Source organism: Prunus mume, linkage group LG2 (genome assembly GCF_029339155.1).
Source record: "Prunus mume cultivar Tortuosa linkage group LG2, ASM2933915v1, whole genome shotgun sequence".
Lineage (NCBI taxonomy): Eukaryota > Viridiplantae > Streptophyta > Magnoliopsida > Rosales > Rosaceae > Prunus > Prunus mume.
The window spans coordinates 31,668,106-31,719,450 of record NC_142699.1 but is presented as its reverse complement, the minus strand read 5'-3'; the positions used below and the strand labels follow the sequence as shown (position 1 = coordinate 31,719,450).

At 37.3% G+C, this 51,345-nt stretch overlaps 3 protein-coding genes and 1 pseudogene across 12 annotated transcripts; 2 read left to right on the top strand and 2 right to left on the bottom strand.

Moving 5' to 3' along the window:
• The first annotated feature begins 2,623 nt into the window (after positions 1 to 2,623).
• On the top strand, positions 2,624 to 18,213 carry MOR1 (ARM repeat superfamily protein). Of its 2 annotated transcripts, none has more exons than XM_008225544.2 (54): positions 2,624 to 3,130; positions 3,221 to 3,326; positions 3,417 to 3,540; positions 4,260 to 4,339; positions 4,441 to 4,618; positions 4,708 to 4,772; positions 4,868 to 4,950; positions 5,147 to 5,232; positions 5,407 to 5,520; positions 5,685 to 5,804; positions 6,430 to 6,532; positions 6,724 to 6,860; positions 7,332 to 7,397; positions 7,487 to 7,604; positions 7,700 to 7,740; positions 7,952 to 8,023; positions 8,131 to 8,238; positions 8,341 to 8,446; positions 9,473 to 9,585; positions 9,704 to 9,791; positions 9,917 to 10,017; positions 10,180 to 10,287; positions 10,393 to 10,498; positions 10,577 to 10,656; positions 10,737 to 10,886; positions 10,974 to 11,049; positions 11,137 to 11,261; positions 11,356 to 11,466; positions 11,543 to 11,692; positions 11,817 to 11,891; positions 11,984 to 12,059; positions 12,135 to 12,244; positions 12,338 to 12,436; positions 12,515 to 12,589; positions 12,687 to 12,782; positions 12,867 to 12,968; positions 13,070 to 13,171; positions 13,293 to 13,475; positions 13,573 to 13,684; positions 13,814 to 13,890; positions 13,978 to 14,057; positions 14,371 to 14,433; positions 14,573 to 14,699; positions 14,920 to 15,042; positions 15,166 to 15,243; positions 15,363 to 15,521; positions 15,609 to 15,767; positions 15,989 to 16,086; positions 16,188 to 16,344; positions 16,437 to 16,553; positions 16,649 to 16,744; positions 16,881 to 16,952; positions 17,071 to 17,347; positions 17,472 to 18,213. In XM_008225544.2, exons 1-54 carry the CDS (start codon positions 2,971 to 2,973, stop codon positions 17,726 to 17,728), a joined length of 6,045 nt encoding a protein of 2,014 aa, XP_008223766.2. In that variant the 5' UTR covers positions 2,624 to 2,970; the 3' UTR covers positions 17,729 to 18,213. The 2 variants fall into 2 exon arrangements, with proteins under 2 accessions (XP_008223766.2, XP_088900896.1); XM_089044770.1 differs by having other exon boundaries at positions 14,920 to 15,046; positions 15,170 to 15,243.
• A 1,387-nt stretch (positions 18,214 to 19,600) lies between these two features.
• On the top strand, positions 19,601 to 25,076 carry LOC148920051 (uncharacterized; annotated as a pseudogene).
• A 2,143-nt stretch (positions 25,077 to 27,219) lies between these two features.
• Positions 27,220 to 37,833, bottom strand: LOC103323542 (rust resistance kinase Lr10-like). 4 transcript variants are annotated; one of them, XM_089046823.1, is made up of 2 exons: positions 37,553 to 37,833; positions 27,220 to 28,644 (listed from the first exon to the last, which is right to left on the bottom strand). In XM_089046823.1, exon 2 carries the CDS (start codon positions 28,535 to 28,537, stop codon positions 27,458 to 27,460), a length of 1,080 nt encoding a protein of 359 aa, XP_088902949.1. In that variant the 5' UTR covers positions 28,538 to 28,644; positions 37,553 to 37,833; the 3' UTR covers positions 27,220 to 27,457. The 4 variants fall into 4 exon arrangements, 3 of the variants coding, with proteins under 3 accessions (XP_088902949.1, XP_008223765.2, XP_016648009.2); XM_008225543.3 differs by having other exon boundaries at positions 27,220 to 28,591; XM_016792523.2 differs by lacking the exon at positions 37,553 to 37,833 and adding an exon at positions 28,793 to 29,755.
• Positions 37,834 to 39,662: 1,829 nt separating this feature from the next.
• LOC103323541 (rust resistance kinase Lr10-like) lies at positions 39,663 to 50,813 on the bottom strand. 6 transcript variants are annotated; one of them, XM_089047115.1, is made up of 4 exons: positions 50,685 to 50,770; positions 50,421 to 50,587; positions 41,260 to 41,337; positions 39,663 to 41,118 (listed from the first exon to the last, which is right to left on the bottom strand). In XM_089047115.1, exons 3-4 carry the CDS (start codon positions 41,309 to 41,311, stop codon positions 39,932 to 39,934), a joined length of 1,239 nt encoding a protein of 412 aa, XP_088903241.1. In that variant the 5' UTR covers positions 41,312 to 41,337; positions 50,421 to 50,587; positions 50,685 to 50,770; the 3' UTR covers positions 39,663 to 39,931. The 6 variants fall into 6 exon arrangements, with proteins under 6 accessions (XP_088903241.1, XP_088903240.1, XP_008223760.2 ...); XM_089047114.1 differs by lacking the exons at positions 50,421 to 50,587; positions 50,685 to 50,770 and adding exons at positions 50,092 to 50,148; positions 50,257 to 50,339; XM_008225538.2 differs by lacking the exon at positions 50,421 to 50,587 and having other exon boundaries at positions 50,685 to 50,813.
• Positions 50,814 to 51,345: the final 532 nt, after the last annotated feature.

The window sequence follows — 51,345 nt, the reverse complement described above, 5'->3', positions numbered from 1 at the left end:
TGAATAGATATATCAATACAATGAGTTTAAAGAAAACAAGAAATATAAGTATGATTGGTGAGGGCTTCTATAGCATAAACTACAGGGGAGCTATAATCTCCTCAGCCAAAACAAACTTTGATGAACCCATATCATAAATATAGAGTAAAATTATGTAGCCATAAAGTGCAGAAAACAATAATGTTACAACATATAATCTTATTCTTTTCTTTCTTCCTCAATTATGAAATAACAAAAACATGAATATCTACAACGAAAGAAAAAACACTGAATTTTCCCTTACACACTTCTCTTGTGATGTTTAACTTTATTTACAATTGAATCAACCCAACCATTCTCCTAAGCACACATTCATATTCCAAAATAACAACATAGAGGGTGATGAACAAATAAACATAATCAACCCTTAACCTGAAGTCATAAATTGTTATTGAAAAAAAAAATTGAAAAGAAAGGATAGGTTGAGACTATACCTTTATTGGAACAACACCGAGTCTTAGATTGAAAGGCAGAGATGGCAATAATCTGAAAACCAAAGATTCTCTCTATTAGATTAAAAAGGATAATTAACTTGAATAGAAAACACTGGAAACCCATTAGATAAAGAACCAGATAACAAAAACAAACTAGAGATAGATCGATCGATAAAAAAATTAAAAATTGCAAATAGATTGAAAGCTCACAAGCGAAACTTGGATGGATGGCCTTCTTTTCCCACTTTCGTTAGAAAACTGATATGGGTGTATTTGTCGAGGAGATTTGGCGAGTAGCAAATGCAATTTCTCGCACTTATTGCACAATTTAGCCAATTATGATAGGATTTGAATTCGGGATTTTGGATTAGGAAATCCCTCCATATTTCTCGCATGTGATTTGTCAAATCTCGAGCATAATTTGCCAAACGCACGAATTTTCCTTTTCATCCCCGACTTGTTTTCCTTTTGCCAAACAGACGGTAAGTGATTTTGTAAGTGATTTTAGGAGGGCCAAAATCACTCCCAAACATGCCCATATTAGCTTACTAATAAAGGGAGGGCGCATACGTGGGCATAGCCAAGTTGGATATAGCGAATATGCTCCCTACTATGCACCTGAGTTCGAATCCCTCTCTCCATAATTTAGATGATATTAAAGTAGAATATCGCTTTGTATAAAATAAAATAAAATAAAATAAAATAAATGGAGGGCGACAAATAATGTGATTATTTCCTTGTTCAACAAGAAAAAAAAAAGCATGTAAAGATATCTATTTAACTAACACGAGACAACGAATTCCATGATGAATAAAACAAAGTACTTTGACAATCAAATTTGCGACATAAATTTAAAGGAAGATATATGTGTAAGTAGTTTTGTTGATGTGTTTGTTAATTGGATATCGATTACAAAAAAGGAAAATGCATTTAAAGAAACTAGTGGCACGTAGAGACAGGACCGACTCTGAGAATTTGAAGACCTTGTGCGAAACTTAAATTGAGAACCCACACATTATCTATATATATATAATATTACTTAAAACTAATTATATTACATATTGGGCCATGCTCAAGGATATGGATAACAATATCATCCTCGACCCATCATGACTGGGGATTTTTAGAATTTGGGGATCTCCGTACTCTCTCTCAATTTTCTCTCGAGATCGCTCCCCATCAGGGCCAGGGACTCGACTCGACAGGGATTCTTGTGATCCCTAATTTTGAATGTTTTATCATTTTATTTCTTTTCCTTAATTATATGCACTAGCATCCCCCAACGAGGTCTAGCCCAATGAAAAGAGGGCCTTGACTTAGTGGTCTTAGAGTCGAATCCACATGATACCTTGATAGTGCATGTGTGAAAAATCTCATCCTTTGTAGTTTAGACTATCGCTTGTATCTAGCACTACATGTGCGCCAATTGATTTTTTTTTTTTAACTTAGAATTATAATTTTAGAATTAAGAAAGATAAAATGGGTTTAGTTGTGGTTTATAGAGATATGACCCATGTTCTGATTTTGCCTTTTGTTTTGAATTCTTTTAATATGAAAAAATATAAATTTACTATATTATCCTCATTAATATTTTCAATTCTTAACATTTTCATTAACTAAGGGTATTTTGTAGTATTTTGAATATTTTACAATTTTTTTTATACAAACAATATTCTACTTTAATCTAATCTGAAAAAAATAATATTTAGATAGATAAATATTGAATTTTTTAAATTTAAATGTTCAAAAAAATAAATGAAGGTAATATAAACATAACTCGGAAATTTTTTTAAAAGCAAAGTTGAGGTCAAAACAATTGCTAACCAAATAACAAACTTTGGCTATTGCTATTCTAAAATTGAGGGAAAAAGTCACATTTAATGGGGAAAATTTGATTTTGAGTGATGTTAACCACCCAAAACTGACGTCACGAGCACAGGGCTAGCATCCTGTGCGCGACAGTCGCAGCTCCATACCGTGGAGCTCGTGCAAGAGCGGCCTTTAATTTGAAATAAAAGGTCAAAATCGAGACACCACAACGGGGAAACTCTAATCGCACGGCCAGAAAATTTCAAAAGAAATTGAAAAAAATTAGAACGGCTGCCGTCTAAAATAAGCCAAACAGCAACAGCGGCATTTCTTCTCTCCTCGATTGGGCTCTCGCTCTCTCTTCCTCTCTTGCCCAACACTCTCATTTGTTAAAATCTCTCACTCTTAACAAAATTAGGTTTCGTTTCAAATTCCTTGTTCAAAATTCTGGATCCCGATCTACCTTTTCATCTTCCTTGGAAGACTGACACCCGAGCGGTTCGATCTATTTCTTTATCCCCAACAGGGACATAATTTTCTCTGTTGCAATCGACCCGTCGTATCGTGTCTATTCTTTTGAGTTCGCTCTCTCTATATCTGCATTTGCATTTGCATTTGTGCAGATCAGATTGTTAGGGTACAGAGGGATTTTTGTTTCTCTCTGAATTTTTCAATTTTTTTTTGAAAAATGTCGGAGGAAGAGAAATTATTGAAGGAGGCGAAAAAATTGCCTTGGGATGATCGGCTTTTCCACAAGAACTGGAAGGTGAGGAACGAGGCCAACATTGACTTGGCCGCTCTCTGCGACTCCATCGCCGATCCCAAGGACCCTCGCCTTCGTGAATTTGGTAAGAGATAAATTTTCATTGCTGGTCATGAACGCTCTGCATTTTGCATTTTGTTTTTACAGTTTTTTTGTGTTTGGTTGTTTTGGTCAGGTCCGCTTTTTAGAAAGACTCTGGTGGATTCTAATTCGCCGGTGCAAGAGAAGGCGCTCGATGCATTGGTTGCTTTTTTAAGAGCTGCGGATGCTGATGCCGGAAGGTTAATTAATTTTATTTTTCTTCTTATTTTAATTTGGTTTTTAACAAGCCTTTGTTTGGATTTGTTAGCTTAACGTTTATGTATTTGCAGATATGGTAAGGAAGTTTGTGATGCGATTGTGGCGAAATGCCTCACTGGTAGGCCGAAGACGGTGGAGAAGGCTCAAGCTGCATTTATGCTTTGGGTTGAATTGGAGGCTGTGGACGCTTTCTTAGTACGTTATGCAGCATAACTTATGCTTTTTGGTTGTTTGAATAAAAATAATATGCTCCATTAAGAGAACGAGCAATTGGCATAAAGATCTCTATTATGTGAAGTGTTGTAGTTACTAGTCTCACAATTTGGAGTGTTTTTTATGTTATGACAGTTCGCAAGTGAACTCTGATATAATGTAGTATTAGTAGTAGCAGCAGCAGTAAGATGTCAAGCGTTGGTGGTTGTTTCGTTGAATTTGATTAGTCCTTGCAGTTTTTTCTTAATTTTGATCATGTGGCTTGAAGGGCTTGTTAACTACAGACATATGGTCTAAGTTTCAATATCAAAATTTGGCAGCAGGCATTTTATGTGCAATAGAATGTGGGCATTGCCTTATTGTGGTTGGAAGTTCAGCTTATTCCTGGTCTGTGTGTAGGCATATATGTACTTTAGACGAGAGAAAGGAAGGGAGAAGGGGGTTGGGGGAGGCTTATTGGGTTGGAGTATGTAAATCAAGTCAGGCATCTATACACCAGAGTAGGTTGTTTATTTGGTGTCTAGAGCAATTGAAAACTGGCATGGAATAAGGTTGGGATTATTTGTGTGGAATGTAATTAATTAATTTAGTATGTTTACTGTGTTTGGTGTGCTGATGAAATCTTGGGATAGTCATATTTCCAATTGCTATTGTTGATCAATTTTCTTGGGGACCTTTACGATGGTTGTGGTTTGTTGTAGGATGCCATGGAGAAAGCAATAAAAAACAAAGTTTCCAAAGCTGTTGTGCCTGCAATTGATGTCATGTTTCAGGCCTTAAGGTTTTCCCACATATTTTTTTTTTTTTTGCTTTTGTGAAAACTATTTTTCAATTCTTTTACTTGATTCTCTAACTGGTATGCATTATTACTTGCTGTAATAGTGAATTTGGAGCAAAAGTTGTTCCTCCAAAAAGGATTTTGAAGATGCTTCCTGAACTATTTGACCATCAAGATCAACATGTTCGTGCATCTTCTAAAGGACTTACTCTTGAGCTTTGTCGTTGGATAGGAAAAGACCCTGTAAAATCAATATTGTTTGAGAAGATGAGGGATACAATGGTATGCTAAGTATTTTTATGTTGTGTGTACCGTTTTGTCAATTTTTCTTGGGAAAACGAATAATTACATGTCCACTTTTTTGGTTGAAGAAAAAAGAGTTGGAGGCTGAGCTCGCAAATGTTACAGGGACAGCCAGGCCATCTCGCAAAATCAGGTGAAAACTTTGTTGGTAATGTGTTTTAACTGAAGCCAGAACACATCTATTTTGTTGTATATCTTAAGCTAGATTATTTTAATTCTATTTATTAGATCCGAGCAAGACAAGGAGCCAGAAAGGGAAGCTGTTTCTGAAGTTGTTGGTCCTGGTCCTTCTGACGAATCTACAGCTGATGGTATGTGATTGACTCTTGGGACTTTTAGATGCTTTTCCTTTTGAAAATGATATTTTAGTACAGTATTTAGATATTGTTGTGTTGGATGGGAGAAAAGAATCTTATATGCCAGGCTTCTAGGCATCGCAGTGCGATTTTTGATTTTTTTGTTCTTTCACATTTTCTCATACTTATCTCAATATTTCATGATTGTCAGCTCCTCCGGAAATAGATGAATACGAGCTTGTTGATCCTGTTGATATATTGACTCCATTGGAGAAGTCTGGATTTTGGGACGGAGTGGTCAGTGTTATCTCCCTATCCTAACGTGTAGCTATTTGTGTTTCATAGTGAATGTGAATTTGATGCTACATTCATCAGAAAATGTGACATCAAATTGTGGTTTTTAACTTTTCAAGTTATGCATGTTGTCTTCCTATGCTGCTTATTGTTGTCAATTTTGTCACTGTGCTCTAGAAAGCTACGAAGTGGTCAGAGAGAAAGGAGGCTGTTGCAGAGCTAACCAAGCTTGCTTCCACTAAAAGAATTGCTCCTGGTGATTTTACAGAAATCTGTCGGACATTAAAGAAGGTATTTTTTGTACTTCAGTTGAAGCAACTATTTTTATCTTCCACCCACCTCAACATTGTACTTTTTGCATGATATTGCCTATGGAACTGTACAGATGATGTACTACAAAAGGGATTTTTCTCTCTTCAATCCATTTCTCTCAATGGACTATCATTTTTGTGCAGCTCATAGCAGACGTGAACATCGCTGTTGCAGTTGAAGCTATCCAAGCTATTGGAAATCTTGCCAAGGGTCTAAGAACTCATTTTTCTGGCAGTTCACGTTTTCTGTTACCAGGTTTACTTGTAAGTTTATTTGAATACTTTTGTTTTTTCCTCAGGAAAGGAAGGAGCATTACTATTATAATTTGTTCTGGGAATTGAAACTGACGATCCTTAAATCTCAGTGTTTCGACATTATAAATCAATGCTCTGATCAGATACTACTGTAAAAATCATAGTGTGATGTAAATATTAAGAACAAGGTTACTATTTGTCAGATTTAAAAAAAAAAAAAAAAAAAAAAAAATTTCCTAACTGTGTGAGAGATACATGGTAATTCAAATGTTGTATTTGAGATTTTGTTTTAGCCTTGATTATGTTTTTTTTAAAAGAAACTTAAAGATTAGTTGTGTCTTTGATTGTTTTCAATTTAAAATTTAAGCTTTGCATTTGACATCGTTGTTTATAGTTTGCACTCTTGATATTGCCATGCATGCTCTGATGTTTGTATGCTTCCAAGTTTTCATTCTTCATGTAGGCTACCTTTTCCTCTTTACTTCTCTTTGTCATGTATTATGAATGGTAGTGTGCAAACGATCTTTCTTCTTTATTGATTTATTTCCGAGGATAGCTTATTGAGTGTATTTTACAGTATATTATTAGAGTATCCATAATTCAATACTTGCCTTTTTTTGTTGTCTATTTGTAGGAAAAATTGAAAGAGAAAAAGCCAACTCTGTCTGAGGCACTTACCCAAACTCTTCAAGCAATGCATACAGCTGGATGCTTAAATCTTGTTGACATTGTTGAAGGCAGGTTTTATATTTTTTTCTCAGTAACTTATGTATCAATTATACACTTTAATTTTGTTTGTGTTGCTTGTTTCATTTATAGCTTCTTGGTATTGATTATTGTCTGAATTTACAGTATATGTGAGGGCAGACGTAACTCTTTTGGTAGGCTGTGATTGAGGTTAAAGTTTTATGAATTCTTTTTATTGCAGATATTAAGACGGCAGTGAAAAATAAAGTGCCTCTTGTGCGTTCATTGACTTTGAACTGGGTAACATTTTGTATTGAAACAAGCAACAAGGCTGTTGTTCTGAAGTTACACAAGGATTACGTTCCTATCTTTATGGAGGTCAGTGCATTCTCGCCAAAATGTCTGATGTTTTTCACCTCCTTTTTAGGCTTACAGTTTTGTCTTATTTTTTGGTTGAAAATTTATTTTGTAACCTTGTGTAATATGATTTTTATGTTCCTGATGCTGCCATATATGTGCTAAAAAAAAAAGGAAGGAAAAACTTTCAATTTTAGAGTGGGGGTTGAATTTTTCTTGTCTGCAGGATTTGGATTGTCCTGTTTACAGTTTTGCATGGTGTTGGAATTTGGATTAGTCAGTTTTAAATTTTTTAATAGATAATTGGGAATATCATAAAAACCAATCCCATGACCTATATTACTGATTAGAAAAATTAAGTATAGATGCAAACCTATTAGAATAACGACATTTTCTTTTAGCATGGATTTGAACTGCATGATGCTATTACTTTTTTTTTTCAATTATATAGTTGTATGTAATTGCTAAAAACAAACAATCTGAACGTTCCAGTGCCTCCAAGATGGAACCCCAGATGTGCGGGATGCAGCCTTTTCAGCTTTGGCAGCAATAGCGAAGGTAGTATGTTCAGTGCATTAACTGATTTATGTTTTGATTTTAAATACTGACATAGTTTTTTTCATCTCCACCATGTTCATTTCCTTTAGTTGGTTGGTATGAGGCCTTTGGAGAGGTCACTGGAGAAGCTTGATGATGTTAGAAGAAAGAAGCTCTCTGAAATGATTATGGGTTCTGAAGGTGGTACATCCACGAGTGCAAGCTCAGGTTTGTGTTCTGTTTTGGTACTTGTAGTCATTAAATCTCTTCTTTGCTTAATGCGATGTTTTCTCACTTTGCTTCTGTACTTCACGATATGCCAGCCACAGTCAAAAGCTCTGGGGTTACTGCACCTTCTCTGGAGGTGGGTTTCTTGTCTTTCAGTTTAGGGATGAAGCTTCTGTTGCCTATGCTTATAGAATGTGGTTACACTACAGTGTGGTTGTTGTGATGCCTTTTATTTTACCTTTGGTATTATATAATTGGACATATCCTGTTACATCTTTTCAATTGTTAGAAAACTGTTTTGGATGCCAGACTTATAATGGCTTATATGTTGATCAAATTATATGCAGACTTCGGACAGTTCATTTGTTCGAAGGTCAGCTGCGAGTATGCTTAGTGGGAAGAGGCCAGTTCAGGCAGCTGTGAGTTCATTTTAGCTATTTTTAATTTTTGGTTACCTGTTTTGAAACTATCGTTGGATTATTATATCCTCAATATGTTTCCAGACTGATGCATTTTTTTTAATTAGCCTGGCAAACAAAAAGGGGGATCTGTTAAATCAGGTGGCAGTAAGAAAGTAGATACAACTGTACAGCCAAAAGCTTCCAAGTTAGTTGAAACCCCTGAAGATGTTGAGGTAATGTACTTTTTGGCTGTGAGATTGCCCTCATTCATTTCCTAGTAACATTTTAAAAAGATGTTTTCTGTACTGCACCTTTTGGTTTGTGAAATGTTGCAGCCAGCAGAAATGAGTCTTGAAGAAATTGAAAGCAGATTAGGGGATCTTATACAAGCAGATACCATCTCTCAATTAAAGAGCTCTGCATGGAAAGAACGGCTTGAAGGTTGGTGATGATACTGATTCATCAATGAATACGATTATGACATGAAAAGCATTTGCTTCGTGTTTCTAAAATTATTTATCTATTGTTATCTTTTGCACTAAAAGATTAATTTAAAGGCAAAGCATTCATTGTTTATTTGACATTTTCATCGCCTCATGGATGCTTTTGGCGATATGTGCATGTGTATTTGTTTAGTATGTAATTACTCCTAGTTATATGTTACGTAATATTGAGAGTTGGAATTCCACTTCGGGGAATTAAAGCCTTTCCTATTAGTTTAATGATCTTAGGCTTCTTTTCCCATTGCCAACTGGTGGTTTTGGGTTGCATGCTCACATTCTAATATGGTATAAGAGCAGGCCATTCACATTTTTGGCCCCATAGCCACACACATGTGCTCCACTTCACCCAATATGTGTTTGGATTGGGTGACGCCACATGTGATTGGGCGTGTTGATAGTGTGAATACCACATAGGGGACTTAAAGCTTGGTTAATAGTTTAAATGATCTTGGGTCTCTTCACCTTTTGCCAATTGGTTTTGGGTTGGATGCTCACATTTAATAACTAATGGCTTGAACTGTCATTATTTCATCTGATGGTAGCCTAATGTCATGAATTTACGTCATGATCTAGGTGCTGAAGCTATGCCTTTTTACCTTCTTTGCCTTCTGAAGTAATGTTATGCTGATGAGTTGTATTGCAAGTAGGAAAGGTACCCAGCCCAGTACCAATTGTTCAATTTATGTTTAGGTTTTTCTACTTTGATACTAGAAAACATTTCTTCTTGAGCAGGAATAAGGGATATGATACTTTTAAAATCACAAGTTTCATGTTAATTTATTTCATTGTATTATTTATGTAATATTTTCTTCAGTGCTAAACTACTTTTGATTCTGTTTTGTTGGTGATTTGATGTGTTTTGTGTTGTTTTGTGTCTTTTATGGTCCATTCACATGGTTGATGGTCCCATCGTTTCCATGCAATATTCTGGTTGACTTTTAACTATGATTTGATTTTGGGGCAGCCATATCCTCATTTAAACAACAAGTGGAAGGTCTACAAGACATTGACCAGTCAGTTGAGTTATTGGTTCGTTTACTTTGTGCTGTCCCTGGTTGGAGTGAAAAAAATGTTCAGGTATTTTGTGGTTTTGAATTTGTCGTTTGGCAGATTTAACCTTGTCTTTTGTTGTTTGCTTTCTTCTATAACTGTTGTGATGAAAATATTTTAAGGGCATGTATTTTGATTAATACAGGTTCAGCAACAGGTTATTGAAGTTATCTCTTATATAGCCTCCACTGCAAAAAAGTTTCCTAAGAAATGTGTAGTACTTTGTCTTCTGGGTGAGTGTTCTGTAATTTAGATTAGACATTAGGGTATGAAGCATGCTTTATGTGTCTCCTTGGTTGTTGCTGTGGATGGACAGAGAGTTGTGAACTGGAGCATTTAATGTTATGCACTTTGACAGGTATAAGTGAACGAGTTGCAGATATAAAGACCCGGACACATGCCATGAAGTGCCTCACTGCTTTCTCTGAAGCCATAGGCCCAGGATTTGTTTTTGAAAGAGTAAGTTCTGTTGTGATTCTTCCAAGTAGGCGAAGTTGTGTTATAGTTTTATTCTGGATGTCTTTTTCTTTTTCCTGATGCACAGATGCCTAAACTTATATTTATGAGCATGTGATTTATTTTGCTCGGTCTCTAATGATTGTTTAGTATTTCTGTTTGTAGTTATACAAAATTATGAAAGAGCACAAGAACCCTAAGGTTCTGAGCGAGGGAATATTGTGGATGGTTTCCGCTGTTGATGATTTTGGTGTCTCACATTTGAAACTTAAGGTTTTTACATTTCTTTCTGATTCTGCTGATTTTATTTTCCATTATCAATTTCAACAATTTATTATTACTTAGTTTGTTAGATAAAGAGGATATTATGTTTTACAGGATTTGATTGATTTTTGTAAAGAAACTGGACTGCAGTCCAGTGCTGCTGCTACTAGGAATTCTACTATTAAGCTTTTGGGGGCTATACATAAATTCGTTGGTCCAGGTGACTATTCATTTTAGTTTGGATGCTCCATATACGTCAGTTTCATTTTGGTGCTTCTAAGATTTATATCCCTTGCAGATATTAAAGGGTTTCTTAATGATGTTAAACCTGCACTACTTAGTGCACTGGAAGCCGAGTATGAAAAAAATCCTTTTGAGGTATTCCAAATTGATAGTCCAAAATTGCATACATCAGTTTTTCTTGTTATGGATAACCCACGTTCTTTATTATTTTCCAGGGTGCTTCCGTGGTTCTGAAGAGAAATGTTCGGGCAACAGAATCTACTTCATCTGTCTCTGCTGGTGGGTTAGATAGCCTTCCACGTGAAGATATTAGTGGAAAGATCACGCCTACTCTGCTGAAGAGCTTGGAGAGTCCTGATTGGAAGGTCTGTTATATGCGTGTGACAGTTGCTTCGAGAAACTTGTCATTCATTTGATGTCATATTGAATGTGTTTATTTTTGCTTTTTCCAGGTTCGCTTGGAGTCAATTGAAGCTGTAAATAAAATTTTGGAAGAGGCTAATAAGCGCATCCAGCCAACTGGAACTGGTACAAAACATCTATATTATGTTACCTGCTTCTACATAATCTCTCCATTCAATTTCTTGATGACTATATATTTTTTTATACTTCCAGTGGAGTTGTTTGGTGCCTTAAGGGCCCGCTTGTATGATAGCAATAAGAACTTGGTCGCTGCGACTCTAACGGCTGTTGGTAATGTTGCATCTGCAATGGGAGCACCAGTTGAAAAGTTCAGCAAGGTTTGTTTATTATTAAATTGGGAACTACTTACGTTACTTAGCTGTTATTTTGTCTTTAAGACAGTTGGACTTTAGCATGAACTGTTACTTGCAGGGCATTCTGTCAGATGTTTTGAAATGTTTAGGAGACAATAAGAAACATATGAGAGAATGCACTTTAACAACATTAGACTCATGGCTCTCTGCTGTTCATCTTGATAAAATGGTTAGTGTTTTTTTATTTCTACTCAGGTTTTGGAATTTTAGTTGCATGTCAGGCATTGTAACAGTTGTTGTTGCAGGTTCCTTATATTACAGCAGCAATATCAGAAACCAAGCTTGGTGCAGAAGGGCGCAAAGATCTTTTTGAGTGGTTGACAAGACAGCTTTCTGGGTTAAGTGATTGTTCTGATGCTGTTCATCTTCTAAAACCAGCTTCTTCTGCTCTGATGGTAAATGTTAATGGATATTTATTTATTTATCATGAGAAAATCTACGCTTAAAGTCTCAGCTTCCTCTGCTATGACAGATATCACTCACTTATGAAATTACTTGAATGTCTGGAATCTCTTATAGGATAAATCCTCAGACGTCCGTAAAGCAGCCGAGACATGCATTTCTGAAATTTTGAGAGTTAGTGGACGTGAATCAGTAAGTGTACTATAAAACACTGGTGTTTTTTTTTTCTTTTTGTGTATCAATTGATTATCTTCTCGTTTTATTTGTTTATGCTACTGGTTCAGGTTGAGAAGAGTTTGAGAGATATTCAGGGGCCAGCTTTAGCTCTTGTTGAGCGATTGAAGCCTGGGTCTTTTCAAGGTGCGTTTGCTGATTTCTTTGCTCTGATGTTTTTGCTTGTGTTGTTTTAAAGTAATTTGAATTGTTTCCTCTTAGAATCTTTTGAGTCAAGAGCAATATCGATGGGCCCAACTTCCAAAAGCATTTCAAAGGCTGGAAAATCTGCTTCCAATGGAGTTTTGAAGCATGGAAGCAAAGCTACTTCAGTATGTTCCTCTGACGTACTTGACGGCATTTAGTTTTTCATTTCTTATGTATTGGTATCAGCATAATAATTGATTGTTCTATGAATTGCAAAGAGGACCATTGCAACAAAAGGATCAAGGCTGGATTCAATAATGTCCCAAGATATAGCTGTCCAGTCACAGGCCTTGATAAGTGTTAAAGATTCAATTAAGGTATGTATAGCAATAGCATGGATTTTTAACTTGCATACTAGTTTTGGGTTTAGTGATGAATAGTCATTTGAACTGCAGGAGGATAGAGAGAAATTGGTGGTTAGGAAGTTTAAGTTTGAAGAGCCACGGCCAGAACAGATTCAAGATCTTGAGGTTTGTACCTGTCCAGGTTTCACATAATAATTTCTTGTTTTTGTTGCTGTCATTGATGTTATGCTTATATGTGAACTTTTGCTTGCATTTTAAGCAGAATGATATGACAAAGTATCTTAGAGAGGATTTGCATAGGCGACTTCTTAGTCCAGATTTTAAGAAGCAAGTTGAAGGGCTTGAGATGCTGCAGAAGGTGTTTTTCTGTCATTCCTAATATCTTGATTTGTTTTGGATATGTCTGCATAGTTTTACCAATATTTTATCGTATGCATTCCAGGCACTTCCAACCATTAAAAAAGAGATTATTGAAATTTTGGATATACTGCTAAGGTGGTTTGCTTTACAATTTTGTAAATCGAACACAACATGTCTGTTAAAGGTATGGTATATGTTTCTTTTATCCATTCTTCTCTCCTTGGTTTTTAAGTCTGATGGTCTTTAAGTTTGTTGCTTTCTAACCACCTCTCTTGTGATTCTTAGGTGCTGGAATTTCTACCTGACCTTTTTGATAGCTTTAGAGATGAGGCATACACGTTGACTGAGTCAGAAGCAGCCATATTCTTTCCATGCTTGATAGAGAAGGTTTTTTATTTTGTTAAAAGTTGATAGTATGACTTCTGAATATTTCTGAATTTAATAGAAAGCTCGGGCCTCTGTTGCATTATTCGATCTCACTTATGGTCTGCTGAATCTTGTGTTGCAGCTCGGGCATAACATAGAGAAAGTACGAGAAAAAATGCGGGAGTTGACCAAACAAATTGTTCAGGCATATACTGCAGCAAAAAGTTTCCCTTATATTTTGGAGGGCATGCATTCTAAGAACAACCGAACTCGAATTGAGTGTGCTGATCTTGTTGGATATTTGATTGATCATCATGTAGCTGAGGTAAGCGTGTGTGTGTTTGTCTGTTAAAATATGATCTTATATGATACGTTTTTATCTGGTTGTGGTATAGAATGCTTACATCTACTTTTTCTGACAGATTAGTGGACAACTAAAGTCTTTGCAAACTGTTGCCAACTTGACCGCAGAAAGAGACGGTGAAATTAGGAAAGCTGCTTTAAATACTCTGGCTACCGGTTATAAGATTCTTGGTATGTTGTGATGCCACGTAATCAGTGTAAAGTTTTCAGCCATAACTTAAAAATAATTGATAATGTGTGCCACAGGTTTTTACTGATGTAATATGCTCTCTTAGCAAGCAATTTCTTTTTTCATCTTAGGTGAGGACATATGGAGATATGTCCGGAAGTTAACAGATGCTCAGAAAAGTATGTTAGATGATCGGTTTAAGTGGAAGGTCCGTATATATTTATGCTTTCTATTAAGTTTAAACATATGATGTGATTTGTTTCTGTTTCCATTAATTAGTATTGTTTTATTTTAGGTTCGAGAAATGGAGAAAAGGAACGAAGGAAAGCCTGGCGAAGCTAGGGCTTCTCTGAGGCGTTCTGTCAGGGAAATTGGGTACATGATTTTATTGCTTTTGCAGCCTAATGTTGGTGCTATTTTACTGTTGTCCAAGTCCACTGGCTAGGTTCAATAGTTTATAATCCCAGTAGTGTACAGTTTACATGTTGATAGAAGATAAGGAAGTTAACAATTCAGTTAGAAAGAAGGAACTTCATAGTGCAGGCAGTCTTTTTTTTTTTTCTCAAGTGGTTACTAGTTTGCACGACCTACAACTGCCATAAATTAATTCTTTAATTTTGGGGTTACAATTATGTCATTAGTTTATTGCTTAACTAAAGTTGCTTATCTTATCTTTATTTGTCATTAGGTCTGATGTAGCAGAGCAAAGTGGGGAGGTTACACGGTCTGTTTCTGGTCCAGCACTTTCTAGGTATTTCAAAATTTAATTTAATTTATTTAAATTTTTTAATTCCTTTAATTTCTATGAAGAAAGGTCATGCTTCAATTTCTTTCCCAGTGTAGTTATTTTCTAATTGTTGTGGTATATGATGTTGATATCATCCTTCTAGGAGAAACTTTGGCCATTCTGAGCCTCACATGGAGAGCCAACTGATGCCCCATGGACTTTCTGGTGCCAATGGCCCAACAGACTGGAATGAAGCTTTGGATATCATTTCTTTTGGTTCTCCTGAGCAGGTGTGGAACTTAGCTTGTTTAGGTGTTATTTTTTGGATGTGGTAACAATCTATTTCTTATAATCAAAGGGACGTATGCTGTCGTCAAGGTGGTTCTATCTTAATTTGGTTGCTTGTGGGCACTTTCTGTTTGTGGGTTGTTGGGTGTTTTCATCTTTCCTTTATTTTGTAATTACTTTCAATTGAAGAACATGCTCTAAGCAAATATGCCTGTGTTCCAGTCGGTTCAAGGAATGAAAGTTGTGTGTCATGAGTTGGCACAGTCGATCAATGATCCAGAAGGCGGTGCTATGGATGAGTTAGTGAGGGATGCCGATAGACTTGTTTCTCGCTTAGCGGATAAGGCAAGTACAGTAACAGTTCAGTTGATAACAGACACTTCTACTCATGCCTTCGTCCCCTTTTTTTCGAACTCTGGTTTTTTTGAAAGCTATAACCCTTTCCCCTTCCTTTTATTCTTCAAATAGGTAGCCAAGACTTTTGAATTCAGTTTGACAGGAGCTTCATCTAGGTCTTGTAAATATGTCCTGAACACTCTTATGCAGGTAAATTTACTATCTAATGATTGTGTGGCAGTCATGATCTTCATTTACCAATGTAAAACATTATTAGTCCTTTTGAACATTTTGTCCTTAGCATGCTGATTTTATCGAATTTTCTGCAGACATTTCAAAATAAAAGACTTGCTTATGCTGTGAAGGAAACTACTCTTGACAGTCTAATCACTGAGCTCCTGCTGTGGCTTTTGGATGAGAGGGTTCCCCATATGGATGATGGCAGCCAACTTCTGAAAGCGTTGAATGTCTTGATGCTAAAGATTCTGGTTAAGATTTACTGGTTTTCTGCGTTGGTTGTCCCATAGGAGTTTTTGGTCTATTACATCAGTTATAACTATGGTTTCTACATGCAGGATAACGCAGATCGAACTTCATCCTTTGTTGTTCTCATCAATCTCTTACGTCCTTTAGATCCCTCAAGATGGCCATCACCCGCTTCAAATGAAACATTTGCTTCCAGAAACCAGAAGTTCTCTGATCTGGTTGTCAAATGTTTAATCAAACTTACAAAGGTATTGTTTAATACTTGGCCTTCTATTCAGCTTCTCTTTTCATTAGTAGTGTGTCTGTCAAAATGTATCCCATATGCACATGCATGCATCAACTCTAATTTTCTTGGTTGCCATATTATCCTGTTGCCGTTTGATATATGATATGTGCTAATAAATATATAGTCTTTTTATGAATTAGATAATCTTTGGGTCTTTCTGAAGTTTTACTTTCTCTGCTGCAGGTTCTTCAAAGCACAATATATGAGGTCGATCTGGACCGCATCCTTCAAAGCATATATTTGTACCTACAGGACTTGGGGATGGAAGAAATTAGGAGAAGGTATTCTTCAAAATGATTCCTAACCCCCTCCCTCCTAGTTCCTTTTCATGCACTAATCTTCTCTCCTGTATTGTGAAAAATAAAAATAAAAATCATAATAGAGCCGGTACTGATGACAAACCATTGCGCATGGTCAAAACTGTTCTACATGAGCTTGTGAAGCTTCGTGGAGCTGCAATTAAAAGTCACCTTTCTATGGTTCCTATAGACATGAAACCACAGCCAATAATTCTCGACTACATTGATTTGAATCTTGAGGTAATAATTGAATTAAATACTCCCACTTTTATTTATACAAAGACACTGGATTTATTTATTTTATTTTATTTGCCTTTTGTACAACATGGCAGACTTTAGCTGCAGCAAGGATGTTGACATCAACTGGGTCTGGGGGCCAAACTCATTGGGGTGATTCAGCTGCCAACAATCCCTCATCTGCGACACATTCTGCTGATGCACAGTTAAAGGTCGAACTGCAACAGTTTCAATATTTATGAATCTCTTTAAAAAGGTTATATTTTTTCTTTTGTTCAAAATTTGTTTGGTTCTGTTCCACTTTCAGCAAGAACTTGCTGCCATATTCAAGAAGATTGGCGACAAGCAGACTTGCACCATTGGTCTGTATGAGTTATATCGCATAACCCAGCTCTACCCCAAAGTAAGTAATTGATGTTTCAATAGCATTTTAAGAGATATTGACTTGATCTAAGTTTTTGCCTCCTGTTTTGCATGTCATTGGCTTTTTTGCATGGATCTTTCTTCTGTTTATGAATTTTGTTATATATGTATTTCAGGTTGATATATTTTCTCAGCTCCAAAATGCTAGTGAGGCTTTCCGGACGTATATTAGAGATGGTTTGATGCAGGTCAGTATCATCATTACTTCCCGTAAAATGTTCCGTCCGGCCCACACTTGATGTTGATGATTCCTGAAAGAGGAACTTAGGTTTCCTTTCCATGAAAATAAATTACATTTTATTACAGATGGAGAAGAATGCTGCAGCTGGAAGGACGCCTTCAAGCTTGCCAATGCCAACTCCTCCCCCAGCCTCTCTGAGTGTTTCTTCCCCTGAATTTGCACCCCTGTCACCCGTACACACAAATTCCTTAGTTGATTCAAAATCATTAAATGTGAAATCTGAACCAACTAGCTTTAATCTACCACCATCATATACTGAAGAGAACAGGCTGAATAATGCCACTAGAGGTCTCGCTGAAAACTCAATGGTCGACCAAAGGAATGAGAGATATATTAGTGGAGGTAATTAATTGTACTAATGTTTTTTCCTTTACCCCCCCAGCTTCTCTGAGTGTTTCCCTGAATTTGCACCCCCACATCCATGATTCTTGTTTTTTGTATTGACCTGTCATCTTGGGAACTGCAGTCACGAGTGGAACCTTAGATGCGATTAGAGAAAGGATGAAGAGCATGCAATTAGCAGCATCTGCTGGGAACCTGGATCAAGAAACAAGACCGTTAATGTATGTGAGTGACAACGTAAACCAGGTTGTCTCTGGTCAGATTCCTCGTGCGTCAGAGAATCCCCTCCAGAGTGGGGTTCTCCCTATGGATGAGAGGGCATTATCTGGGCTTCAAGCCCGGATGGAGAGACTAAAAAGTGGGACCATCGAGCCCCTTTGAAAAGAAGACGATTCCCGAGCATTTGCTTGTCACGACCCTATCACACCTCTATTCTTGAAAATGGCAATGATGCAGTGCTGTGCAAGTTGAGTTGCGGCTTCAGTACTGGTTTCTCATTGCAACTTAAGATGTTGTGGCAGAGTTTTGGGGAAGTAGGCCAACATGTGCTATTGGCTTATCGTATACTGAGATTGCGTGTCTAATTTGGCATTTGTAAATTGTAGAGGAAGCTTTTACTTGGGAAATATGAGTCGTTGCTTTCATTTAATACCAGCCCAGCATAGACCACATTTCTTAGATCCTGAAATTTTTGGCACAGTTGTTTTGGGATGTAGCACTGTCGTGCTATCGGCGTAATTTTTTAATTTTTACTACAATTGGTTTGTCTAGCAATTTGGCTCTGTATATTGTTTTATAAGCTTAGGCCTTGACAATTATGACACCTTGCTTTTATTTAATACAAGTGCATACAACTTTTCCTGGTCGATTCATTTTTGGACATTATTTTTTTCCATTCAGACCGACTCCAACTTCGCTTTTATTTTTTAAATAATGGGTTTTTATATCTGTCATAAGCCGTTAGAAATTTTCTAACATTTTGCCCTGTTTGGTGGGCTGGACTAGACCAGACTTTTTAATTAAAATGGACTAAAATCCTATCTGTCGTTAGATGGGCCTAATGCACTCTTGGACTGGTTGGGCTTGATATTTCGCTTGGGATACTAATCCAGCCAATGGGGGTATTTATAAACCCAAGAGAAACCATGGGTTTCGAAGCCTCCTCTGTGACTTCATCACTGCCATTTTGAACGTAGATTTCTTTCCTCTAAATATTTTTTCTTCCATGGAGGTGTGATTCTCTCTTCTATCATCTCCTCTCTCTCCTCTCCTCTCAACTCTCATCTATGATATCAGACTTCTCTCTTAATTTTATTAATTTAATTGTTAAATATTGAGATGAACGCCATCTCTCTTTTCAGGATTAGAGCTCCAGTGCTATGGTTTTTTTTGGGAGGGCTTTGATTGTTTGTTGATGGTTCATTATGCTAATATTCTGCATTATCATTTTAGATTTTGATTTGGGGTCATTTATATGTGTGGAATGATATGTTAGTTGCTCGCTGATTTTTCACATGTCATGATGTGCTGCTTTTTTCACTATTTTTTTTAAAGGGTCCTGTTCCTGCTGCTTGAACCCTTTGCAAGATTATTACTTTTCATTTTTCTTACCTGTAACAGTTAATGAATAAATATTTTTACATCGTCTGGAAATGGGTATATCATTGCTCCCATTAAGCTTTCATAAGAGCATCTAGATTGTTCTGTCATCTAATTGTTCTATCAAAAGTTGGAAGTCTTTTTTTAAAAAGATCAGATTATCATCTGAGTTCATTTAATACACTCTCTTCCTTTTCATTAGAAAACTCGAGAACTTGCCGTTTTCGTTTTCATATAAACACAAAATACATCACCTGCTGCCTGCTACATTTTTTATCTTCCCTTTTTACCTGATATGGCGCTGTGATTATATTTTATTGTGTCTGTTTTAAGTGGTTTTTTTGTATGTTGGTGATTTCAGTTTTGAGAAGTCCCCACAGCATGATGCAATGTGGCCAAGTTTGAAGCTGAACTTGCTCAGCATGATGCATCTATTGTAAATTGGTAACTGGGAGGAACTCAGTTTTATTAACTTACTCATCCAATTTATAGGCTAACAATGCTCCTTTACAGATCAGGTGACGTTGCAGATGTTGGTATTATTAGAGCTGGAGAATTCAAAAAAGTTAAAGCAGTTTTGAACCCACGAGTGCATTTGGTAAGTTGTAAATTTTTGGTTCTTCTTACAACGCCATAAAGTTAATTTTTGGGTAAGACTAATAGATATGTATGGCAAGCCAATGAAGAGGAAGCATTGTTAAATATCCTTGATGAATTAGTTGCGAGTGGTCAACTTTGTGACGCCGGCACTTTCAAAGGGGGGGCGATGAAGTTGGTAGAAACTAAACTCAGATTATTGATCCCACATACACTTATTAGAGTTGAACCCCATTTGGATTCTAAATTGAAGAGATTGAAGAAAGATTATAGTATTGTTGTTGACATGTTAAACCAAAGTGGTTTTGCTTGGAATGATGAGAAGAAATGTGTAGAGGTTGATAGCGACGAAATTCTTGTAACGCCAAAAGAAATCCAATAAGATATAGCAATTGCCAAAAGAAAATCTAATGAAAAATAAATGACATTCTGCCGAAATATGTCCTAAACGTTATGAAAGACCGGTATACAACTTTTTTAAATTTTGAAATACATAAAAAGAATGAAATCATTCCTAAATTTCGGTTGAACTACTTACTTTTATTTTTCCTAATATTCGAGAGGAGAAAATTTAACCTAAAATCTCAAGTCCAATAATGAAAACTTTTAATTACTTGAGCTACTAGTCATTTCACTACTACAAAAATTGAAATAGACGACGGGAAATCACCGTCGTGTAAAGGTTTTCGAAATCATTGCCGTCTATTTGAGTTTCATACTACGACGGCTTTTCACCGTCGTTGTTCATCAGATAGCGGTTTTAAAGAAAATCGTCGTTGTTTAGAGGTAAAGATCGTTAATTATAGGAGGAAAGACGCTTTTTTAATAAAACTGTGTATTGTATGTAAAGATGGCGATTTTTTATGAAAATCCGTCGTGGATTGTTTATAAAGACGTCATCTTTACATACAATAGACGACGGTTTTTTTTATAAAAGCGTCATCTTTACATACAATAGACGACGGTTTTTATAAAAAAGCGTCATCTTTATGTACAATAGACGCGCGGTTTTTTTATAAAAAGCGTTATCTTTACATACAATAGACGGCGGTTTTATAAAAAGCGTCATCTTTACGTACAATAGACGACGGTTTTTATAAAAAGCGTCATCTTTACGTACAATAGACGACGGTTTTTATATAAAAAGCGTCATCTTTACGTATAATAGACGACGGTTTTTTATAAAAAGCGTCATCTTTACGTATAATAGACGACGGTTTTATAAAAAGCGTCATCTTTACATACAATAGACGACGGTTTTTATAAAAAGCGTCATCTTTACGTACAATAATGCTTTTTGATTTCCTATGATGCTATACAACGATTTTAACTAGAAAACCAACCATAATGCTTTATCAAAAATAGTTTCTTTCATAAAACTTGAAGATTCAATAGTTATTACATAGTTAACCAATCTTTATTCTACAACAAACATAATTCCTAACAAGACCTACGTACTCCTAATCCAAGCATTCCTCATCCAAACATACAAATGATGCACAACTGAAGTCTCCTCCATCATCCCTGTAAATAAATCAAAATGACAAAGAGAGAAAAAAAAAAATCTATGATTATAAACATAAAAAATTAGGTGGAAGAGAAATTTTACCATTGGTCCATATTTCCATAGAAAACTTGTAAAATGAGCATAAAAAAGACCATCGAGAACCTGCAAATTTTCAACAACAAAAAAACATACGAACTCACATAGAAAACCTGCAAAAGAAAAAGTTATAAATCTGCAAGCTTCCTCCTCATCTCCTGATAACCAAATCAGAAAATCTAAAAAGAAACCAGAAATAAAAAAATATGTAAACAAATCAGACAAATCAAGAGAGACAAAATCTGAAATTAGGGATACAAAGAACATACCAAAAACGCAAAGAGACTAATCCAGAATTCACTAGCAAGATATAGAAGGGTATTAAGAGATTAGGTGACTTTCAAATCGAACCTTTCAACAAGCTTTGATTCTCAAATACAGAACATCCCTCTACATCTTATGGATTTGCTAAGACTTCAATCTCTCAACTCCTTCATTGATATCGATCTTTTGATGATTTTGTAGAGAGTTTCATGAGGGTGTTTTAGAGAGTGTAGGAGGGTTTCAAGGAGGGAGAGATAAGGTTTTCAGAGACGGGGGAAAATCTGAAAATTTGACAAGCGCGAATGCATTTAAGTAGATTTTTTCTAGCGTGTTTTAAAAGACAACGATTGTTAATGAGAGATAAGATTTTCAAAGATGGGTGAAAATTTGAAAATTTATCGAGCGCGAATTCACTTAAGCGGCCATTTTTTAGCGTGTTTTAAAAGACGACACTTTTTTAAAAAAAATTTGTCATCTTTACATATAATATATGACGGTTTTTTAAAAAGCGTCATTTTTACATATAATAGACGATTTTTATAAAAAGCGTCATCTTTACATACAATAGACGACGGTTTTTATAAAAGCATTATCTTTACATACAATAGACGATTTTTATAAAAGCGTCATCTTTACGTATAATAGACGCGACAATGACTGAATTTGATCTTCAATTTAAAATATTTACACTAGTGGATACCACAAAATCTTATGTTATATTTAACGTATAAATAAACTCTTAATTGTTAGTTATTATATAAACTAGGTTCAACGATCCATCTTTACATATCAACCAAAAATCGAAAAAAATAAACATTCAGAGATAAAATAACGGTACAAAAAATTTCGATGGTTATAAATGAAAAATCATGATTTAACATTTGAACTACACTCCTTGACCCTAATATGAATACAATGATTGAATTTGATCTTCAATTTAAAATATTTACACTAGTGGATACCACAAAATCTTATGTTATATTTAATGAAAGTATAAATAAACTCTTAATTGTTAGTGAATATTATTATTTTTATGGCATATGCATTTTAAGAAACTAGTTTCAATGATCCAACCGTCAAACTTGTTTGTTTATACTTCGAGATCATCTACACCAAAAATCGAAAAAAATAAACATTCAGAGATAAAATAACGAGACAAAAATTTCGATGGTTATAAATGAAAAATCATGATTTAACTGGTTATTTTAACTCCGATTTTGATGATTTTTTACCGCTACACTCCTTGACCCAATATGAATACAATGATTGAATTTGATCTTCAATTTAAAATATTTACACTAGTGGATACCACAAAATCTTATGTCATATTTAATGAAAGTATAAATAAACTCTTCATTGTTAGTGAATATATTGTTTTGATGGCATACACATTCTAAGAAACTAGTTTCAATGATCCAACCATCAAACGTGTTTGTTTATACTTCGAGATCATATACGCCAAAAATCAGAAAAAATAAACATTCAGAGATCAAGTAACGGGACAAAAAATTTCGATGGTTATAAATGAAAAATCATGATTTAACGGTTATTTTAACTCCGATTTTGATGATTTTTTACCGCTACACTCCTTGACCCTATATGAATATAATGACTGAATTTGATCTTCAATTTAAAATATTTACACTAGTGGATACCACAAAATCTTATGTTATATTTAACGAAAGTATAAATAAACTCTTAATTGTTAGTGAATATATTGTTTTGATGGCATACGCATTCTAAGAAACTAGTTTCAACGATCCAACTGTCAAACTTGTTTGTTTATACTTCGAGATCATCTACACCAAAAATCAAAAAAAAACATTCAGAGATAAAGTAACGGGACAAAAAATTTCGACGGTTATAAATGAACAATCATGATTTAACGGTTATTATAACAAACCATCATCTTTACATATAATAGACGACCATTTTTTATAAAAAGCGTCATCTTTATATATAATAGACGACCCTTTTTTTTAAAAAAATCGTCATCTTTACATATAATAGACGACGGTTTTTATAAAAAGCGTCATCTTTACATATAATAGACGACGGTTTTTTCGGTTTTTATAAAAAGCGTCATTTTTACATATAATAGACGACGGTTTTATAAAATCGTCATCTTTACACATAATAGACGACGGTTTTTATAAAATCGTCATCTTTATATATAATAGACGACGGTTTTTAATAAAAATGTCGTCTTTACATATAATAGACAACGGTTTTATAAAATCGTCATCTTTACATATAATAGACGACGGTTTTTATAAAAATAATCATCTTTACATATAATAGATGACTTTTTATTTATTTATAAAAAGCTTCATCTTTACATATAGTATGACGTATGATAACAAAATCAAAGAAATAAATTGATAAAAAAAATTCGTATTAAGATGACGGTTTAAATATAAGGTATGACGTATAAAGGGAATAAATACGACGTTAAATTTTATAATACGTCGTTAAATGAAAAACAAACGTGGTGAGATTTAAAGATACCGTCGTAGAACTATACAAGAAAGACGTCAATATATTTTTATTTTCCGTCGTTGTACATTAATTTAATACGGCGATATTTTGTATTTTACCGCCGTGGATTTATTTGTAATTATATGGCGCCTTATACGAAAACTTGGTCGTGTTATTTTCTACGTAAAAACGGCGGCTTTTTTTGAAATCGTCGTCTTTACTTTCTACGTCGGTCGATTCATAACTTCTGCCATTCTTTATTTGCTTTGATTTTACACTGCGAAAATCCTATTTCAAATAGACGTCGGTTTTTTAATTAGGTACGTCGTTGTTTATGAACAACCAATTTGAATCTCCATTTTTTAGGTGTCTAAGGTGTTATTACACGGCGGTTTTATAGAACCGTCATCTTTTAAAAAACGAACGACGGTTTTCACTTAGACCGCCGTTTTTTACTGGTCGTCTTTGTCACTTTTTGTAGTAGTGTTTGCTCCACTAAACTCCTTGTTGACGTCTTGTTTAAGTCAGTCAACTCAAAGTCAACGAATCTTAATTATGCGCCTAATCAACCCTTATTGGGGGATGATGTACCATCAGTGAATTAATTGTGGGAAGAAAAAGGCAACATTGACGGTCCCCTTCGTTTTGTCAATTTTCATATTTTTTTCTCTCTTGTCGTGCTTACTTTGGTAAACTAGCTTGGAGTTTCCAAGCAACATCCCATCAAGCTCCAAGCAATAACACAGCAAAGAGGTCAAGTCACCACCATCAATGACGACTTTGACTATCATTGTGGGGTTGTACATAGAAAATAGGGGATGCTCTAATACCTCAGATACCATGCTAAGATTTCAGAGGGATAGACCCTTGATCCACTATTAGCAACATCGATATTATTCTCAATTTAACTACATATTTAGCAGGTGTGGAGTTTTATACAATAGGCCTTGATGTTTTTTCTAATTTAGTTTATGTTTTGGTTGGATTAACAAATGTTAGTTTATTTATTTATTATTATTGTAGAACAGTGATGCGATTGGGTGGAGAGATAAATCTTTTACAAAGTTTGATAGGCTTTGAAAAGTATTTGGCCAGGATCGTGCAACCGGAAATTCTGCTTTAGCTCATGCTGAGATGGTTCTAAATGATGATGATGAAGCATCTGAGAGTAACATTCTTGATGTATAGTTGGATGGGAGCTATCATACTGATCAAACTCAAACTCAAGCTCAATCCTAATCATCATCATCAAGAAACAAAAGGGTAAGACAAGGAAATAAAATGGTTTTGGTTTGGGAAGAATTGCCAATGCATTTGAGAATATGATGGAAAACTTTGACACCAAAGTGCAAAGGTTGGTTGAGAGCTTAAAGGAGCATAATGCAGATGATGATCATAAATTTGTTGGAGATGAGTTAAAAAAGACGAAATTTTCTATTTCAGATAGAATCTCTTTACTTACTTTATTTACTAATTCGGCAAAAGTGAATGTGTTCAAGACATTAGATGAGCGTGATGATAGGTACGAGTATGTGACGACACTGCTTAGAGATCATAGATCTCGTGGTTGAAACGTAGTTTTGAGTTTTTACATTGTTATATTTTGGACTACTTGTATTTTGATGGGCAAAAGCCAAATTGGTATTTTAATTGCTTTGTTAAATTTGGATATGTTTTGACCTATTTTAGAAGTAGTATGTGATGGGGCTTTCTCAATTTTAATTATGTGCATTTTTTTAATTAATTATTTTTTATATTAAATAATTTAATAAGCACTAAATTTTTATTTATTTATTTATTTTTTTTAGGTCCAGTCCAGTCTAGTCAGTCTTACCAAGCGATTGCACTGAACTTAAGTCCAGTCCAGTCCAAAGTTAAGTAAAGCACCAAACAGATACTCAAAGTCTGGTTTAGTCCTAGTCAACCCAGTCCAACACTCCAAGTCCAACCAGTCTTGTCCAATTCGGCCCACCAAACAGGGCCTTTAGGTTTGGTGGGATGGACTGGACTGGATATATCAATTAAAATGGACATAGGTCCAGCCTCATTCATAGCTTTCTCCACCTTCTTTGCCTTCACGGATATCTACTCATCAAATTGGAATATGGGCAATTGGGTAATTATATATATATATATTCATAGGGTTTCTGGAGTATTAGGAGTTTGTTTCCGAGATAAGTATTTGTTAATCATTTGAATGTACTTAAAAGAATTTCCGTGGTTATTATTAATTTTGTGAATTTTTGGACAAATTTTATGGTATCTTCATGTGCTTTCTTATTTTTAATTTTGTGTACATGTTTTTTTTTAAATTTAATTATTTATGATATTAAATAATCTAATAAATATTAAAATTAATTTTAATTTGAAGTCCAATGTAGTCCACTTCATACTTGTACCAAACAACGGACATGACTTTAGTCTAGTGAAGTTTAGCCCAACTTAATGTAACAAATAACTTATTAAAGTCCAGTCCAATCCAAGCCAAACTAGTCCAAAACTCTAAACCCAATCCTAACCAGTCCACCTCATACTTGTACCAAACAACGAACGGACTAGACTTTAGTCTAGTGTAGAACTACTGGTTTGTATCTACTTCAAGTGACTTTTAAGGGCAAGACCGAATTCAGAACCAACTTTATAGTGATGAAATCTAAATTTGTAAGCCAAGGATTTGTAGCTCAAGCAGTTAAGGACATTTACCTAGAATCTGTCCTAGATTTGATTTTTCCCTCCCCTAATATCACTTGTATATGTATTTATAAAAAAAATTCTAAATTTGACGATTATAGTACTCATGCTAAAACATGTACCGCATGTCTAATTATGAAGAGAAAAATCATTAGTTTGTGCAGTAAGAAATGAAATAATTTTACACCAAAAAAAAAAAAAACCAGGGAAAAAAGTTATAGAGCTCATCTTCATCACAATCAAATGGCAGTTTCTATGAAAGAAACGCCAAGTACTAAGACGTTGCTTATTACATAAAAAGCGTCGTGTGATGCTGTTTACCACATAAGTTTTTATATAATAACTATAGTGGTCTATTAGTAAAACATCGAATTTTTAAAATAATTGTCATCTTATGTCAATTAAAATGTCAATTTTATGAAGAATGCATCGTATTTTTTTATTATTAAATGGCGGATAATTCTCTTTAAAAGGTTGTATATGGTGTTCAATTCTCCTCAAAGGTTGTAAATACCACAATATGCATATTCTGTACATTATCACAACATACAAAATTTCACATCCTTTGAGGTGGGCATATTCAACCGAAACTTAATCAGAAACGATTCAATATAGACACTGTCATGTGGCTGTATATATAATATTGGAAACACAGAAATATTGGATCAACCCATGCTGTAAATCGAGCCATAGTACAAATCCATAACTACCTACCACCACACAATTCACTGTTTATAAAATTTACAAACTTTTTATTCATTCCCGAAAGACATAACTTTAACTTAATCCTATATGGAACTTATAAAGAAGCACTATGATGTGGAAAAGGACATGTTTTCGTCAAGAACAGAGAGAGTGAGGAATGTACTTCACCCTGCCTATGTAGAGGCTATTTCAATCTCATGATTCTTCATGATAGGAGTACCAGTTACAGTTTGTGAGGGATCCGAACCATAAGCGCTAGTGCTATATGTTCCATTTGAAGTATCATAGACAGGTGGGTATGGAGTATCCGACATCAAGTGCTGAAACGGGTTAGTTGAAGGTCTAGGAATCTCAACAGCTCCTTCCAACATTTTCACCACAAAACTCATCGAAGGCCTTGCCTCAGGCACATACTGGACACACCAAAGAGCAACCTTTACAATTCTCTCAGCCCTCTCTTTATCTTTCTCCTCTATTCCGCACACTGCCATTATCTCTCCTAGTTCTCCAGGCTCAAACTTCTTCCAAACCCACCTTGGGAACCAGTCTTGGCTGTCTTGAATATTATTGTCAAGATTCCTTCTCCTGCCTATGATCTCAAACAATAGCATCCCAAAGCTGTAAACATCACATTTGTGTGTTACAGAAAACCTCATCCAAACTTCCGGTGCAGCATAACCAGGAGTGCCTCTGCCCCCAGTCATGGTTATATGAGTATTATCCCTGTTACAGAGCTTTGCCAAACCAAAATCAGCTACTTTTGGAAAGAAATTTGCATCCAAAAGAATGTTTCCAGGCTTTATATCGTAATGGACTATTCGTTGTTCGCATTCTTCATGCAAGTAAGCAATCCCTCTTGCTGTCCCCACCGCAATTTCATGAAGCTTTTCAAATCCCAAGTCCTTGTTGCTATGAAATAAGAACTTGTCAAGCGATCCATTTCCCATGTACTCATAAACAAGTGCTCTGAGGTGTTTCTCAAAGCAGAAGCCATAAAGACGGACCAGATTGAAATGGTGAATTCTTCCAATTGTACTAACTTCCGCCATAAATTGTTCCTCGATTCTCTTGTCTGAGCTCCCATATAGAACCTTCACTGCTACAAGGGTTCCATTACTAAATATCCCTTTATAAACTGCACCAAATCCTCCTTGCCCCAGCAAGTTGGTGAAGTTATCAGTTGCAATCCGAAGATGTTGAGAAGTGAACCTGATGGGCTTCTCTCTTTCCATATCATTTAGAAACTTGTCCATTGTGAATGTCTGGAAGTCGGGATTAAGGAAAGAGCTGCCTGTCTGACTTCTTTTCTGGCATTTTTGAACCACGAAATTCACTATAACGATCGTCACTAAGAGGACTACTGCATAATTTAAAACTCAATGAAAAACCATTAGCACTTGACAATTGTTGTTTTTTTCTAAAATGAAATGAAGATCAACAAGTAATTAACAACAAATCAATGCAGAAAACAAAAAGCAAACGGGGAGATGGATAGATCTTAACCGAACCTATAGCAATAACTGCTGTATCTCCAATGTGGAACTGTGATGGACTCTCGTAACTCGACATTATCGGCGAAATTAATCAGAGGATATATTACAATGGAATTATAAAAACATTCAACAAACTCCAAAATGTTCTGTAGTAGCACAATTTAGATTACACATGACAAGATATGGATTTCTTTAGACGGAAAGCTCAAGGTAAAGAACAGTTCGGTAAGTCCATTCTTTGACCAAACTGAATCTATTCTACTGGTTGAATCCGTGTGGGGTTTGTTGACTTTGGTCCCAATTTGTTCCAAATGCCAACTGTTGTGAAGTGATGGAGCCCACCATTGAAGACTTCGGCGGATGGTTTGTCTGCCAATCCCTTCCCAGCAAAAACACAATGACACATGGAAAAGTTATCTTACGTGTCATTGCATTATTGGCCAGAGATAACAAAAAGTGTTATCCCCGTTACATGAGACTTTATCTCCTTCCCTCCACACTCACATGATGAAGAACCGCACATCCACAGGTGCGGTCCACAGTTCAAGATTTCAGCCATAAATTGGCACCTTCACTCCTCTGCTAAGATGAAAAAATGGGAAGAGAAACGCAAAAAGAAAGAGAGCCAGCAATAAAGAGAAAAGAAAGAAGAGAAGGAAGAAATATGAGAGAAGAGAGAGCAGAGAGAAAATAGTGAGCCAGTGAGAGAGTGAACACTAAGTTGTATTCCCTTCATAGCCCTTTATTTTATGTAGTTGTTCACCCGTTTTTTATCTGATCCTATGAAGGTAGGATGAAGTTCCCTATTGACTCGCAAACCATTGACTAGTCAACAAGCCAACTCTCTTTTTGCGTATGAGCGTGTCACTGCTAGCAATAAAAACCCTACCAGACTTTGAAAATAGATAACTTGGGCTCCAAGTTACTGATTCTGAACAAACAATTGTGAATTTAGGTAGGGAATATCTCCAAAGTAAGTTCTTTTTCTGCCTTAGGCTGGTGAGGACTTTCACAATTTACTGATACAAAATTGGTAGTTCGACCATAATAAATGATAAGAAAGTGAACTGCTTTAGCGAATCGCTTTTACAAAGTTCGAAAGAGGAAGACCAACTCTAAAAAGGCAAAAAGTGTTGGACTTCAATTTCTGCTGATAGCTTTTGATCTAGTGGAATGGGTATATCGGTCTTTGGATTGGACCATCAACACCTTCAACTGTCAAGTTTTAGCTGTAAACCGATACCAACGTTCGAGTTTAGTAGAGCTTTAATCTATTTCAGGCCTTGGAAGGCTTTTTGAACGGGCATAATTGGAGCCTCTTCGGTCTAAAAGGCGTAGAAGTGGTTGGATTTGATGATTACTGAGCTGGAATTGCGCTATAATACTTGTTCTACTTGATCAGGGCTTTCCATAAATTTGTTGAGGTTTTCATATTATGAGAACCCTAAACTCTACTTGGTTTAGCTTATGTTGAACCAAATTTGTAACGAGAGAAATCTCGCTTTGTAGAACTATTTCTCTAAACTGAACTGAAATCAGAGATTTTGAATTATGGCTAACTTGTTTCTTGTGGCTCAATGAGCTTTGGTTGCTTCAGTGTTTGAAGGCTTTTGAGATCAATTGATCATTTTGAGTTTGTCAGTTATGACTTTGAGAATTTTTGTCTTGATTGATTTTTTGGCTGTCCTTTGATCTGTTCACCTCATCTCATCTTTATACGAAATGCTGGGGTGGGTCTTTTATTCCTTTAATAATGGGTGGCAGATCTTTTCAAAAATCTTTTCTCTTTTCAAAGCCATAAAATAAGGAAGTTATTGTTTTGGCAGATAAGAACCATCAACAATGTAACAGCCCGACTCCAAATTTATTGCATATTTTAATTTATTTAAGTGGAATTGAGAATTTACCCGTGGGATAAGGGTATTTTAGTTATTTTCTTATCAGGAAGGAATTTGGGAATTCCGGTTGTACCATTGCGTAGAGCGCGCGAGATGAGTCCGTAGACGCGTAGTGGGCTTGAATCGGAGTTGTAACGAGAGAGATACGATCAAATGAAACACAGTGGCATAATCGTAAATATTTTGAAATAGTTTTTTGGTTAAAAGACAGGAATTGCCCCTGTCTCTCTCTCTCTCTCTCCCGCGTCTCTCTCTCTCTCCTCGGTTTCGCGACAGCCACGATGGCGGCCACGTTTTGGCCGTGCTCGTCCGCCACCAAACTTGCGAGGCCGGTAAAATGCCCGGCCGCCGTCCTCTTCCTACCTCGCCAGTCTCGCCACCACCGTCCGGATTTCGCCAAAAATCAAGAGAAAAGCTCGGTTTTGCGAACCTCGCGGCTCCGTTCTCCGTCGTCCGCCATCGATTCCGGCAAGTGAGGTATGGTTTCGACCTATTTTTCGAGCTCTAGCTGCTGTTGGGTAGGAATTGATCAATTTGTAGCGTAGACAACTCGATTTATGAATTGGGTTTCGACCAGATTTCGGGATGAAATTCGGCCACTTCCGGTCGTTTTTGGGATATGCCCAAGAACAAAAGTGATTCCAAATTAGGTGTATTACCTAGAGTAGGAGTCTTGGCTCACGATTTGGAAGTTTTCCGCGATACGATATCGCTTTGGACACCCACGTGTTGCCGGCGTGGGCACTGAGTTGAGGTGCATTTTTGTCCCACTGTGATCCTCTCGATGTCACGAGCGCGTAGGTGTGCTCGGATCTCATTTTGGATACCGTTAGAGTTCCCAACGGATATCGCATATCGCGTATTTTTCGGGTTCACTAGGTTTGGACCGTTGGATGGTCCTGAAGTTATAATATGTTGATCTAGGTATTACCAGGATCGTGTAGGATTCGACGGATCGTAAAATGGAGTCCCGGATACTCCGGAAATGCCAACCCTATGATTAGGGTTAAAAATCGTGCGATCGTGAGCGATCCGACCGTCTGATCTGGACTAAACTTGCAGGACGTGTGTCCTAGACCTTGTAGAACCTATAGGAACTTTTGGATCATAAATTGGAGGTCGTGGGCCCCGCGAGCCTGTTTGACCAAGTTTGGGTAGTTTGACCCTGGGTTGACCGCTAGACTTTCATTGTAGTTCTACCATCCCATGAGGGTTAGAATGACCTTTGCGATAGGTCTTGAGCGTTGTTGAGTTAAATGGTTTACATGCGACTTGAGGATATTATTATATGATTTAAATTGCGGAATTATCATATGCTATACCAGGGTTGAGTTTTACGAAACAAAGGATTTTATGTGATTAATGTAATTATGTATGTATACGAAGGTATTAAAGAGTATAGAATGTTAGTTTACAGTGCTATACGCACTACCCTACGTACCTCCCCATATTGTGATTATGTTGAGGCCCTTAAACCCGTGCGGTGGTGAGAATGTAGCCAGCCCAAGTGAAACGATATGATGGTGGTGAGAATGTAGCCAGCCCAAGTGAATGAGATGATGGTCGGGAGAATGTAGCCAAAGCCAAAGTGAATGCGATGAGGGCTAGTGAGAATGTAGCGAGCCCAGAGTTGAGGTCGCACGCGCGTCTTTGGATTAGCCGGCGTGTTGCGGACCCCATACGTGGCGGGTGCGTCTCGGCGTATGAGGAGATATGATTGTGTGAGGTGGTGAGAATGTAGCCCCAGGTGTTGAGTCACATGCGCTTTGGATTAGCGGTGTGTTGAGACCCGAGGTCGTCCCTGTCGTATGAGGGGATTATGTGATATGTTGATGAGTTCTCACGTGTCGTAGGTTTATCCGGCGTGCGGATAGATACCATACGTAACTTTGGATGTTCCGGCGTATAGGGAGATATTGTGATTGTATTTGGTGAGTTGTGATGAATAAATCCTAGAATGTATGAATTTGTATGACTGTAATGGTTTATTTGATATTAGGAGCCAGGATAGACACGAAAGAGCTACGTGTGGCTTGATCCCTTAGTAGGGTACGTAGGCAACCTGAGTTACTAGGTGCAGCCACAGATTAGACCCCACTTAGGTGGTCTCATTGAGATTGGTTCCAACCTCGTTGTCGGTTCCGAAACTTGGTTGAATTGAGGCTTGTCCTGGGGACTAAGTGAGTGAAGGTGTGCATAAATAGATTTTGAATTTATTATATGCATGTTTGATGCATTAAGTTATTTTAAAAACATTGTGAGCAGATTCTGCTAGAATCATTTGAAGGTCGGAGGCCATTTATGTAAATTGCATGAGATTATATTGTGCGTCTTTGGTTGGGTTATAAAATGTGTTTTATGTGGTGGAAATTTTGGGAAATGTTCAATTTACGGAGATCGCTGAAATTTCAGCAGAAAGTCTCGTGCCCTTAATCCTTTCAGTAGCGAGGACATAGATTTAAGAAATGAACCAGCGTGGGTGTGATGCCGGGTCTCCGCAGGTTCGCTTGGGTTCGGAAAATTCGGACGGGTCCTGTCAAACAATCAGCTTTCATGGAGGTATTTTCCTTGCTTTTTCCTAAAAGAAAACCAACTCTTTGTTCTCTGTTTGTTCCTTATAAAGAAAAAAACTCAATCTACCATGATGGTCAGTTTTCTTTTCTTGTTTGAACAACTCCCTTGCTCCTTACTTATCTTTTGAAATCGTTGTCGCTTATCTCTTGGAAGGGCTACCTGCTTTGGTGCAGAGACTCTCTCTCTCTCTCTCTCTCTCTCTCTCTCTCTCTCTCTCTCTCTCTCTCTCTCTCTCTCTCTCTCTCTCTCTCTCTCTCTCTCTCTCTCTCTCTCTCTCTCTCTTATATATATATATATATATATAAAGGATTTTGATCTTCTTCCTTTTGCTGCAAAATGGAGAAGTCCTCCTGTAAAACCTGCCTTCATTAACTCTCTATCAACTTCTCCCTGGTAATTGAAAATTTTGACTTTTCAAAGTCACCAGCCACGTGGGGGCTTCTTTGCGAAAAAGATTTGTTGTTTTTGCCTTTTTGGGATAGAGACCAATTGGTGAGATTTTCTCAGAAGCTCGGCTTTATCCAAAACTGTGTGTATCAGTTTTTTAATTGCCAATAATTATACTTTATTCTTTTCGGATCATGGCTACATTCGTAATTTGTTCAAAAGGATTTGGGCTTTTCCAGTGTCTTGGTTTTCTTCTTCTGATTTCTGTAGATGAAAGCCCAAATGTTTTGGTTCATGGGTCTCTCGAAGAAAATGGGTTGGCGTGCAGAAATTTAGGGTCGGGGCCTAGACGGGCTTGGTGGGAAAATTCTTTTTTTGTTTCTAAGTCTATTTAATATTTTTGTTGCAAATTTTTAGACAACAATTAAGAAATTAATTTAATTCATAACATGTGTAATAAGATAAAAAGTGATATGCAAAACCAATTTATAATCAATTGCAACTTTTAATAGTTGGTAGGTGGAAGTCTACCTATGTGCAGAATCATTGTCTACATTTTGTCTTTTCCATATTTAGCTCATTGCAACAATTTACCCATAATTCATGCCTCTTATTTGATGAATTCATGATACTTACAATATTAGTTATTCATTCTTCTACACTCTTTGGCCAACTTAATTGTTCTATGTATATATTTTATTTTATAATGGCTAGGCCAAGCCTAGATGGCCTCAAACAGGTCTGGCCAAGATTTCAAACCATTGGCCCAAGCCCTACCTATTCTTAGAGCAAGCTGAATTTGGTCGGGCTTTGGCCCATCAGGCCTCATGCTACTCGCTTGCAGGCTGTGGGGCAAATGATGATTCCTACTTTTGGTTTGTATATACTTCAAGTGACTTTTAAGAGCAAGACTGAATTCAAAACCATCTTTACAGGGATTAAATCTAAATTTGTAGGCAAGAGATTTGTTGATAGACCGAATTTTTCACAAAACCCGAGATTTAATCCATGGAGACCCCAAAGATCACACCCATGCTAGTTTCACTCCTTAAAAAGGTAATCTCCTTCTTCAAGATTTAGTAAGAGCACGAGACTTTCTGCCGAAAATTCGCAGAATCTCCTAATTTGAACATTTCCCAAAATTTCCACCTGCATAAAACGCATTTAATAACCATAACTGGCAGACGCACAATGTAATAACATGCAATTCATAATAATGGCCTCCGGCCCTCTAATAATTCAAAGCAAACTACCAACCACGTGATCAATAAAAAAAATAACTTCCCCCAAGCATTCAACACGCAAGGTTTTAACCTCCTACCACTATCACAAATAGCTCGGGGCCTCAGCCTAAACATACAACACCCCAAACGGGTCTTGCCCCTAATTCAACCACAACACTCTAATACCACCCTCCCGTAGTCAAATGGGAGTACGAACCATTATCTAATCACATCTCGGTTTCATCCGAATTTCAGGACCAAAGACAAGGTCCGAACCAACCTCACTAACACAACCTAAGTGAGGTTTAACTCGCGGCTGCACCTAGGCATCAACCTAGGCTGCCTACGTACCCTCAACCAGAGATCAAGCCACACGTAGTTCTTCCATATCAACGGTCACATCTCCGATAATATACAATTAATTAAAGCAGAACCAACAAATACATTTCAAATTTATCACCAATCAATTTCCCACTAAACACAATGAACACATTCCCAAACTCTTCCTTTATATCAAAACAACCTGCAACCATACCCTATCCAAGGCGTATGTTGCCGAACAACACCTCCCAAACCGGGGCGTAAACATTTATACATGTACAAGGTCCTCTCAAAGGACAATCTCACGAATCTCAATCCCGAATCAAAAACCACATATACACATATATGTATATATATGATTACACCCACCTCTCACCATCATCATGTACCAGAGGAAACAATCCAACAGGGGATCGTTTGACTAGTCCACATGGCGAGCAATCCTCAATTCACCATGCGTCTAGGAACGAGCCGTCCAACTGGGAGACTAACTCTCAACACGTGCGGGGCCAAGAATCAAGACTCAGTCACAAATCCTACGGGCGCATACTACCCGATCAAGGGTCTACGGTAACACCCCGTTAAGGTATGCCCGGGTATCAACACATTCACAGATCCATATCCATTTCCATGTATCAAGATATTCAAATGGAGGTACATGTGATGCTTGCACATCATGTACTGGAAACAATCCAACAGGGATTGTTGACTAGCTCACAATTATCCGGCCCTCAAACGCCCATGTGGCTAGGAACGAGCCGTCCCAACTGGGGACTAACCCTCGGCCCAAAGACGCATACCGATAAAATCAAAGCTTGTACGTCGAAAACCAATCCTACACGCGCAGACTACCACCCTTCAGTGGTCCACGACAACATCTCATCAAGGATGCCCCGTATTTCAACATATCCAAACCATATCATAATATTCCCGGCATCCCACAATTCCAGTGATCCGTAACCAAGAAAGCCCACACGCCCGAAACACGGCACGTGTGTGAATAGTAACTAGGGAAGGTACGTATGATGGTGGAGTTCGTAACCCTTATCACAACATTATAAAATGATATTTTCTTCCTTAATTCAATTGTTCCAAACCTCTATACCTTTCGGATCTATCACAATTCTAAATCCGATAATAACACATTGAAACATTATCACTTCCTTCTCAAGGCATCGTATCAAGAAAACATCCGAAGGGCCTGGACAAACTCCGACGGGCCCGGGCAAAAATAAATCAATCTCCGACGGGCCTGGGCAAAAATAAATCTCAAACATAAAACCCATAACTAGGGAGGTATTTAAGGTAATGCATTTAGCACTTCAAACTAACAATCTATACTCTTTTCATACCTTTATAAATACATACAAATGTATATTACTTTCTAATATTGTAAGCACCTCAACAACAATTCACAGGGTGGCACTTATAGTGCCCTCAAGCATCTTTATAAAATAATAATATATATTTAAATATAATCCATTATTGCATCAACCTCAACCCCAAGATATAACATCCGATAAACCCCCAATTTATCACCATAAATTGATATCCTAATCCCACATAATCAATATCACTCAACAACTCTCAAGGCCGGTCACTAGGGTCATTATAATCTTCCTAGGAAGGTAACACTACCTAGGAAGTCTCACGGTCAACCCAGGGTCAAACTACCCAGCCTCGGTCAAACGGGCCCCGGGTCCACGACCTTCAAATTCGAATCCGACAGTTCCCATAGGTCCTACAAGGTCTAGGACACACATCCTGCAAGTTTGATCCGGATCGAACGGTCAGATCGCTCACGATCGGACGGTTACAAAAACCCTAACCCTAGGGTTGGCTTATCCGGAGTATCCGGGACTCTGCTTTTACGATCCGTCGAATCCTATACGATCCTAGTAATGCCTAGATCAACATATTATAACCTCAGGACCATCCAACGGTCCAAACCTAGCAAACCCGGAAAATACACAATATGCGATATCCGTTCGGAACCCTAACGGTATCCAAATTGAAATCCGAGCACACCTACGCGCTCGTGACATCGAGAGGATCGTATTGGGACAAAAATGCGCCTCAGCTACAGTGCCCATGCGCCGCAACACGCGCCGGCAGCGCGTGGGTGTCCAAAGCGATATCGCATCACCGGAAAATCTTAGAATCTCGTCCCAAGACTCCTACCCTAGGTAATACACCTAATTTGGAGTCACTTTTGTTCTTGGACATACCCCAAATTATCGACGGAAGTGGCCGGAAATTCAATTTGAAAACCGGCCGAAACCTAATTCCAAAATCAAACTACAAACTCTCAAAATTTCTGGAATCCTACCCAACAGGCAGCTAGATCATGAAAAACAGTCGAGAATCCATACCTCATTCGTCCATTTTGGTGGAGAAATGAGAGAGAACGAAGACTTGGAAAATCTGTCAAAATCTGTCCGAAAACAGCTCGGATTTCTTCAATTTTCGGCCAGTACCGGCGGTTCCAGCGGCTGAAATTGGTCGGGATGGGAAGAAGGAGGCAGCCCGGTTCTTTTGGGTCTGATCTCGAGGCCAGCCGTGGCCTGTAACCGCAGTGGTGGCTCCTTGGAGCCACCGGCTGTGTAGAAAAAAATGGGAGGGGGCGGGCTGCTCATTACCCGGCGAGAGAGAGAGAGAGGGTTTTCAGATTTTATTAAAAACCCATTTTGAAATATTTACAATTATGCCACTGAGAGTATTTTGATCGTATCTCTCTCGTTACAACTCCGATTCGAGCCCACTACGTGTCTACGGACTCATCTCGCCGTGCTCTACGCAACGGTGCAATCGAAATTCCCAATTTCCTTCCCGGTCAAAAGTCAACCTTAAATCTAATAAAATATTATAAGGGCAAAATGGTCCTTTTATCTGAATAAATTAATATTCACCTATTTATTTAGGACCGGGTCCTTACATTTGTAGCTCAATTAGTTAAGGGCATTTACCCAGAATCGGTCTTAAATTTGATTTTCCCCTCCCCCAATATCGCTTGTATATATAATAATAATAAAAAAAATCTAAATTTGAAGATTATAGTACTCATGCTAAAACATGTACCGCATGTCTAATTATGAGCAGAAAATTCATTAATTTGTGCAGTAAGAAGTGAAATAATTTTACAAAAAGAAGAAGTTATAGAGCTCATCTTCATCACAAATCAAATGGCAGTTTCTATGAATGAAAAGCCATTTTCAAGTATTAAGACATCACTTCTTACGGAAAATGCGTCGTGTTATCACATAGATTTTTATATAATAATAGTCATGGTCTATATTAGTAAAAGGTTCGATTTTTTTAAAATAACCTTCATCTGATGACAATTAAAATGTCAATTTTATAAAGAATGCGTTGTGTTTTTTATTATTAAATGGCGGATTTAATAAACATTGTCGTCTTTAATTCTCCTTAAAGGTTGTATATGGTGTTCAATTCTCCTTAAAAGTTGTACATACCACAACATGCATATTCTGTACATTATCACAAGCAGAAATTTCATATCCATTCATACCAATCTGGTGGCCAAGTCCTAACCCTGCAGATGAAAAAGGGGTGAACAGAAATATAGAAATACAGAAACATTAGAAGATTACAACTTGGCATCTCACGAAGTTGCAAATTAAACTTCTAAGAGCATCTCCACCCATAAGGGCTAAGTCTATGGCAAGGGCAAGCAAGCTGCCACTATTCATGTGAATAGTGTTAGCCTTGCCATTTGTGGTTCCACCCATGAGGGCTAAGTCTAGGGCAAGTCTAAGGCAATTACTATTCACTTAAATTTATTTTTTATTTTTTATTCTTAAACCATTGATTTTGATAAGCTTTTTGGATAAGATTTTCAATTCCCAAGTGTTAATATTTATCGTAAAATCCTCACCTAAAAATCAAGATAACATTTTCGGATAAAATTTTGAAATTAAATTGGTGTGGAAAGTGAATAATATTGGTAGGTATGTATAGAAAAAATTTCCAGAATTTTTTGATATTTTTTTCAATTTTTTTTAGCCAAAAATTGGACAACCGTTGGATTGTGCAAGATTTTTGATCGGAGGCTCCAGGAGAAGCCACATGGCTTGTAATCATTGGGCAATGTGGGCTGGTGGGTCCAACAATTAAAAAATTGAAAATCATTCTGACGTCATCGCAGCGAGTTTTGCCAAGATTAGCCGTAGAACTTGCAGTGGTGGGACCCACCATTTGCCTGGGCTCATTGTTGTGCGCTGGAGCTGAAAATGGGCTGCCAGGGGGGCCTTTTGCCCAGGTTTGGTGCAGCGGTGGACATGCTCTAATGCCAAAGAACAAAAGGAAATGTTTCTCACTAAGGCAAGCATGATTTTGAGCAATAAACACTGCAATGGCTATGTGTTTTTGCAGGTTTGCAAAGAATATATATTAATCCAAAGAAGGTGCTTTTCCAATTTGCATCAACTTAATCAGAAACGATTCAATATAGACAGAGTCATGTGGCTGTAAACACAGAAATATTGAATCAACCCATGCTGTAAATCGAGCCATAGAACAAATCCGTAGCTACACCACTACAAAATGCTATAAAATTCTGAATCTGAACAATCAATTCTATAAAATTTACAAACTTTTTATTCATTCTCGAAAGACATAACTTTAACTTAATCCTATATGGAACTTAGGAAGAAACACTATGATGTGGAAAAGGACATGTTTTCGTGACATATTGCAAGAACAGAGAGAGTGAGGAATGTACTTCACCCTGCCTAGGTAGAGGCTATTTCAATCTCATGATTCTTCATGATAGGAGTACCAGTTACCGTTTGTGAGGGATCTGAACCGTAAGCGCTAGTGCTATATGTTCCATTTGAAGTATCATAGACAGGTGCAGTTGGATTTGGAGTATCCGACATCAAGTGCTGAAACGGGTTAGTTGAAGGTCTAGGAATCTCAATAGCTCCTTCCAACATTTTCACCACAAAACTCATCGAAGGCCTCGCCTCAGGCATATATTGGACACACCAAAGAGCAACCTTTACAATTCTCTCAGCCCTCTCTTTATCTTTCTCCTCTATTCTGCACACTGCCATTATCTCTCCTAGTTCTCCAGGCTCAAACTTCTTCCAAACCCACCTTGGGAACCAGTCTTGGCTGTCTTGAATATTAATGTCAAGATTCCTTCTCCCGCCTATGATCTCAAACAATAGCATCCCAAAGCTGTAAACATCACATTTGTGTGTTACAGAAAACCTCATCCAAACTTCCGGTGCAGCATAACCAGGAGTGCCTCTCCCCCCAGTCATGGTTATATGAGTATTATCCCTGTTACAGAGCTTGGCCAAACCGAAATCAGCTACTTTTGGAAATAAATTTGCATCCAAAAGAATGTTTTCAGGCTTTATATCGTAATGGACTATTCGTTGTTGGCATTCTTCATGCAAGTAAGCAATCCCTCTCGCTGTCCCCACCGCAATTTCATGAAGCTTTTCAAATCCTAAGTCCTTGTTGCTATGAAATAAGAACTTGTCAAGCGATCCATTTCCCATGTACTCATAAACAAGTGCTCTGAGGTGTTTCTCAAAGCAGAAGCCATAAAGACGGACCAGATTGAAATGGTGAATTTTTCCAATTGTACTAACTTCTGCCATAAATTGTTCCTCTATTCTCTTGTCTGAGCTCCCATTTAGAACCTTCACTGCTATAAGGGTTCCATTACTAAATATGCTCCCTTTATAAACTGCACCAAATCCTCCTTGCCCCAACAAGTGGGTGAAGTTATCAGTTGCAATCCGAAGTTGTTGATAAGTGAACCTGATGGGCTTCTCTCTTTCCATATCTTTTAGGAACCCGTCCATTGTGATTGTCCGGACGTCGGGATTAAGAGGGCTGCCTGTCTGACTTGTTTTCTGCAATTCTTGAACGATGCAAACCACGATCGCCACTAAGACGAATCCTGCATAATTTAAAACTCAATGAAAAGCCATTAGCACTTGAAATTGTTGGCTTTTTCTAAAATGAAATAAAGATCAACAAGTAATTAACAACAAACCAATGCAGAAAACAAAAAGCAAACGGGGAGAGGGATAGATCTTACCCCCGAATGTGGAAAACACAGCTATGGGAATAGCTGGGGAAAACTCTGACATGGGAATAGTTGTTGCCTCTCTACTATCTGACATTAATCAGGAGATATATTACAATGGAAGTATAAAAAGCATTCAACAAACTCCCAAATGTTCTGTAGTAGCACAATTTAGATTACACATGACAAGATATGGATTTCATTAGACAGAAAGCTCAAAGTAAATAACACTTCGGTGAGTCCATTATTTGACCAAACAGAAACTATTCCAATGGGGTTTGTTGACTTTGGTCCCAATTTGTACCAATATGCTTGTGTGGTTTTTCAAGAGATCAGGTGTCCCTTTTGTGTGGGTTTAGGGAGTCTAGAACAAAGCCTTCCTTGTGAAGGAGAAAAACATAAGGAAAAAAAAAGAAAAGAGGGATGTAGTGGAAGCCACCACATGAAAGTCCAAAAAAGCAAAGAAACAAAGCAAGATGACTTATTCTTTTATGGCAAGCTAACAGGTCCTTGAAATTGAAATTCCCTAGAATGGCCAACTGATCTGTTTCTTAATATTCAAACACCACGACAGGATTGAAATACTGTAACAATCCTATAAGCAAAAAATTCCAGAATACGCAGCAGAATAAACTCAAATAAAAACGCAAACAATTGCACAGGGGACACACGATATGTTGACGCAGTAAAAAACCTCAAGATGAGGAAAACAACTGCGGGCACTATGCCGGAGAACAAATCACTATGAGAAAGAATACAAAAAGGTCTTACAAGTCTCAACTCACAAGACTAACGCTCACAAGGCAGATTTGCCTACTCGCCTTTGCTACTCAACCCAACCAGCGATCTTGTCTTCCTTCGTCAACAAGAGATGGCACAACTCTAGTCTCGGCTGCTCACACCTCAAGGCACGATTGTTGATCACCAACATGCATAATGCTCATGAACTCACACATATATGAAAAGATGATTATTTAATCACTCATGGAGGCTAACAAGGAACAGCCACATGAGTTTTCAATATGAACTCTCAAAAACCTCTCTGCAAATATTTTGTCGTTCTTCCACTTTTTCAATGTTGCAGACACACAAACAAAAAGGCTAAGTTCCTTTCTTTTATTACAAGCTTAAAACTAGGTCAGAAACCAAAAAAAAGGCTTTTAGCAAAAATGGGCTTTTTAACAAATAAATTATTTCTTTAAAACAAATAAAGCCACTTAATTAAAAACTCAGCCGTAAAGACAAAAGAGCCCTTTTGCTAAAGAATATAAAACCATCGTTAAAAACTCATTGATGTCTGGCACTGGATTATATAAGACTGAAATCATATATCAGTCATGTACATCTTACAGCCACTTTTGATGATCAAGCAAATATGCAAATATGAATGCATGGATGCAAAACATACCTTGGCATTGTCTCTGAGCCACACTGATCCAAGATAGCAGAATGTCACTTGAAAACTGTAGGTTACACTCAAAGACCTACTCTATGTTTTTGTAACAGGAAATTGCCAATATACCAAAAATTGGTCCTAACAATCTCCCCCTTTGGCATTTCCTATACAAAAACTCTAGTTACAAAAATTGTCCTAACAATCTCCCCCTAAACCAAGTACAAGTGAGTGAAAAGAATTCCTCAAACATAACCACTTGCAATAGAAAAGGTAACCTGAATTCTGCACCACTAAACCAAAAAATAACCAGTGAAAAGCATGTATGGTTGAAAAGACAATATGTCAAAATAAAACTCAAAATGTTTACTCCCCCTTTTTTGGATAGGTAATGGCAAACTCCCCCTCAAAGAAATAACCACTTGCACATCAAACAACCACTCCCAGGAAGAACAATGTAGGCAAAAGTTCCAAATTATGAAATCTCCCATGAATGTATGAAAAGATACATGTAATGACGAAGGAGCAAGACGGCACACAAGATGAATTTTTTTTTTTTTTTTCAAACCAGTGTCACACACGAGATTTCTAAGCAAAGCTTGTAAGGAGATATCAAGTCAAAAGTGAAGAGTAACAATGAGAACCCACAACATCAAGTGTTGTGAAATATCTCTGCATGTCAGGCAACACCATATAATCAAGGCTAGCAAAAGTGCACAGGGGGCCTTGGTGTGAAAAGTGAACCAATAGAGAGATAGGAATGACAATGCATACAAATGGTATTCAACAGATTCACAATTGTGCTGTATATATAGATATTTTTTTTTTTTTTTTTTATGGAGCACGGTCCACAACTTTATTAAGCTTTCTAGTGACTTGTAATAAGTCTTAGGCCAGATGCTCCCAAGCCAGAGGACTTTAGGGCACTAAGTATATCAAGGATACTCCATGGGCTTAGCAACTCGAGTCAAAAGGCTTCAAAGTTGTGACATTTTTTTTTTTTTTTTTTTTTTTTTTTTTGAAAATAAATATGGACCAAGCCATCCCGTATTCGACGCGACCCTCGACACTGGTTAGGTAAGAGGTCCGGCTACTTTGGGATAACCTGAGTCAAGCTCCAAAGATATCTATCATTGTCGTTTAAAGTGAAATCTTGCAACAAAGGCATTCATAGCTCATATTGGTGTGCATGTGCAAGAACCAAGGAAATGCTGTGAAAATGCCAAGCAAGGATTAATGCCAGAGACTAACATAGAAAAATATTTCCCAACTAAGAGCATGTGTCTCACAGTTAGTCCCGTACTCAGACTAGAAAACCCAATCTTAGTTCAAAGAAATACAAGCTTATGACAATGGGATTGAAAAGGCAATGCAATGATATACTACAAGGCTACAAAAAATAAAACCGAAGGAAAAAAATAATAACATAAACTAAGAGACCTAATCGACATGGGCATACAACAATGAAATGTGAATGCAAAAAAAATTAGAGGGAGTTCATTCAATGGAACAAATACCAAGAGACTTCCTGAGAGCTTCAAAACGAACAGTGTCTAATGGTTTTGTAAACAAATCAGCCAATTATTTTTCTGTGCAAACAAACTCAAGACTTACCACCTTTTCTTCCACCAATTCACGAATAAAATGATGCCTAATATCTATGTGTTTTGTTCGTGAGTGTTGAACCGGATTTTTGGAAATATTTATTGCACTCAGATTATCACAAAAAAGAGTTGAAGTACCTTGATGAATGCCGTAATCACTCATCATTTGCTTCATCCATAGTAGTTGTGTGCAACAACTTCCAGCAGCAATGTATTCCGCTTCGGCTGTAGACAAGGAAACACAAGCTTGCTTTTTGCTATGCCAAGACACAAGATTATTACCTACATAAAAGCACCCTCCAGATGTGCTCTTCCTATCATCAATGTTTCCAGCCCAATCGGCATCGGTGTAACCTGCAATTTCAGAATTTGAGTCAAATGAATAATATACACCTAAAGTTGGAGTACCACTTACATATCTGATGATTCTCTTGACTGCATTCAAGTGAGACTCCTTTGGATTTGCCTGAAAGCGAGCGCACACACCAACACTGAATGATATGTCGGGTCGATGGCTGTTAAATATAAGAGGCTTCCAATCATGCTTCTGTAAAGTGTTTGTTCTACACATTTTCCAGAAGGGTCAGCATCAATTTTGTTGTGTGTAGCCATGGGATTCCTTGTTGGTTTGGCAGAACTCATACCAAACTTTTTGACCAAGTCTTTTGCATACTTGGTTTGAGAAATGAAGATACCATGATCTTGTTGCTTGACTTGCAGGCCTAGGAAATAGCTCAGCTCCCCACACATACTCATCTCAAATTCGCTGCTCATAACTTCAGTAAATTCTTTTACAAGAAATTCAGATGTAGACCCAAAAACAATATCGTCGACATAAACCTGAGCAACAATCAAGTCCTTGTTGGTCTTTTTGACAAACAGAGTTTTGTCAACAGCTCCTCTGACATACCCTTTATTCAGCAAATGGGATGACAACCGATCATACCAAGCCCTAGGAGCTTGCTTCAGCCCATAGAGAGCTTTTCTAAGACGATATACATGATCAGGATTGTAAGGATCTTTGAATCCTACAGGTTGTTCTACATATACCTCCTCCTGTAAAACCCCATTTAGAAACGCACTTTTCACATCCATCTGGTGTAGTTTGAACCTCATATGACAAGCTATAGCTAAAAGCAATCTAACTGATTCAAGCCTTGCCACGGGAGCGAAAGTTTCATCAAAATCCAACCCTTCAACCTGGGAATATCCCTGTGCAACCAACCTTGCTTTATTTCTTGTAATAACACCATTTTCATCAGTTTTGTTCCTGAAAACCCATTTTGTACCTATCACATTCAAGTCCTTGGGACGTGGAACCAAGTACCACACATCATTTCTAGTGAACTGGTCTAACTCCTCTTGCATCGCCATGATCCAATCACAATCAAGAAGTGCTTCTTTTGAATTTTTTGGTTCCAATTTGGAAACATAGCACAGATGAGTTACCTCCGCAACGACTTGGCTTCTTGTCTTTCTTTGATCATTTAAATCTCCAATAATATCAGATGGTGTGTGGTCCTTTTGGACTTGCCGAGCACCAGGTCTAAGAGGAGGTGAAAACATATCTTCATCTGCATGCACTTCATCATTAATGTTAGCCACCTTGTCCTTTTCTTCTTGCCTATGAGCTGCTGGAATAATATCCTCATCATCATCTGCACAAGAACCAAATGACATATCAGTATCATTGACAACAACATTAATTGATTCCATTACCGTACATGTCCTCTTGTTAAACACCCTATAAGCCCTGCTAGTGAGAGAATAACCCAAAAAGATGCCAGCATCACTTCTTGTATCAAACTTTGCTAGGTTTTCTCTATCTCTATAAATATAGCAGACGCTCCCAAAAACCCTCATGTGCTTTATGTTAGGTTTTCTCCCTTTCCAAAGCTCATAAGGAGTTGAAGTTGTGCCCGGTCTAAGATATACACGATTTGCTGTATAACATGCTGTGCTAATAGCTTCTGCCCAAAATTTCTTCGCTATCTTAGCACTTGTCAAGATCACACGTCCCATTTCAAGCAAGGTGCGATTCTTCCTCTCAACCACCCCATTATGTTGAGGTGTAATAGGTGCTGAAAATTCGTGCTTTATTCCTTTCTCTTCACAATATTCAGCAAAGCTTATATTTTCAAACTCTGTTCCATGGTCTGTTCGAAGTCTCATGACAGTAACATGTGACGCATTTTTCTCGATCTGAATTTTGTTGCATAGGCCACGAAAACTCTTAAATGCATCAGATTTTTCACGAAGAAAATCAACCCAAGTAAACCGAGTAAAGTCATCCACCAACACCAACATATACTTCTTTCCACCTATGCTCTCAGTCTGAATGGGACCAACTAAATCCATATGCAGCAAATCTAATGGTTGGGATGTTGATATGTAGGATATGCTTTTGTGAGCACTCTTGACTTGCTTACCTAATTGGCACGCACCACACACTCCTGCAGACTTACCACTCAGCTTTGGCAGACCTCTGACACACTCATTCTTGGACAGCTTCAAGAGATCACGAAAGTTGATATGACCAAGTCTTCTATGCCACAGTTCCATCACGTCATCAGTAGCGCGATTGCACACAAGACTTTTGTTCTCATTCACCTGAATACAATAGCAATTATCTTTGGATCTCATGCCACTCATAACCTTCTTTCCTTGAAAATCAGCAACATAACATTGATCTTTATCAAACCACACGCTGCTACCATCATCACAAAGTTGACTGATGCTTATCAAATTTGCCTGTAAATTTTCCACCAACATGACATTTTTCAAGAATGGTAAGCCAAGTGTCTCAACATCTCCTTTCCCTAAAATTTTACCTTTACTTCCATCTCCAAATGTCACAGAGCCTTCCACACACTCTGTATTCAGATTTGTAAACCAACATTTATCACCAGACATATGTCTTGAACAACCACTATCGAAATACCATGTATCAGATTTTCTAGCAGATAAGGCCATTAAAGTCACCAAGCACTTTTCCTCTTTTTTTTTCCACACTAGTTTGGTTCTTTTAGATGGATTAAAATTTCTTGGAGAATAGTAGTAAGCTGACCTCTTCTCCTTTCTAAGCACATTGCATCTAGGCCGTATATGACCAAAAACTCCACAAAAATGACAGATTGGTATAAATTTCTTTGGGCTAACCTTCGCTTCAGTAGAAGAGAATTCTTTGATGAATTTCACAGCTTTGACCTCTTGCTTAGACTTTTCACTTTCAAAACCCAAACCTCTCGTATCACCAGCCCTTTTTCCCAGACTTAGCATCCTGTCAATCTTCTCTGCACCAATGGTCATACCAAATATTTTTTCCGTTGCTAATTTTAATTCAGCACTAACATGGTCCCTTTCGAAAGTAAGAGAAACATTCATATCTTTCTGCAGCTGGTACTTGTCTTGGAGCATCTGAATTTTTTCAAGCAAAGACCCACGCAGATTTTCTTCTGTTTTCAGCTGGGATTGAAAGGCAGCTTCAGTCCTGGTTAGTTCGTCTTGTAGAAAAGCCACTTGATCAGCAAGCTCTGCATTTTTCTTCTTCAGTTTTTCAGAGGAATCATAGAGACTATTGAATTGCTTCATCACCACTTTTATCTCAGGTTCTTCAACATCAGAGTTCTCATCCTTTTGCGCATGAATTCTCCCAGAGAAAGCAACAACTTGATCTTCATTTTCTGAATTTGAATCATTATCAGACTCACTATCACTCCAAGTTGCTGCCATTACTTTATTTTTCCCACTATTTTGCTTCCTCAAATTATTTGCGCATTCAGAGGCAAAGTGTCCATATCCACCACATTCAAAGCACTTCAATGAATCTTTAGAGCCCTTTCTCTCCATAGTTCTGGTTGTATGTGATAACTTGTCAGAAGTAAACTCACGAGGGCGACTCCCTCTTGTACTTGAACCTGAATTTCCTCTTTGTTCACCAGACCTTGAATTCTTAGATTTCAAAAATTTACGAAATTGTTTTGTAAGCAAAGCATAATCCATTTTGTCTTCTGACACACTGTCACTCCCATCTTCTTTCACTGTATTTAGAGCAATGCCCTTACTTTTCTTTATTTCTGGAAATTCCATCTCATAAGTGGTAAGAGAACCAATTAACTCAGTAAGTTTATAAGTGTTCAAATTCTTACACTCTTCAATCGCTGTCTTCTTGGCGTGATACATCATTGGCAGAGATCTCAAAATCTTTTTCACTATTCTGTGTTCAGGAATTGCATCACCAAGGTTGCTGCAAGCATTCACCACCACACTCAATCTAGCGTAAAATTCAGCAAATTTTTCAGTTTCCAGCATCTTCATATTTTCAAACTTAGTCATCAGTTGTTGAAGTTTGGATTCTCTGACAGTGGCATTTCCTTCATGAGTAATTTCCAGAATATCCCAAGCCTCCTTTGAGGTTTTGCAATGACATATAAACTCAAATTTTTCAGCTGATACCGCAGTGAAGATGGAGTTAAGACCTTTTTGATTGTAGGCACTCATATCGTTTTCTTCATCGGTCCACTCTGTATTTTGCTTAATTACAACCTTTGTTGTCGACTGGCCTTCACCTTCAACCTCTTTTCCACGCCCTTTAATTTCCTTTGTTGGAGGTTCCCAACCATTCTCAATAGTTGTCCACACCTTTGTACCTTGAGCCCACAGAAAAGATTTCATCTTAGCTTTCCAAGCCCCATAGTTAGTATTCTCATCAAGAAACGGAGGATGAGTCACAGACCCACATGCACGATCCATTCTAGCACAGCCCAACAATCTCACTAAGCACGTCTAGTGACCCGCTCTGATACCAATTGAAATTCCCTAGAATGGCCAACTGATCTGTTTCTTAATATTCAAACACCACGACAGGATTGAAATACTGTAACAATCCTATAAGCAAAAAATTCCAGAATACGCAGCAGAATAAACTCAAATAAAAACGCAAACAATTGCACAGGGGACACACGATATGTTGACGCAGTAAAAAACCTCAAGATGAGGAAAACAACTGCGGGCACTATGCCGGAGAACAAATCACTATGAGAAAGAATACAAAAAGGTCTTACAAGTCTCAACTCACAAGACTAACGCTCACAAGGCAGATTTGCCTACTCGCCTTTGCTACTCAACCCAACCAGCGATCTTGTCTTCCTTCGTCAACAAGAGATGGCACAACTCTAGTCTCGGCTGCTCACACCTCAAGGCACGATTGTTGATCACCAACATGCATAATGCTCATGAACTCACACATATATGAAAAGATGATTATTTAATCACTCATGGAGGCTAACAAGGAACAGCCACATGAGTTTTCAATATGAACTCTCAAAAACCTCTCTGCAAATATTTTGTCGTTCTTCCACTTTTTCAATGTTGCAGACACACAAACAAAAAGGCTAAGTTCCTTTCTTTTATTACAAGCTTAAAACTAGGTCAGAAACCAAAAAAGGGCTTTTAGCAAAAATGGGCTTTTTAACAAATAAATTATTTCTTTAAAACAAATAAAGCCACTTAATTAAAAACTCAGCCGTAAAGACAAAAGAGCCCTTTTGCTAAAGAATATAAAACCATCGTTAAAAACTCATTGATGTCTGGCACTGGATTATATAAGACTGAAATCATATATCAGTCATGTACATCTTACAGCCACTTTTGATGATCAAGCAAATATGCAAATATGAATGCATGGATGCAAAACATACCTTGGCATTGTCTCTGAGCCACACTGATCCAGGATAGCAGAATGTCACTTGAAAACTGTAGGTTACACTCAAAGACCTACTCTATGTTTTTGTAACAGGAAATTGCCAATATACCAAAAATTGGTCCTAACAGAAATCAAGGACTCACCTCAACAGATCAAAAGACCCCCACGGCAATTGAATTGCCTTCCACATGAAACACTTGCTGCCAGCAAGTCAACAAAAAGGAGCTCATCTCTATAAAATCCGTACAAGCATGGAACTGAAAAAAAAAAAAAAAAAAAAAAACCAGGAAGATAGGCATGTGGGTTACCACGTGAAATCCCAGAGGGGAAGAAACAAATTGTTTTCTTTTGATGATGCAACTGGTGGCTTGTGCAAGTGTATGGAAAAGCAAACAAAGAAAGAATATCAAAAGCATTTGTTTTGTTTGATCCAGGGGTTCCAAATCAACAAGGAGGTTAATTCAGATTTTACTTGGACAGGACTTTTATCCTTGGGTGTCTTAATCAAATTAAAAGACACTTGTTAATGGCACCAAGCTATGAGGGACCAGCTGGAGCAAAGCAGGGCCACAATCACTTTTCCTTCACGACTTCATCATTCCAAACAGCAAGCAAAACCGTTGGGTCTCTCTACTATGCCTTCAAGCATCTCAAACACAAGTTCAATCCGTGGGGATCATCACAAAACAAAATCAAATGTGGTGTCTTTGCAAGGAAATCATGAGCAGGGGTTTACCTTTGACTTTGGATTTTCCGAGATGTAGATGGGTGTGGTGGTGAGCCACTGTTGAAGTTTATCCCTGTTGGTCTTCCGCCACTTGCAAAACACCAATTTAAAAGCAACCAAAAACAAAGAAAAAAAAAAAGTCAAAACCAAAGAAAAAAGAGTAATTGGCTTGGTGCTGCACATGGCAACAATAAATAAACAAAGAGGAAGATTCCCACCGAAATAAGGGAAGAAAAGTCAAATGGCGTCAGCCACTTTGTTTGAGATTTACTTTGAGTCTCCAATTGAAGTATGACTTGTCACAAAGACTACAGCGGTGAACCAATCTCTGTTCATGGGCTGTCAAACATATGCCCATTAATTCTCAAAGGCCATACTATTTATTTAATAGGTGATCCAAATTATTATCCATTAAATTTTAAAATGCCCAAATTTCCTATTATATGATTCATGGATCAATTTTTAAAAATCCCCATAGCCTTATTTGGGTCAAAGTGCAAGTGTCAATTTTAGAAAATTAGTGGGTTAATCAAAATTGCTCATTATTTTTCTTGGACATTGACAAAAAGAAAAATAGTACAAAATCATCCAATATTTTCTCATGGGTCATCTACCCATGCAAATTTCAATGAGATTAAATTCAAATATCTCAAATACAAATTCTCAATTA

Excerpts from the sequence above, each read along its gene's own strand:
- MOR1 (XM_008225544.2), top strand. The coding sequence starts at position 2,971 with ATGTCGGAGGAAGAGAAATTATTGAAGGAGGCGAAAAAATTGCCTTGG. Across the intron at positions 6,533-6,723 it reads TCTTGTTGACATTGTTGAAG|ATATTAAGACGGCAGTGAAA; the intron begins GCAGGTTTTATA and ends TTTTTATTGCAG. Across the intron at positions 14,058-14,370 it reads CGTTCTGTCAGGGAAATTGG|GTCTGATGTAGCAGAGCAAA; the intron begins GTACATGATTTT and ends ATTTGTCATTAG.
- LOC103323541 (XM_008225537.2), bottom strand. The coding sequence starts at position 41,344 with ATGTCAGATAGTAGAGAGGCAACAACTATTCCCATGTCAGAGTTTTCC. Across the intron at positions 41,119-41,259 it reads TGTGTTTTCCACATTCGGGG|GATTCGTCTTAGTGGCGATC; the intron begins GTAAGATCTATC and ends TAAATTATGCAG.
- LOC103323542 (XM_016792523.2), bottom strand. The coding sequence starts at position 28,853 with ATGTCGAGTTACGAGAGTCCATCACAGTTCCACATTGGAGATACAGCA. Across the intron at positions 28,645-28,792 it reads TACAGCAGTTATTGCTATAG|TAGTCCTCTTAGTGACGATC; the intron begins GTTCGGTTAAGA and ends TAAATTATGCAG.